Genomic DNA, 72,089 nt, shown 5'->3' on the forward strand with positions numbered 1-72,089 from the left:
GAGGAAGGAGGGATAATTTCTGTTTCTTCTTGATTGTCTGCCACAGGAGCTATTTCTGAGAACCCCTTAAGGACTGTGACATTCAAGGTCAGATACCAAAGAGGCTTTCACAGAATCCCTACAGTGTGGTAACAGACCATTTGGCCTAACAAGCCCACACTGACTCTCCGAAGAGCATTCCACCCAGACTCGACCCCCTACCCTATTCCTGTAACCCTGCATTTCCCATGGCTAACCCACCTAACCTACATATCGCTGGACTGTATTGGCAATTTAGCATGGCCAATTCACCTAACCTGCACATCTTTTAACTGAGATTAACCAGAGCACCTTGAGGAAATCTACACAGAAACAGGGAGAATGTGTAAACTACACACAGATAGACACTCGGGGCTGGAATTGAACCCATGTCCCTGGCGCTGTGAGGCAGCATGATAACATGCCCTGCCTTTCTTGAAAGTTTAAATTTTAAAAAAGGATAAAGATGTATTTGTTCAACACCCAAACTGTACTTGCAATAGACAGCCATTCCACATTCATGCTAGACATACAAGAAAAGATAATTATGAACAAAGGATAGCCCACCGAGATATCTTTAAGATGTGGGTCCAAAAGTCACAACAAAGATGGATTTTGAAAGTGTAGCAGAGTTAAAAATCCCTTTAGATTTGCTGATGGAACAAAAGATCTCATGATGAATTCACAATAGAAGGTTTCTGTACTAAAAATTAAACTGAAAATTAAATTAAGATTACCAGCTGTGCTGTCAGTATGATCGAGTCATAGAGTCATATTAGAATGGAGAAAGAGGTCATTCAGTCCATCGTGTCCATGACGATCATCAAGCGGTCATCATTCATTCTAATCCCATTTCCCAGTACTTGGCCCAAAGTGCTGCAAGATGCACTGTCATATGTTCATATAACTACTTCTGAAATGTTGTGATGGTTTCCCATCTCTATAACCCCATAAGGCAGTGGTCGCTAACCACTGAGTGAAAAAAAATCCTTAAATCCCCTCTAAATCTTTCATATCTTACCTTAAATCTATGACTGCTAGTTATCAACCTCTCCACTAAGAAAAAAGATTCCTTCCAATCTATCTTATCTGTATCCCTCATAGTTTTGTAAAGTTTAATCAATCCATGAATGGTCATGTTTGATTTTGTTCTCCTGTAAAATCCTTGATACGCTTTCATTTGCGAATAAAATGTGAGCACAAATGTCAGTTTAATAATTAACAAACTGGAAAATAGGCTATGCAGCCCCTTAAATCTGTTCCCTCATTCTGTAAAATCATGATTGATTCTAGACCTTAACTCAACCTATACTCACTATTCTGTGATTCTGTCAATAAAGAAGTGTACAATTGGATAGTGCTTGTGTATATATGATACACACATAATACTGGTTCTACCTTTTCTTCTGAGCATATAAATACTGCTGCAAGTTACTTTGGTGGCTCTTTCAAAGTTTCCTTGATAGCTGAATCGACTAATGATGAATTTTTAAGCTGTAAGGTTTTCTTTAGTTACAGAGAGAACAATGTCAAGCATGTAGTCACTTTGGCCTGTAATCGCTCCTTGCCCACATATGTACAAAGTTAAAAGATTAAAAGGTAATAAGTCCAGTACAATGGAAGATGAAATACTCTGCAGCTTTGAGTATCCTTGCAGTGTAAGATATTAACCGGAGACCAGAGTCATTTAGTTGATGTCTTGGATGGTCAGTAATAACAAATATTGCAGTTATCTTTTAAGTTCTCAGTTCCCTGATGTTTCTTTTCAATCAGTGCTATCACAGCACACTTTCTTCTTGCAAGGAGAGCCTCCTTCTTGTATTCAGTTTTGCATTTTTAAAATCCATTCACCTCCTGGACTGTCAAGAGACAGCTCTTTGAAATATCAGCTTGTTTGTATATCCTGAAGTCATGTTTTTCAGGGTTGATCACCAAAGTGTTTCATCTCCAATATATGAACTTTCTCACGATAACGTAAGCCAAGTAGATGATGGAAGCATAAGGAGTTAACCTTATAAAGGTTTATAAAATCATGAGAGACACAGATAAACTAAATAGCTAAGGTCTTTTCCCTAAGGTGGGAGTTCAAAATTAGGGGCCATATTTTTAAGATGAGAAGAGAACAGTTTAAAAAAGGACATGAGAGGCAATGTTTTTTACACTGAGAGTGGTTCATGTGTGGAATGAACTCCCTGAGGAAGCAGAGAATGCAGGTACAGTTACAACATTTAAAAGGCATTTGGATAAGTACATGAATAGGAAAGGGTTGGAGGGATTTGGGCAAGCGCAGGCAGGTGGGACTAGTTCAGTTTGGGGACTTGGTCAGGATGGATGAGTTGGAGTTGAAGGGTCTCTTTCCATGCTGCATGATTCTATGAGGACCTTTTCACACTTTCCATAGAGCCTGATTAACTGGCTTCATTGTCCTTGGAGCAACTTTTTATTTCGGTTCACACTTTTCTGAGTTGATTCACGAATCCTGGCTAATTGCTGCAGGTCAGGTGACTTACATGGCCAATTTAAGTCAATGTTCTGGTACCTTTTCACATCATTTCAATCTATAAAAGTTCCAAGTTCAAAATCAGCTGATGGAATTCAAAGGTCAGTACTTCATATTTTATATTATTGTGACACAATGTGCAAAATTTTTGGATCACTTTGAGATTGATTGCTGTGGCTTACCATAATGGAATTTCAATCCATGAGCTCTGGATTATTTGTTGAACACGAAAGTCATAACTCATGTGCAGTATACTATCTTGTTGATTTTTACTGCTTATACTCCTCAACATATACTTCGCATTTTATTCATAGTTTGCCACTGTTCAATGTATTCCACAATTGTAAAGAAAAATAGTGCAGAAATTCATCTCAGACTCATCTCTACTAATTGATTGTTTTACATTATTTTCCTTTTTATGATGTACTTTTGGTAAATGGGTTAATAAAAAAATGAATCCCCACCTCACACCAGGAATTCCACAGATCGGGATAAATGGATTTGTGTTCAAACTGCCTGCAGCATCTTGTTTGCGTGTTGGATCAGGTAAAAGGTATGCTTGTTCTGGCAAGCGTAGCAGTATGTCTGACTAGTTGTGTCTTGCAGGATGAACAGTTCCTTCGTGTATTGCACTACACCTTTTAGTTAAGCAACACTGAGTGTAAACAGACTCAAACTATGTTGAATGTAAATATTAATCAAAGCAAATCTACAGAAGGTTTTCTTGGAAAATGTCACTATAATCAATCTATACTTAGCACAGCACTTCAAAAAACAGAACAGTAATTTATGTTAAAATAATCATGTGTAGAATTCTCCTCTCCCTTATGTGGCGTGAACAATGTTCAGAATGTTGGGAAAATATGGCAAGAATGAAAGGATCAGAATCTTGATGTTGAAAGCAAATTTTGGTTTTTCCCCTAAGCTACAAATGGTAACTTCAGAATCTCACAAGTTAGAATTGTGTATCTTATTTCCATGCATTTACATTTGATTAATAATGAAATTTGCTTTATTTATGTGTCACTTGCAATTATCCTTTCCTTTCCAAGGAACTAATTGCTGCAAATATTAAACAGGTATTCAGAATAGTTGCAGCTTGCTTAGCGCAGCTGTCATTCAACTATTTCTTATCTACAATGTTCCTACAAGTTCCATTGCAATCATCGTCTTCAACATGGAGGTCAGTCACTGTTCTGTGGTGACATCAGACTAGTAACATTCAACTTTTCCTTCTATGAGACAAAGACTGGTTGAATATGGTGAAGTGGATGGAAGAGCAGGTACTGGTGGTGTATGTACAGGAGGTGTTCAGGCAATCCACATATTGTACACATGTTGTCTATCCTTCAAACCAAAAGGGTCATGGAGATTGCCAGTCATTTGCTGTACTCCCTGACCAATCAGAGTCTACTTGTCTGATCCAAGAACTAAGATTAATAGTTAATTGCTTGTATTGTATCTCCATACCAGTGATGGCCCAAGCAATCAGCACCTTCTTCTCATACTGTAAAAATTGGTGTTCCTTTGTTTAAGTCTGTTTCTTACCTCCAAGCTCCAAGTGCAAGATGGCAAAACTTCAACTTCTTGTCTCCTTTTTGGAATGTTTAAGTTCTGCATTACCACCCAATTTGTTTGTTTCCTGCAATTAAGAAGCACATCACTGTTGAAAAAGTCATTTCTCCTCTCTTTTGGCAATGTGGATGCACAGCATTCCATACTTGACCATTGTCCCTGCCCTTTTAAGCTAATGAAATCATTGCCAAGTGAAATGACAGGTAGACACCTTGCCAAACCACAACGTGAATAGTCCACTCATCCATTAGGAACTCCAGCATTGCTATTTTAAATAAAAAGATTGTACTCCCATTAAAGTAATCAACAAAATAATGCCATAACCATGTTTACAACACCATAATTTTGAAGTTAAACTATTTACTTGAAATTTTTCAAATGTTCAGACAGCAGGCTTGAAATTGGTCACGTTCGATAGTTGCTAATTTGAATCTGAAAATAAGAATACATCACAACTAAGATAGATATATTCTAGTGTGGAATTTATCCACACAGTAAACCTTCTCCTCAGCAGCAAGTACTGTCCATATGAAAGACTGAAGTTTCAATGTAGGCATACTGAAATTCTAAGACATGATTCCACCCTGTGTTCAATGTAAGCTTGTGCCCAGTGGTTGAGCTGTAAATGGCAACCACACTGAGCTACAGATGCACTGAAGCACGGACCAAATATCCCTGAAGGGATGCAAGACTAAGTCACTGGCTGATTACTCTGATCCATTTTCAGCTAAATGCGTCATTTGAGGCCAGGAAGTGGGAACATCAACTCATTCTCTTGGCTGAAGTTAAGAAAGTGAACTCAGAAGACTGGAACATGATGAGAAATAGATTTATTTTTCCAAAATGCACCTTTATAAAATACTAACACACCCCATAAAGTGAAAAGTAAGTTCTTGTAAAACATACTGTGCCAGGGAGCACTGTTAAAACGAGTACATCTTTGCATCCTGCTAACTCTTGCACATTTTAAATATAACCTGTCTGCACCAGAAATGATTTTAGCTTGGTCAGCTCTGACAACATCTAATTCCTATTTTAATCAACTCTATAATGTCACAGTTTATTTCCAAACCCTTGTGTCATCTATAATCTTAGGCTTACTAGCCAGAAATCCTGTTTACAAACGCAGTTGGTATGGAAAAATGTCAAATATGCCAGGATAGCTGTGAAGAAGTCAAGCAGGACAGGAAAACAGGGCTGAGGTAGATGTACAGCTATGATCTTACTGAATAACTGAGCAGGCTCAAATGACCATAGGATCTTTTCCAGGCAAGTTTCTAATGTTCCTTTGTCTGCTACGATAACAGATAGACATTTCTACATTTGTTGATGTGATTCCAACTGGATGCCTCAATAAGGATACTTTATGGCCTCTATCAATAAATAGGAGCCAAATAAATTTCCTTGCTTGTTATAATTAGGGTTACACACTGAATGCCTCAATGTCACTCACTAGATTTTGCTTTAAGGTTGTGTCTGCAATTGTCCACTGGAAAAGATGATGCCCAAGGCTTGCCCAAAGTCCTGTGACAAGAAGGTGCTTGACTCCCCTCTGTTCCTTGATAGTGGTCACATTTATACACCCTTCAGAATTCTCCATCAGCCTCCCCATCATGATCTTCATCTGGCTCTTTTGCAGTGAAACATCAATGGCAACATCATCCTGCAGTAAGCTGGTATCTGTGGGGTGCACGGTGGCTCAATGGTTAGCACTACTGCCTCACATCATCAAGGACCGGGTTCAATTCCAGCTTCAGGTGACTGCCATTGTGGAGTTTGCACATTCTCCCTGTGCCAGCGTAAGCTTCCTCCCACAGTCCAAAGTTGTGGAGGTTAGGTGCTAAATTTCTGATGGTGTCCTGGGATGTGCAGGCTAGGTGGATTAGCCATAGGAAATGTGGGGTTGCAGGGATGTGTTGAGTTTGAGTGGAATGCTCTTTGGAGGGTCAAAGTGGCCTTAATGGCCAGCATGGCCTGTTTCCACGCTGTAGGGTTTCTAGGATTCTGTGCCTCCCCTACTCCAACTCCAAGCCTTTTGTTCTGGTTCTGAAGAAAGTTATGTAGGACTTGAAACGTTAACTGCATTTTTCTCTCTCTCAAGATCTGCTGAGTTTCTCCAGCAAATTCTTTTTTTCCCCCGGAATCTGCAATATTTTGCTTTGAGCTGAAAATGTGTTGCTGGTTAAAGCACAGCAGGTTAGGCAGCATCCAAGGAACAGGAAATTCAACGTTTCGGGCCAGAGCCCTTCATTCCTGATGAAGGGCTCTGGCCTGAAACATCGAATTTCCTGTTCCTTGGATGCTGCCTAACCTGCTGTGCTTTAACCAGCAACACATTTTCAGCTCTGATCTCCAGCATCTGCAGACCTCACTTTTTACTCGAATATTTTGCTTTGATCCAGGCCACTTGAGTCTTGTGTCTCACCAACTGCAGACCCCACTTTCAAGTCATCCCACTTTCAAACGAGGCACACTATTGATACCTGAACTGGTGGCTGATAACGAGAGGGTGAGTGACAGTATTTATCTTTCATTGTTTCTTCTGCTGTTTTATTATCTGCTGCTACTGTCTCAATATGTGGAAAACCAAAAGGAAGCTATCAAAAATGGGTACTATTATATGTGTCCAACAAGCCAAATTTTGTTTTAAAATAATTATAAAATGATAAGAAATAAGAACAAGAGCACTCCAGTCAGGCCATTAAGCCCACTCTGCCATTCAATAAGATCAAGGCTAATGTGATTGTGGTCTTAACTATTTTCTTTCCTGTCCTCATAACCCTCTATTAACTTCTCAAGTAAAATTCTGTCTAATAAAGCCTTATAGATAATTAATGGCCCAACCTCAACTGGACTCTGGCAGATAATTCCAAAGACTATGACCCTTTGAAAGAAGAAAATTCAATCTCATCTCTGTAGGAGTCCCCTTATCTAAAAACTTAGCTCCTAGTTCTAGGTTCCTCCACAAGAGAAAGAATCCTTTCAGCATCAACACTGTCACATCCACTTCAGAATCATATATGTTGCAATATTGTTAATGTAAAACCAGAGTCAAATTTAAGTCTTCCTTTCTTCTGTTAGCATATTGAGTCATAGTTGACTCAATACTTACCTTCCACTATCAAACTCTGCAGTGCTGGATGTAAGTTTGGGTTGCATTTAAGATTTTTCCTTAAATTTTAGCATCCCCAGCTGATCAGGACCCACTTTTGTTTTGGTTTATGTAGCTCTTAAGTATACAGTCAAATTTCATAAACTATCAGTGGGGTAATATGAACTCATCAAATTAGAGAGTGAGCTGGACTGGTCAGCAGTCAGGAAATGGTACCTGCAATTTGTTACATTTACCCTTGATCATTATATTTCTCTTTTCTTGCATTGGCAAGTTGCTTTACCCAATAATGCATATAACACGCCAGCTTCCACAAGGCTTGAGATTTGGGTAAGGAGCCCTGCATGTCCTTAATCAATCAGATTGAAGAATCATCACTAAAGTAGCACAGTTTCCATTTGGCACTGTGTATTAGAATAAATAATATTGCTTCTGATTCTTTGACAGGATCAAAGATTGAACTGGCAGCAACAGATATCAGGCATGTCAAATTAAAACAATGAAGGAAGTTTGAGTCATCAAGGAGTGTCACAATCAGGCCTTAAAACTAAAACCACTTGAATGAAATTTGAGCAATCATTGACTTCCTGCCAATTCTCTCAACCTCTGACATGGTAAATATAAGTCAGGATGTGTGTACATTCACTGACACACCCTTATAGATTGTAATTTAGTAAGATTAGTAAAGGTCAAATATTTCAGTATGGTCTGTATACAGACATACAAAGTAGGAGCAGAAGTAGGTCAGTTGGTCCCTTGAGACTCGCCCACCATTCAATAAAATCTGCCAGATCAATTAGTGTTTCAAATTCGACAAACACATTTACCTTTAATAACGTTTCATTCCCTTACCTATTAAGAAGCTATCTACCCCACTTTAGAAATGTTCAATGACCCATTTCCACCATTGTCTGAGACACAGAGTTCCAAAGTTGCACCTTCTTGTGAGAAGAAAATAACCTTAGCTCCTCTCTAAAAGGGTGACCCCTAATTTTTAAACAGTGTCCACTAGTTCTGAAGTCACCCAAAGAGGAAACATCCATTCCATGTCCTCCGCATCAACACTGTTCAGGATCTTCTCCACTTTAACTGAATCACCTCTCACTTTTCTAAATTCCAGTGGAGAAAAGACCAACCTGTCCTCAAAATCCACTCACTCCAGGATGAGGATTACGATGATGTTGCATGGTTCTTGATTGGTATTTGATAGCAATTCATATAATCGTGTGCAAATGCTATATTTCCATTAAGACATTTTCCTTTACTGTCTATTTTCATGTTCCTAAGATCAATTTATCATTCCCTTGTCTCAGTTCATCTGCTCAGTTGACCCTCATCATATCTTTGTTATCTCCTAAACGTTAAAATTTCAATCCTAACTAGTCTCTTACTTTCTACCTTTGTTAAACTTGAGCTCATCCAAAACACTGATGCTCATGTCTTCATGTCCACCATAATTTGTTGACCTATTACCCTTCTGCTTTCTGATTTACACTGGCTCCCAGTCAAGCCATGTCTTGATTTTAGATCTCTTCACGGCCTCCCTCTCCTCTTTCTCTGTCCCCAAACTTGCTAAAATGCCTGAACTCCTCTAATGCTAATCTCATGAGCTTCCTGCATTCAAATTGATCCACTATTTATCAATGAGAAGAGATTGTACAGATTGAGTTCAATGATAGACATCGTAGAGGGGGCATTGTATTGGGCTGTAACAATGTAAAACTCTGATACTATTTCCTGTAAGCACAGGTCACAGTTGTGATCAAAAATTTAGTAAGGTAAATATTCACCATCACTTTGCAATCTCTAGTACTGATACTGATTGGAGATTCTATTTCAACTTATTGCAAAAGGGTAACAGTTTAACATTTGGCAATTAATCTTGAAATATAGATCCAACTTCAAATAATTTGGCCACTGTTTAATGAATAGTTCCATGGTGCAATGCAAATATATTTACAAAAGAAACTTTTATTGGATACATTTCATCCTTAAAAGTTTTTATTTATTTGTTACTCACTAGCTCATACAAAGGAACTTGCCCCACAAACTAGAACAAACTTGCTTGCAGTCTTAGAAATGATAAGATGTATCAGGCTGTATTATGATGACCGGGACAATGCCAGTCAGCCAGATTCGAAACCTATTTTTCACTAACAGTTTTCCTTGATTATGACAGAAAAGAAAATCATCAATTTTCTTTAGCAGCTAATGTACACAAGTTTCAGACTCTTCACAAGCTTTCAGGAACCTTCATTCCAAGCAACAAAGTAACTTCTTAAGAATTTTCATATTTTAAAATATTTTAATCCACTTTTAGTAGTGCTAAGAAAGCTTTATATAATGACTTTCACTCTTGAAAAATACTTGACTGTAGAGAATTCTGAACAACACTCCACAATGCCACTAGGTTGAATCTACATCACACACATACACACAAACACACCCTTCCTTAAATAGTCTCAATCCACTAGAAGCAAACAGTCTGGTATTATGGGAGGCAGAGAAGGTGTGCATGATGTTGATTAAGAGTCTTGGAGATCCTGGGAGAACCAAAAGAACACTCTAGGTCTGTTTCCCAATGGTTGGAGGGGAATATCCGTACTAGGAACCAGTGAGTAGCTGGAGCTGGGAAAGAGGGTGCAATCAAGGTGGTTGAGAAAGATTGTGATTGTGAGACGCTATAGAGAGGCCACTTTTGCAAGAGCAGAAAGAGGCTAGGATCGGGGACAGTCAGTGGTGACAAATGGAAGGGATATATGATTTCACATTTTGGAAATTAGAGAAGGTTCATGAATGGGGACGGGGCAAGGACATTGGACTAGGAAAGAGCCTGCGACTAATGCTGGGGGGGGTGAAACAGCTGACAATTTGAAGAGGACAAAGTTAATCCAGCTTCTGTTTGGAAGATACATTGGAAAGGGCACATTACCTGTTTACTCCAGGGATCAGATAATATTGTGGTGGTCAGAGGTCTCAAAAGGAGACTGAAAATCTCATAACTCATTGTGAAATTTGTAATTATACAGGATTTTAAAGTCTGGAAATATTCACATCATCACCAAAGGCAGATCACAAGTTAAAGTTCCACAAAACTTGCCAGAACAAGCAAATACTAAGAACACGAATGAGCAGCAGAACCCTCTTGAGTCTATTGGGGAATATTTTACTGATCATCCTCAGACTCCAGAACAGTTAATGCCAGTGGCAGAAATAGCAAAAAGGTTTATTGCATAATAACAACATGTTCCATTGCATTTGGTGAAGCATAATTATAAGTTCCATTTTTAACTATTAGAAGGATGATTAACCACTTCTTCTCGGGTTTTCCCTTTTGCATCCAAGATGACGTTTTTTCACTTCTCAGGTAAAATGAACATTTTTCCACCTTCCATGGTCTAATACACTAACCTCTTTGCTTCCATAAAACATCCCGAAATACAAAGACTTCTGGCTGCAGTTTTTACTATCTTCCTGTCAAAATTATAACTTATCCAGCCCTTCTAAATATTTAATTTTTCACTAACATTTCTTTTTCTGCTAGTTTCTTTCACTAGATTTCTTTAAAGTTGCTTGTTTTCTGTTTGGATAAACTCTGAGGCTTCTCAATTCTGCAACCCTGGTCTAAATTTATTTTCTGGCCCTATCCTTGTTCCTTGCAGGTGTGTCTTGTCCTTGGGTATATTTAAGTTTGATGGCACAGATACTTATTGTGAGTGAGGACTTTGTTTTGCATCCCCTTGCTTTTCCTTTCTGTTTTTTGTGTAATTTCTCATAAAGCCATTTTTTAGGGACTTTAACACTACCACTTGAAGCATTAAATTACTGTTTATATAGACTTTTTTGTTAAGATCTCTGCATTTGTCTAAGTATTTCTTCTGTTCTCCTAGCCCAAATTCTGTCCCAGTCCTTGTCTTCTTACCAGCTTCTGAATGAAGTTTAGCCTCTGAAGTACTACATTTGCCTGTTTCCTATTTCTACAAATCCTGCTGTCTCCCTCTGCTGGTAATTATGTTTCAGCTGCTGACTGACTGTGCCCAGTCAAAACTATCATGGTCTGAAAGTTGGTAAACTCACCTTTTTGAATTTTTCTTCTGGGTCTTCTAAATTTCTTCTCCTTATAATGGGGTCAGATCTGCACTACTGCAACCATGTAGACTTTTCCCAAATGACCACTGGTGGCATCATGTATATGTATCTGTATCAACTACTGGTGATCAAGGCAATCATTCCTCTTTTGTCTTTGCTTTGTCTTTGACCTATCTGGCGATTATTGGCAGAGGATACACTAGCATTAATTATCCACAGGAGAGAAACTGTATTTAGATAACAAAAAGGTTTATTGCACAGCAGTACTAAATGCAGCTACATTTATGATTAGGGCTTCAGGGAGTTGGTACAGATACATCTATTCTGAAAGTTGGAATAGATCTCCTTATGGGAGAAAGTGAGGTCTGCAGATGCTGGAGATCAGAGCTGAAAATGTGTTGCTGGAAAAGCGCAGCAGGTCAGGCAGCATCCAAGGAACAGGAAATTCGACATTTCGGGCATAAGCCCTTCATCAGGAAGGCCTTGCCCGAAACGTCAAATTTCCTGTTCCTTGGATGCTGCCTGACCTGCTGCGCTTTTCCAGCAACACATTTTTAGCATAGATCTCCTTATCTCCATCTACAGTGTGTACGACATTACTAGAATGGCTGAAGTCAATGTAACACGAACATTAACCCCTTCAGAACCATTACCTTTAACAATAATTCTCTTAACTTCTGCCTTGTTGACTTCCTACCCCTCCTCGTCTTTCTCCTTGAGGCTCTGTAATCTATTCGTGCATGTACAGTCCTACTTGCGTATACCTAGAGCAACACACCACAACCATTCTGGAGACCTCAGCTAATGGTACCATTCAATGTCTTAAATCTGTCCAGTCACCAAAAATGTATTATCAAAATGCTGAAGGATTGTTTGAGGACATGTCCAGTGATTGTTATGTTACTTTTGTACCTCAGTTTTATGATTTCTGAATGCTATTTTCAGCCACATATTTAGAAGGTCTCCATTTTGCCAATGAATAACTTTGTTTCTGTCTTCACAGATACTGCAAGAGCAGCTGAGTTTTTCGAAGACTTTAGTTTTATTTAAGCATCTTTAAACATGTCTGAATATCAGTACATCAGGAGTTTAGTGGTTCTGTTTCAGGTCATGGCAGACATAAGAACATAAGAACGTAAGAACGAGAAGCAGGAGTAGACTGTCCGGCCCTTTGAGCCTGTTCAGCCATTCAATAAGATCAAGGTTGATCTCTTCATGGACTCAGATCCACTTACCCACTCTCTCACCCTTTTTGTCTTTATTCCTTTATTGCTAAAAAAAACCTATCTTAGTTTTAAAAATGTTTGCTAAAGTAACGTCAACCACTGCACTGCACAAGGAATTCCATAAACTTACAACCCTCTGGGTGAAGAAATTCCTTCTCAATTCAGTCCTAAACCTGCTCTCTCTAATTTTGAGGCTATGCCCCCTTGACCTAGTTTCATCTGCCAGTGAAAACATCCTCTCTACTTCTATCTTATCTATTCCCTTCATAATTTTATATGTTTCCAAACCTTGCTCTGTCATTCATCCTACTGTGATCTGCAAACTTTGATACACTACACATGGTCCCCAACTCCAAATCATCTCTCTAAATTCTGAGTATTTGTGGTCCCAACACTGATCCTGAGGCACACTACTAGTCACTCATTGCCAGCCAGAAAGCATTCATTTCTCCCTACCCTTTGATTCCTGTTAGTCAACCAATCACTTATCCAAGCTAATACTTTACCCCTAACTCCAAGCATCCTTATCTTATGCCTCTTGTGTGGCACCTTGTCAAAGGCCTTTTGGAAATCTAGGTACACCACATCCACTGGGTCCTCATTGTCTAACTCACTCATAATGTCTTCATAGAATTCCAAAAGCTTAGTTAAGCATGACTTGCCCTTCATGAACCCATGCTGCATCTGCCCAATCGGACAATTTCTATCTAGATGCCTTGCTGTTTCTTCCTTGATAGTAGCCTCAAGCATCTTCCCCACTACAGAGGTTAAGCTAATCAGTCTATAATTCCCCATCTATTGTCAGACTCACCTTTTAAACAATGGCATCACATTTACTGTTCTCGAAATTGCTGGGACCGCCACAGAGTCCAGCAAGTTTTAGAAAATTACTGCCAGTGCACTTGCTAGTTCTCCTGCTATCTCTTTTAATGCTCTGGGATACATTCCATCAGAGCCAGAAGACTTGTCTATCCTTAGCTCCATTAGCTTGCCCAACACTACCTCTTCCATAAAAATGATCATTTTCAGGTCCCTCGCCGACCTTCATCTCTTTGTCAATTATTGGCATGTTGTTAGTGTATCCCACTCTGAAGACCGATACAAAATAACTTGTTCAATATCTTGGCCATTTCATTGTATCCCATAACTAAATACCCCCTCTCATCCTCTAAAGGACCAACATTTACTTTAGCTACTCCTTTTCATTTCATATATTTATAGAAATTGTTGCTATCTGTCTTTATACTCTGTGCTAGTTTTCTTTCACGTTCTATCTTACTTTTCTTTATACCTCTTTTTGTGGCTTTCTGTTAACCTTTAAAGTTTTCCCAATCTTCTAGTTTCCTGCTGTTTTTGGCCACCTTGTATGCCTTTTCTTTCAATTTGATAGCCTCCATTATTTCCTTAGACACCCATGGCAGATAAACCCTTTTCTTACTGTCCTTCCTTTTCACTGGAATATATTTTTGCTGAGAACTTTGAAAAGTTGCTTTGGAAGTCCTCCACTGCCCGTCAACTGTCCCACTGTAAATTTCTTGTTTTCAGTCCACTTTAGCCAAGTCCTCCATCATTCTATTGTGGTCTCCCTTGTTTAGGTACAGGACCCTGGTACTGGATTTTATCTTCACACTCTCCACCTGTATTCTGACTTTAGCTATACTGTGATCAGACACTTGCAAGACCACTGCCAGCTGGACATGGAGTCCATGCCTAACAGAAACTTAAACATGAAATGTTACTAGAACTAGTGGGAACTGAATGAAAGAAATTCATATCACTATCATTGTAATTTAACAATTAACTTCCATTAACTTCATTTTGCCCCTCCTGTAGGAGCTTCTTCACCTGTAGCCAAACATATCACAGACAAACATGGAAATTGATAGACAGAAACTCTTTGACATGTTTTATGACCATCTCTTGCACTCTCAGCCTGCACTCCTACTCATTAATATTTGAACCTGTACGTTATAAGGGCAGGGTGGAAATACAAGGACCTGAATATTACGACGGTCAAATGGCTCTTTCTGCATTTTTGGTGAGAGTTGCATGAGGGCCCTGCAAAATCCTTGATCTAACAGTCTCTGAGGGGATATCCAGGGAAACTGAAGAGTCTGTTGAGCAATTCCACTGTACTTAGAAACCTCTGAGATTTAAATCAGAGAATTTGGAGTAGTGAAGTAATTCGTTACTCAGGATAGATTTAACTCTTAAAAAACCTAATCATTCCCATTGGTAACTATTAAATAACCTCCAATTTACTACCCAACATCTCCCCAGTCCTCTTATACACCCCAGTGCTTAACCTGCCACCTGCCACCCTCACCCTGGGACCCATAATCACCCATGCCATTATACCTAACATCCCCTGCTCCAACGGGACCCAAACCTTCCATGACTGGCTCTGACACACCACCCTGCCCACCTGGGAGCTGACAGCCTCACTCTCCCCTCTAGGACTTGATGCCCACACCATCCCTACCCAGAAATTGGCAGCTGCTGAGCCAATAGATATACTCCCTCACCCTGGGTAATCAACCACTTTTCTCTGCACCCGACACTCAACAGCACCCTCCTTCACTTGGGACCTGACAGCCCCCCATTCAGCCTGAGACCTGACACCCACATTGCTGCCCAGAACTTGACACCGCCCCTGCAACCCTTCCACCCCAACCTCACCCTGCTAGCGTCACCACAAGAGCCACCAAATTCCCTTTGCCCAAAACTTAAACTCCTCCTACTCCTTTTAGGAATTGATACCCTTATCTCACCCTTGATCTGACATCCAACAATGCCCCTTCCTCAGCAACTAACTATTCTATCCCCACCCCTGACCTGGCATTCCCCTCTCTCCATGGGATATTTGCCCCACTACCAGAGATGATATGCCCTGAGTCCCCCTCCACCCCAACTCTCATGGTGGACCCAACTCAATCTACAGCTAGTAGGGACTCAACAGCCCAACATTGTTATGTTCTGAGAGACAGTAACAAGGACAATGCTACATCGCACAGCTGACAAACGTACAACAACTATTTAGAATTGCAACTTTGAAATGACAAGTTCCTCAGAAAAAAACATGATAGATTTTGGGTGGTGGTGGGGGGGGTGGACGAAGAAATAACCTGCTTTGTGGACAGGGATCGGGAGGTCATGCTGCATGGGAGGATGCACAAGTGGGACTCCCTGCAGCTCGAGAACTGGCAGTGGAGGCCATGACAGCCACGTAGGAGCAGCCTTCTCCAATGCTTCCATCTGCAGGAATACTCAGCAGAATAGGAAGAATTTTGATGACTCGTCCAGCTTAAGTGGCACCTTCTTCTCACTAATATCTCACGCTCACTCTATCTCTGCTGCTGTATCCACTCTCCTGTAAGGCTCAAACTCCACCATTTTCACTTATGCTTGTAACATCTTCCCTCACACACTCTCACGCACTCAGACCCCCAACACAGCTAACCCTGCTGACCCTCTGCACTGCCTACTTGCTCTTTTGGGACACCGCTTCACTTGCACTTGTAACAGCTGTGTTACATTTGTCCATCTCCTGTCATAACTGCCTTTCTTGCATTTTAGAAGGAAAACACCTCCCATCGAACAAAACAAGATACAATAGGTGGTGGGCTGCTTGGTATCTGGCTCCTGACGTCTTGTATAGAAGGATCCCGACTCTGACCACCCCAAGGACCAACTGACCATATCCTAGCCACTGGACTGGCATCAGCGTAAGCTGACCCCTTTGGCTTATCTGAGGTCTGCTGACAACCATGACAAGCTTCTTTCCTTTGTGTCTGTACTAGATGACATGCAAGACAGAAATGATGTGTCTGGTACCTCTGGCTGATGGGGCAAAGTGCACAAAGGCAAGACAAGACAGTACAAGGCAGGGATACTATGAGTGTCCAGGTAGGCTCAGAATGAATGAGCATCATGACACCCTGAAAATGTAGCTTCATGCTGTCTATGATCTGGGTGCAAGTGCCTGAGCATACAGTATTCTTGCTGCAGCCCTATAATGATAGTTGCTGGTTCAGCTCAAGGTGCAGCATTGAAGTGCAGAAGCTCCTGTGAGCGGTTTGGAAATATACCATTTGTTTCTCACAGTCTGACAAATATCTGATGCCAATGTCCTTGGATGTAGGATGTATGTACTTGGTCCCCATGGAGTGTACCCTAAGATGTTGATCCCTGACGACCAACATGAAAACATTTCTGAGCATGTAGCAAAGTGAAGTTGCCAGGTACCCACTCTGACTTCTCAACAACTAACTTGTTCACTAAAATAGGAAGCTGAATATTAAGCAGATGAGTCGGACCATTAACAAGGCATTTAGCAAGCAATAATCTTCCTTATTTAGCAACTCACCACTATCTATTGAGAAACTCACCACGCTGCTTGGCAAATGTACAGCAGATGCCATGACATGCTCCTGGCATTGAGATGGATCACCTCCAATTCTGCCAAGAATCATGCCTTGGCCCTTGTTGCTCAGAATCCAGTAGAATTTCACCCTCCATTTTTACATAGGTATAGTTGTGGTACTCCACATTCATAAGATTCAAATTCATAAAGTAAAACTATTGATGAAGTAGTCTAGAGGTTCTCCTGAAGCTTGTTTTATTTTCCTGCTCTTTCCATAAAGTGATTGCTTCTTAAAGCAAACTAGATACAAATGCTTTTAAGAAATCATCAAAGGTATAGGTATCTTCTTTAATATTTAGCCTGTTAATAATATGGCCATGAAATAAAACAATGTGTTAATTTTTTCTGCTTGCTTTTGGTGCAAATATCTGAAGCAATTCTGGAGGTCATTAACTGGTTCTTCAATGCTGACCAATTTAATTCTCAGTCTAAAATATCCACGGCCTAGAGTCTGCCTGGAGGAGTAAATATTTCTCCATCTCTTTGTTAAGTGAACCGTAAACTTTAACTTTTGAAAACAATTAAATAACTTGCAATATCTTCAGCTTTTCTTCTTTACATTAGAACAGTGGTTTTAATTTAATTGAGATAAACCTTATCATAAAATTTCCAGCTTTGAGAACCTTTTGAAATTGTAATTAAATTTTAATTACGGACAATGAAAGATAAAATCTAATAATGTTTTAAGATGTAGTTGATTATTGTGTTGTATTATTTTGAAGCTTCTTTCATCAAAACTCCTTTAATTTTTCTAATTTCATGTTTTAAAATATAAAAGCTTTATCTTTAATATCTGTATTTTCAAGATATTTTTCAATAAAATCATAGAATCCCTACAGTGTAGAAGTAGGCCATTCAGCCCATTGAATTCACATCAACCCTCCGAAGAGCATCTCAGATCCAGCCCCCCTACTCAATCCCTGTAATCCTGTATTCCCCATAGCTAATCCACCTGACGTGCACACCCCTAGATAGGCAATTTAACATGGCCAATCCACCTAAACTGCACATCTTTGGACTGTGGTAGGAAAGTGGAGCACCCGGAGGAAACCCAGGCAGACATGGGAAGAATCTGCAAACTCCACACTGACAGTTGACTGAGGGTGAAATCGAACCTAGGTCCCTGGTGCTGTAAGGCAGCAATGTTAATCACTGGGCCACCTGAAGCATTAAATTAATGTTGAAACATGTGATGTGTTGTAAATCTCTTAAATATTTTAGCAAATGATACTCTACCTTCCTGACATATAACTTTAAGATGGCAATTTTGACCTTATTCTTGGCAGGTTTCATACCTTTTTGAATCTGATGGAAAATTCCTCCTTTAGTCCCCTACTACTTTGTATTGTTTTAACCTGATATGAATGCCATCTCAAGCTTTTTCTATTGCTTTAAACAATTTGTGTTATACAATCAAATTTTTCTTTTCGGCAAATTTGCTAATTTAAGATGAATCTCCTCTGCTTTCAACATATTGGTCTGATTGTTGCAAGCAATACTGTTAGTTCGAAGAAATTTGAAATATTAGCCTTGCTCTGAAGGGCTATTTTGGCAGCTTATAACAACAATTTTCACAACAATCAAAATGCTTCCCACCCCAATAACGGCAACATTAAACAAAGCATTTTCATCCTTTCCTTTGGGGGACACAATTTTCATCTACAGGCAGGCTTCAAAATCTACATTTTAAAAATGTCACCATGACTACAGACATATTTACAAGTTAATGATTAACTTCATAAAAATCCACTAATTACAAACTGAAAACCAGAAATCCAAGCTTACAGCAACAAATATTAAAAATTACATGTATAAGTCCCACAGATGACATTACACCTTTGTTGAAGTAATGTCATGTGATAGTTATAGCCTTCTGTGGAGGCAAACAGGGCTTTTGTTTGACACTTTATCTGAAGTAGAGCAATCCTAACGTTAAAATAATCCTAACATTGCAACATCTGCTCAGCTCTTCTCTCAATTACTATGAAAAGAAACAAATTATCTAGTCACAAAATCATTTGCTTAGATTGAGACCTTGCTAGGCATATGGAGTGGCCATGTTGTAAAGCAAACTGCAATATTGTTTAGTATTCTAAAGTGCTAAGTAAATGAATGCCCTTTCGTTCTTCTATTCATTTCATTCCACTAACTATTGTTTTACCTCTGATTTTTTTGTTATTATACGAGGTCATTGTGCTGAAAGGGTTAATGTTCATGATCCATTGACCTCACCCATTCTCTGATATCCCACAAAATCTGGGGGTGGAGATGAGAAGTTTAAATCTCGTATTTTGGTGGAACTGGTCAATGGTATCAGCTTCCTTAGGTTCTAATAATTATGCCTGACTAAATTTAGTTAAACCTATTACTATGTCGCACTACTTAAGAATAGTGTCTCTTTGGTAAGTACTCTACCATGGTGTATCCTCTACCAGTTATCACTAGATAGGCACAAGATAAAGCAAAGACAAATGAGAATTGGTGGCAATGAATTGTCTGAAACAATCCTCACTCACTACCACATATTGGTAGAGTTGACAAATACCATCAGGTTCCACCTGGGCAAATATCACAATCTCTTCAGTGTTCCTTCCACTGTGTCAGTCTGAGGAAGTGATAATGTCACAGGGCGGTATAAAGCTCTATTAAAGAGCTTGTGCATGAAACAATTATCACAGAAATACAGGGAAGCAGGACCCAAGTCAACAGTGGGAGCATCAGAAAAGCTGCATAAGTAAAGCTGTACGGTGGAAGGTCCATGATAGGTAGAAGAATGAGTGAATGAATGAATGAACATGTCTGAAGAGAAGCGAGACTAAAGAACAGGACAAGACAGGAGGTGCATAAGAATCAGTATTTTAATAATAGTGAGCTCCTAAATTGGTTGCAGAAACAGAAAGTAAAGAAAATAAGTTAGAATGCTTTCGATTATTCAACCGTTTTCTCATTTTTTAATGATCATTATTAGACCTGTTTGTGAAGAGCGTTTAAAATAAAACAATGAGACTACTGTGCATGGTTATTGTGAGTGGTTTATAGAGACCAGTGAGATGTTTCAAACTTTCCTAAATCCTTACAAGTCCTTGGAAAATTCAAGCCTTCACCAAAGTTCTAATTAAGTGGAGCTCAAATCACAGTTTAATAATGGTGTTGATTTGTAGGAGGTGTAGTTCATAAACACTTGCTGTTTTGTGTATGAGACAATGTCTCTGTGTGTCTGCTGTTTTTGATAGACTTAGAAATGCTGAGCAAGTGGTGAGCCACAGTAAACGCATCTAAGTAGATGTTGGTTGGACAGCTTCCTGGGACTGGGGCTTTTCAAATAGAAAGGAATAGTTGGTTTCTAATATTTCACTTCTTCATTTAGATTTACTAATCAAAATTATCCAGTTTGGTGAAATTGTGTCAATAAATATTGGGGGAAACTGTGGAAATCCCGACAGAACTCTTACTTAGAAGGGTATTCATGAAGTTCCCCATAGTTTTTGATCATTAGATTGTCAAGACTATTTTGATTCTTACTTTGGGCACAAGCTAACTGACAATGCAGCCTTTTGTCTGCTTGTCATAAGTGTTGTTGAATTGGATGAAGTATTCAGTGTAAGAGTCCAGCTCTGCCTATTAATGATAGCTTTGTGGGCACACTGCCTAGCCTTCTCACAAGGCCAGGTTGTATTCCTGACTTGCATGTTTTTATGTTTTTATTATGTTATGTATTTTAGTGTAAACTTGTAGTAATCTTGCCAATGAGATGACAATATTGTGCAGATGTGTTTCATACTCCAAGATTGTAATGAGCGCTTGAAACTGAAGTCAGCAATGCAAAAGGCCTGTGGGGCATCGGTTTGGTGAAAAGGGGTGGTGGCACGTGGGTGACTGATCACCAACTCAGCATCAACCTACCAGAGTCCCGGTAGAAATATTGAAGTCGTCGCAGACAACTCGTAACATCTGCTTTCCTTAAAGCTGTAACCTGCCAGATTGGATAGATTGACTGGATGGCCAACAGAAAATTGTTCTTGTGTTGATTCCTATTGTCAGTTCCACTGCAGCCTCTGTTTATAGAATTGTAATATTATTTATGTCTTTTTGTTTTTGCAGTCAAAAATGTCTGCCATTTAAACCAACTTTTGCTTCTTATCAATGTAATGTGGCAGTTGCAACATTAGAAATAATTTCTGTTTTATTAAGATTGCTCCTCCTTTTAAATGTTCTGGCCTGGTTGTACACACATTTTTGAGGCATTAAACAGATTTAAACAAGATTTTCTTTCTATCTCCTAAAGAAATTGAGCAATTGAGCCTCCAAGGCATTATTGTCAGGCTGTTAACCATTCCCCATAAAGCAGTTGTGTAAAAGTACATATTGGATTGAAGCATAATTATAACCATTATAATACAAAGTCTTTTCCACATGTAATACTCTCTCAATTATTTGTTCTTCGATTTCTATTGACCATTTAACTTCATCTCACACAACTTGATTATACAGCTAGCTGAGAAAGACTAGAATTGGAAACTGGTGGAAATGCACAGCAGTTCAGCTACTAAATGAGAGGAAAAAGTAAAGTTCATATTTTAGGTGTCATCTTATAAATTCCAACATCTTAATGTTAATCACTGCTTTAATGTTGCATAAGACTCATTCTGCAGCTACTGATTTAGAACATAGAACATAGAACATAGAAGGATACAGCGCAGTACAGGCCCTTCGGCCCTCGATGTTGCGCCGACCGAATCCTACCTAACCTATACTAGCCCAATAACTTCCAAATGCCTATCCAATGCCCGCTTAAATGACCATAAAGAAGGAGAGTTCACCACTGATACGGGCAGGGCATTCCATGAACTCACAACCCGCTGTGTGAAGAATCTACCCCTAACATCTGTCCTATACCTACCACCCCTTAATTTAAAGCTATGTCCCCTAGTAACACCTGACTCCATTAGCGGTAAAAGGTTCTTAGTATCTACCCTATCTAAACCCCTAATCATCTTATACACTTCTATCAGATCTCCCCTAAACCTTCTCTTCTCCAATGAGAACAGCCCCAAGTGCCTCAGCCTTTCCTCATAAGATTTTCCTACCATTCCAGGCAACATCCTGGTAAACCTCCTCTGCACTCGTTCTAAAGCTTCCACATCCTTCCTATAGTATGGCGACCAAAACTGCACACAATACTCCAGATGAGGCCGCACCAGAGTCTTATACAACTGCAACATGACCTCAGGACTCCGGAACTCAATTCCTCTGCCAATAAAGCCCAGTACACCATATGCCTTCCTCACAGCACTATTTACCTGGGTGGCAACTTTCAGAGATCTGTGTACATGGACACCAAGATCCCTCTGCTCATCCACACTACCAAGTAGCCTACCATTAGCCCAGTAATCCATCATCTTGTTATTCCTACCAAAGTGAACGACTTCACACTTAGCTACATTGAATTCCATTTGCCACATTTCCGCCCAGCTCTGCAACTTATCTATATCCCGCTGTAACCTACCACTTCCTTCCTCACTATCCACAACTCCACCGACTTTTGTGTCATCCGCAAACTTGCTTACCCAGCTTTCAAGTCCTTCCTCTAGATCATTTATAAAGATAACAAAAAGCAACGGTCCCAAAACAGATCCTTGTGGTACACCGCTAGTAACTGCGCTCCAAGATGAACATAATCCATCAACTACTACCCTCTGTCTCCTTCCAGCCAGCCAATTCCTAATCCAAACCTCTAATGTATCCTCAATGCCATACCTCCGAAGTTTTAGCATTAGCCTACCATGGGGAACCTTATCGAACGCCTTACTAAAATCCATATACACAACATCTACTGCTTTACCCTCATCCACTTCCTTGGTCACCTTCTCAAAGAACTCAATAAGGTTTGTGAGGCACGACCTGCCCTTCACAAAACCATGCTGGCTATCCCTGATCACGTTATTCCTACCCAGATGTTCATAAATCTTATCCCTTACCATTCTCTCTAAGACTTTGCCCACCACTGAAGTCAGACTCACTGGCCTATAGTTGCTAGGGCTATCCCTACTCCCTTTCTTGAACAATGGGACCACATTCGCTATCCTCCAGTCCTCATCACAACCTCAGAGTAAGTCTAGCTGTCAGGTAAAAGTTCAACTGAAAGACCTGTGTGAAATTTTATTCTGGGATTGCCTTTGGCTGCATGAAGTCCAAGCATTGGGAGCCAGAGAAATACCAAAAAATAGGAGCAGGAATAGTCCATTTCATATACTGAGCCTGCTTTTCCATTCAACACAATTATGGCTGACACTCCTGCTTGCTCCCTATACCCCTTGACACTTTTAGTTCCTAAAATTCACTCTATTTCTTTGTTAAATATACTTTATGAATTTGCCTCCAAAGCCTTCTATGGTAGGGGGTTCCACAAGTACACTACCATCTGAGTAAGGAAGTTTCTCTCCACCTCAGTCTGAAATGGCCTATATGAGACTGTGGTGTCTGGTTCTGGATCCCAGGCCAGGAGAAAGATCATGCCTGCACTCAGTCTGTGCAGGCTTTTCAGAGGTCTCCTCTCATTCTTCTTAACTCCAGCAAATCCATCCCCAATTGACTTGATCTCTCTTCATGTGACATGCGCCAACCCAGTAATTGATCTTCTAACCCTTTGCTGAAATCCATCTCTGGCGAGTATGTCTTTTCTTGGGTAAGGGGACCAAAACTGCACACAATACTCCAGATATGGTCTCACCAAGGCCTTGTACACTTGCAAGAAAACTTCCTTGCTCCTGTACTCAAACCTTTTTACAGTGAAGCCATTATACCATTTACCTTCCTAACCACTTGCTACATCTGCATATTTGTTTTAATGATCGGCGTACAAAGACACGAGTTCCATTTTGCAACAACCTTTCCCAATCCATCATTTACTTGAATAATACGCTACCATTCTGATTTTCCTACTGAAGTGGACAACTTCACATTTATCCACATTATACTGGATCTGCTCAATTCATTCAATTTGTCTAAACCACCCTGAAGATTCTTTTACATTGTTTTCAATACTTGCATTCCCATTCAGTTTTGTTATTTGCAAACTTGGAAATATTATACTCAATTCCCTTATCCAAATTATTGGCATGTATTGTGAAAAGCCAGGGTCCAAACACTGATCCCTGCGGTACCCATTTACCATTGCTTTCTGCCTTGAAAATGACCAATTTATTCCTGCTCCATTTCCTGTCTGCTAACCAATTGCCAATCCAGTCTAGTGTATTTCCATCAATCCCTTTTGGAAAATAATCCCTTAAAATTGTCACTTATCAAAAGCTTTCTGAAAATTGAAATATACCTTGTCTTTCATCTATTACATGCTTAAATTCAAGTAGTCTTGTCAGAAAATATTTATGGTTATAAATCAGTGTTGGCTTTGTGTAATACTGTTGGCATTGTTTTGTATCCTGTTATCATATTATTTTTAATAGACTCCAGCATTTGCTCTACTACTGATGTTTGGCTAACTGGTTTGTAATTCTTAGTTTACTCCTCACTCGATTTTTTAAGCAGCTGGGTTAAATTCAACATCCATTAATTTGCCAGGACCTTTCCAGAATCTATAGAATTTGAAAAGATGACTATTTTCATGATCATCTCCTGTAGTACCCTGGGATATAGATTCAGCTCCCATTAATTTCTTACTTTTTAAGAAACTAATATTCATTTTCTTCAGTTCCTCCTTTCCAAAGATCCTTTCTTCTTACAGCAAGACTATTAATTAACCCCTTTTCCTTGCACAAAATTAAATGTGGGATAGCCTGCATCTAAATTAGTTCCTCAACTAAGTGGTCCATCTTGTACACACTCCAGGACTTCATTCATCACAATTCTATTGCTAACATGTTTTGCAAAATCTGTATGTAGATTAAAATCCCAGTTATTCCTGTACCATCTTTGTTGCATGCATCTCCCTAATTTCCTGTCTAATGCCATGCTATACATTGTTACCACAGTTTGCAGACCTAAAGACAATTCTAACTAAAATTTTCTGCCCTGTTGTTGCTGCTTAGCTCCACCCAGGCTGATTCCATGTCCAGCATACAATGGATAATGCTTCTGAGTAACTGTTCTCAAGTTCTTTTAAAGACAAAGTAAAATTGGGACACATTGTTATTTCTGAGACTGATGACATGACTGGAGATGTCTTCAAATGCTGTCTTAGGTCTTTGAGTAAACAGCTGCAACCTTTAAATTTGAGCTAAGTAATTTCAGGTTCCTATCTGGTCTCACTATGAGCAGATCTCATGCTCCTTTGTTTTTTACTGCCCAATACCTGGACATAGGATTGAGAATGACCTCATTCACTACTCACAAAGTGGTCTCCTCTGCATTGGGAAAATGAAGTGTAGACTGGGTGACCACTTTGCAGAACACACGTGTTCTGTTCGCAAAAAAGACCCTGAGCTTCCAGTTGCCTGCCAACTAACACGCCACTCTGTTGCCTGGCCAACATCTCTGTCCCAGGCCAACTGCAATGCTCCAGCAAAACTCAGAGCAAGCTGAAAGAACAGCATCTCATCACCACCTGGAGACCCTGAAACCTTCTAGACTCAATATCGAGTTCAATAACTTTAGGGCCTGAGCTCTCTCATATCCATACCCAACTCCCACAAGCAGACCTTGGTATGACATAATCTAGCAATTACCCACCACCCATTGTTAACCACTAATATTCCCCATTAACAATTATTCACCATCCTAGTCAGATTGTTATCCACTCCTGTCTGACTAACTGCTCTTCTCTCTGTTTGGGCTCTTTCCCCATCTATCGTTTACCTCCTCCCCTGACCGTATCTTCTGCATTTTAAAAAAAATTCCGAGCTACCATCAGTTCTGAGGCAGGGTCACTTGACCAAAATGTTAACTCTGATTTCTCTCCACTGACGCTGCCAGATCTGCTGAGTTCTTCCAGCAATTTCTACTTTTGTCTCTGACTTACAGCATCTGCAGTTTTTTTCATTGTTAATAAGAATGAGAGTTCTTCATTACATTAGTTGGATCTTATAATTGGACAGGAGGTTCGTCAGCTCTCCAATCCCCTGAAAGATGGACTGATTATACATTAGATTAACAATAGCAAGACACCTGCAACCCTCAAGATTACAAAGCACAAATACTCATTTACTGACATGGAACATGAAATCTTGTAAATGTTTGTGGTTACAAATTACAGCTTAGAGTTAATTGACCAGTTAACATTTCAGGCAACCATAGAGTGGGTTATGGAAATTTTGTACAGTTCTTCTGGGCTAACGATGATCAGCTGTGTGACATTGCAATTAACCCCTTACATGCAGTTTCTAGTAACATAGAAAGCTAGTTAACATTAAAAAAAGCATAAATCTGTATTTTTCACACTTAGTAGTGACAGCAGCTAAAATGAAATGGGGATAAGAATACTACTCATGTGCAGCCTCTGGTATCCAGCAAATACGGGTTGTAGAGGGACATATAATTGCTGTTGATGCTCAGCCCTTCTATTTGGTGAGTCATTTTATGCTTTAGGGTATAGGTTCATCTTGTAGTTAAGTAGAGAGTGGTGACGTTTAGTGACTTTCCTATTTTGGGTTCTCACTCATGTGATGTCCCTCTGTGATATCATCCAAAAGCACACAAACAATAATAGCAACAATTTCTGTCTTAGCACCACTTCTCTCAATATCTCTGTTGCTAAGTTGTTAGAATGTTTGTCCAATATTCAGTGCTGAATGAGCAAAATGTCTCAGAACTGAATAATAGAAAGATTGAAGAAATTGTGCGTGCTACAAATCCCATTCTGTATCCACCACCCCAATCCCTGTACCAGGCAACTGTCCGATCTGAAACGTTGTTTACAACTGCAGTGTCTGATGTCCCCAAGATGGATTCTCAACCAGAAATCATCACTAGCACATAGTGCACTTATTTCCACCTTCCTAACATTGACTGACTCCTCCCTTGTCTCAGGCTGTATACTGTTGAAACACCCATTATACCTTTGTTGTCTCTAGACTTGAATATTCCCTACTCCCCTGTTGGGTCTTTCATTGTCCAGTCTCTGTAAGTTTAAGGAAATCAAAAATTCTGTATATAACTTACACCAAGTCCTGTTTACCCACCTCTCCAGTGTCCATTGCCACACTGTTGTCCTGGGTAAGCAACAACATGGATTAAAATGTTTATCCTTGTTTTAAATATCTATGTTGCCTCATCCCTCCCTGTTTGTCGTCTCCTCCAGGTTGTCAACGCTCAACCTCCTTCAACACTAGCCTCCTGTACATTCTCAATCTCAATAATCCTTCCATTGGTCCAAAGTTCCAAATATCCTACTCAAGATAAAGTGGGACCAATTTAAGACTGAGATGAGGAGGAATTTCTCTCAGTCGGTTGAGAGTCTTTTGAACTCTTTGCCGGACAGAGCTGTGGGGACAGCGTCCTTGTGTATATTTATGGTTGAATTAGATAGATTCTTGATGAGTTGGAGAATCAAGAGTTATGGCAAAAGTACTGGAAAGTGGACATGAGAAGTGATGAATCAGCCATGCTGTTGAATGGCAGACTCAAGGGACTGAATAGCTTACTGCTGTTCCTCTTTCTTATGGCTTTTAAATTCTGCCTCTCTCCCTCCCTTTCCACTTTTAAGTCACTTCTTCAAACTTGTTTCTTTGAACAAGTTTTTGTTCATCTCTCTTAGTACCTCCTCTTATGTGATTCAGTGTCAAATTCTGTTTGATAGTGCTCCTGTGAAGCACATTGAGACCTTTTGTTTTAAAACTGCTATATAAATGTAGATTGTTGTAGTTGGTAGCTGAGCTAATTCTGGATTTAGTTAGCTTCACAATTACCTGGCTAAAGATAGAAGATTGGAATTAAGTCATCGATCTGACAGACATTGAATAGAGTGAAAGAATTTTTTTACTTGGTTGATATGTAGAGAGGGGACTGGACAGAGGATCATGGTAAGCTGTCGAAGTTAGAGACATCCTTACCATCAAGGCACAAGACGATCAGGTCTGTCATAGTGTCAGAGAGTCACAGAGATGTACAGCAAGGAAACAGACCCTTCGGTCCAACCCATCCATGCTGACCAGATATCCTAACCCAATCTAGTCCCACCTGCCAGCACCCCGTCCATATCCCTCCAAACCCCTTCTATTCATATACCCATCCAAATGCCTCTTAAATGTTGCAATTATACCATCCTCCATCACTTCCTCTGGCAGCTCATTCCATACACATACCACTCTCTGTGTGAAAAAGTCGCACCTTAGGTCTCTTTTATATCTTTCCCCTCTCACCTTAAACCTATGCCCTCTAGTTCAGGACCTACTAACCCAGGGAAAAGACTTTGCCTATTTACCCTATCCATGCCCCTCAATTTTGTAAACCTCTGGAAGGTCACCCCTCAGCCTCCGACACTCCAGGGAAAACATCTCCAGCCTGTACAGCCTCTCCCTATAGCTGGCAAGATCCATGTAAATTTTTTCTGAACCCTTTCAAGTTTCACAACATCTTTCTGATAGGAAGCAGACCAGAATTGCACGCAATATTCCAACAGTGGCCTAAACAATGTCCTGTACAGCCGCAACATGAGCCCCCAAGTCTTGTACTCAATACTCTGACTAATAAAGGAAAGCATACCAAACGCCTTCTTCACTATCCTATCTACCTGCGACTCCACTTTCAAGAAGCTATGAACCTGCACTCCAAAGTCTCTTTGTTTGGCAACACTCCCTAGGACCTGACCATTAAGTGTATACGTCCTGCTAAGATTTGCTTTCCTAAAATGCAGCACCTCGCATTTATCTGAATTAAACTCCATCTGCCACTTCTCAGCCCATTGGCCCATCTGGTCAAGATCCTGTGTAATCTGAGGTAACCCTCTTCACTGTCCATTGGGCACCACCTCAACCCTAACCTAACCACCTACCATCACCTTCTCTGACCCAGTACAAATGACACTTAAGTATCAGGTAATAGCCATATCCAACAAGGGACATCCAAACTCCTTCCCTTGATGTTCCTGAGATTGCTGAATTCCCCATTATGCTTACCTTGATGAACAGAAACTTCACTTGACCCTTCATGCTGCGGCTACAGGGGCAGATCAAGGACTAGACATTCTGGGGTAAATAGCTCCTCTCCTGCTTTTCTAAAGCCTGTTTGCCAATTACAAGGCACAGAAGTATAATGGAATTCTCTCCACTTGCCTGCACCTCCAAAAGCACTCAAACTCAATGCTGTCTAAGACAAGCATGGGGACAGCACTGCTTGCAAGTTCTCCTTTGAACCATGCACCACCTCAGCTTGGAATTATACTGACATTTCTTTGGTGTTGCCATGTCAAAATCCTAAAACATAGTTCCCAACAGCATTACATGTGTTGCTACAAATGACTGCAGCAGTCCAAGATGGCAGCTCACCACCATCACCTTTAGGACAATTGGTGAAGGGTAACAGGTGATGTTTATATCTTCGTAACACATACAACATCCATGCACTAAAGTTTAAATCGATATGTCTCTTATATAACCATTCAGTTAGCCACCTGACGGTCAGCCTGATTCTCAAGCAGGGCCTTGAATTGGACAAGGGGCTAGTCGACAAAGGCCACAGCACTGGGGATGCTACCTCTGGAGTGTGGAGGAATATGGGATTGGAACTGCCTTTAGTCAATTGAGTTGGTATGGAGATATGTGAAGCAGCAAGGAAGAGAGATGTTGAAGTTGGAATCATAGGATGGGAGAATTAATTTGAGAAGGTGGATGGGGCTGCGGACAAATCAGGAAGAGGATGTTTGCTGGTTGGGAGGAAGGGTTGGTTAGACAGATGGGCTCATGATCCTGTGGTTGGGCAGGGTGGGAATGGAAGGAGTTTAAGGGACCAGCATCTTGTAGGCTTTATTGTAGTGTGTATTAAAGGCTTTAGTGGAAGAATTATAGAGTAGCAGTGACTGGAGTAGAGGGAAGGTCTGTCTGTGCAATTTATAGCAGCTTCACACTTTGGAGGTTGGGGCTAGGAGTGATTAGAGGCCTGATTGTTGGAGCCGAGATTGAGGGTCCTTTGTGCTGGGTCAGAGAAGGTGATGGTAGGTGGTTGGGTTAGGGTTGAGGTGGTGCCCAATGGCAGTGACTCCTCTGGCAGGCTCTTGAATCCAAGAGGTAGGTGTGAGGTACTCTGTTTATAAATTCATCAGGACCTCAACTTGAAGCTGCTGGCATTCCCAACACTCAGAAAATACAACTTATACAGGGATTGAAAACAATTAGCCACATGTGGGAATGGAGGCAACATGGACAAAACTGCTTTGACACCTGCTTAATAAACTAAATGCTTTATTGCTACATCAGATAACTGATTGCCCTGCAGAAATCTTTAAGGAGTTAATTGCAGGAGAGCTGTGTCTTTGAACAGACCATTAAGGCCAAATGGAACAAGGAACAAAGAAGCTACTTCTGATAAGAAGGCAAGCTGCAGACTTGCAGTAATTTGGGTGAAAGAATTTAAAGAACATGAATAACCTGAAAGTTGAAAATTCTATACAAGAATTGAACACCAGAACTCCACCAGAACATAGCAGAACTTAGAAGAACAACACTGTACAATGATTAAACCATGGACACTTCCAGAGACAGATACTGTTTGCTGGAATCCTGGCCGGATTTCACCATTAATTGGGTATTAGCCAATTTGGGTCATAATTTGCTTACTTGAGGGGTCTTATTTTGTTTGCAACCTGCAATAAAGGTTAATTCATGGTTTCAGAAATTGCTTGTGAGATTTCTTAAGTCAAATTAAAGTAACTTGTGGTGATTTACCCATATCATCTCTCGTATGTTAGAGTTGATCTTTCTCTGCACCTTCCATGTAGCAGCTCTGCATTCTGGTCAATTACCCTGATGCACTTATGTAAGGTATGATTTGCCTAGATAGCACACATAACAATTCTTTTCATTACAAAGTAAAGAATAAGGTAAATAATGATAGTAATAAATCAAACTAAAAAAAAAATGTGATTTTATAATTCTTTTGGACTGGTGGCAAAGAGAAAGTTTTCTTCCATTTTCCACTTTGTAAACATGGTCCAGGAATGTTCTTGGAGCTACCTCAGCTCTGCTGTTGTTTCATTAGAAATGTGGCATTAACCCCATTTACTGATGTAAATGTCTTTCCACTGCTTTTCAGTGGAAACTACAGTGGCAGCATTGAGAAAGCATTGAACAAATTAAATAAATTAAAACTGTGAACTCATATGAAATGATTACAATCCCTTGGTTTGATTCCCGCCTCAGGCGATTGACTGTGGAGTTTGCACGTTCTCCCCGTGTCTGCGTGGGTTTCCTCCGAGTGCTCCGGTTTCCTCCCACAATCCAAAGATGTGCGGGTCAGGTGAATTGGCCATGCTAAATTGCCCGTAGTGTTAGGTAAGGGTTAAATGTACGGGTATGGGTGGGTTGCGCTTCGGCGGGTCGGTGTGGACTTGTTGGGCCGAAGGGCCTATTTCCACACTGTAAGTAATCTAATCTAATCTAATTACTCATTGCCAGGTTATAGAAATGATGAGATGCTAGCAGATGCATGGTCAAGCTACCTGGTTTATAAGATAGATTATTGCAAGTTGGGAGCTCAGCTTATGTCCCTGTGCCATTCTATTGTAAACACTGGAGCACCTAAACATTTGAGAGTCTGGTCTGTCATCATAGCTGCACTGACCTCTGGAGTCTGAGTTGCATTTAATTACACTGTCACCATTAATTATGTTCCTTGAATAAGTTTTTGACTTGAGTTAGTGGTGAGAAAAAGTAAATGATATAAAAGTAACTCTGAGATCATCTGCTATTATTATATATTCTCAGCTCCCAACCTAAACGTACATAAAAGAGGATTCAAAAGATGCCTCTTTCTTTGAGACACCATCATGTTTACCTCAGGAGATATTGTTTCCTCCAATCCTTTGATAGTCATGTGAATTCCATATGAGTCAATAAATGAAGTATCTTTGACAAACCCTTTTAAAAAGTTTGCATTTAAAATCTAATCGTAGAATATTTCTGTAGTCATAAATAAATGAAAACATTTATATTTGGATGATGCAAGAATGAGCTCAGTCTGGAGAATTGATATGATTGTAGTGTAAATATGCAGTGGCTAAGAATAAATAGTGGTTTTTTTTACATCAAATAACTTCAGGTCAGAGTACCCTGATATGTTGTGTTTATTTCTAAAGGCAGCATTGTATTTAGAAAAAAAATGTACTAGTCAACCTTTTTTGTTTGGAATGGGGGAAAACAATCATGCAGCAGTTTTGTCCCACCCTCTCTCGTAAGATGTGTGAGCAGGTTGATTTAAAAATAACTAAAATCTACAGTTGTCCCTGGAAATGTTGGAAAATGGTGATAGACAAAGCAATATCCACCTTTTCATAGAATTTAAGACATAGATCAGCTCAGTATTATGTTTCTGTATGAACTGCCTCCTATCTCAACCGAGACAGGCAAGAGGCTGGAAGAACACAACAAGCCAGGCAGCATCAGGAGGTGGAGAAGTTGATGTTTTGGGTGTAATCCTTCTTCAGGACTGAGGGTGAGTGTAGGGGGAACTGCAGAAAAAGAGGGAGGTGGGGGCAGGGTGGTGAAGTGGGGATAGGTGAATTCAGTTAGAGGGTATGACCTGGTTGGTCAATGGGAGGAGTCATACCCTCTAACCGTCTTCACCTAACCTCACTTCACTACCCTGCCCCCGCCTCCCCCTTTATCTGTGGCTCCCCCTACGCCCACCCCCAGTCCTGAAGAAGGGTTACACCTAAAACATTGACTTCTCCACCTCCTGATACTGCCTGGTTTGCTGTGTTCTTTCAACCTCCTGCCTGTCTACTTTGGATTCTAGCATCTGCAGGTTTTTTTTTCCTCCTATCTTAACCTAGCAACATAACTTTTTATTCCATTCTTTTGCATGTTTTTATCCAGTTTCCCCTCAAATTCATCTGTGCCATTCGCCTCAGCCAAGTAGTAGCAAGTTCTACATTCCAATTACACTCTAAATAAAAATATTCTCCTGAGTTCGTTCTTGGACATAATCATGACTATTTAAGGATTATAGTCCATAGTTTTAGACTTACACACAATTAACTACTCTTCATGAAACCCTTCACCATTTTCATTAATTCAATTTGATCTTCTCTCAGTCTGAATCTGTTCAGTCTTTCCTGATGCCCTCTCTGTTCAGAGAACATGTTTGCAAATCTTTTCAAATTTTCTTCAGTATCTCCATTTCCTTTATGTAGAATGGAGATTGGACTCTCTCCCTCCCCCCTCTCCTTCTCTTCCTCTCTCTTGCTCTCGGATCCAGAGTTGATGTTTTTTTGTTTTGAAGGCCGTAGGATGGTTTCTCGAGTTTAGAGGTGAGGGAACGTTGAGGTAAACCAAGTGAGACATGTAGGTCAGTGCAGATGAAAGCAAGAGGATAAATATTGTGAGACTGGATGCAAGAATAGGATATGGGAAGCGATTTTCATCGACTAGGCGTTTGCAGTTGGAAAATGGGAAACAGGTTATGGGAAAAATGATGTTAGCTCTGCTCAAATTATGATTTATTAGAAAATTTTAATCTTTAAAATCAGCATTGTGATTAAAGGCATTTCATTCGGGTTCATATGTCTGTAAAGATGTGCGGGTCAGGTGAATTGGCCATGCTAAATTGCCCGTAGTGTTAGGTAAGGGGTAAATGTAGGGGTATGGGTGGGTTGCGCTTCGGCGGGTCAGTGTGGACTTGTTGGGCCGAAGGGCCTGTTTCCACACTGTAAGTAATCTAATCTAAGTAATCTAATCCAATCTAAAAACCTGCTCAAAAGAGCTAGTCTCCTTAAATTCACTTATTGCTGTCAATTTGATTATTTCTACAATACAGCCTGCACCCAACTGCTAGAGAAGGGAAAAAAAACAAAGGCCAGCATTCCATCATTCATGAACATTATTTGGGAAAAAACTTTGAGAAAAAAGATGATGGAAAATCAGTGGAAGTTCTTAAACTCTTCTGTCATTTTAGAAAGGGCACTTTTCCAGATGTTGTTACAATTCAAACAGAAGAATGAGAAGCAGCTGACCAGTTTTATTTATATCTTCCCTCCACCCAGACTTGCTAGCCAGGGTGACTAGTTCCACTGAAATAAAGTAAGGTACACAAGAAGTGGGGGAGGGGCTTTTGTTGGTTGTGGACAGAGTGATTCTGCTGAATATACACCAGGACATAAGTGGAAGGGAATGGTTTTGACATAAAAGGGGATAGGGAAGGGAATCTCAAAACCATAATGTGGGTGGAGTTTAAAAATTAACTAAAATTTACAAACCATGTCATAGTGAACTCACTCACTTGCAGTCCTTTTCAAATCACTCAAACCATATTGGAGGTTCCATGGACGAGTCTTCTCCGTGCTGTCTTAGGAATGAAAAATAAAAGTACCCTTGAGGGATGTGGAGCAAATGATGAATAAAGGACAATCTTTTAAAATAGGGAACAGTCACTCTGTAAATGTGTGTACTTCAGGTTCATTTGTAGGTGGCAGTCACAGTCACGGCCTCTTACTCTGTTCTGGAGACAGCCAGACTCTGTCTTCTCCCAGTTTATCTGGTTGACAGGATGGCACAGCCCCTGGTTAATTAAGGATTTAACTCCCAGGAAAATCATTGCCTCCTCAACGCAGAACTGAATGAACCCCTGCTTCATGTCCCCAAATCCTGCCTTGTTGTATGGTGTTGGGGTGGGGTCTGCCATAACAAGCACTTTATTGTGACATTCACAGAAAGTGCTGCCTGTGACTTTGATTCGATGATTTGCTGTTGTGCAGAAATCTGATTCGAATGAATGATGCAAGTAGCGGATCTAGCTTAGGAGCTGTTATTCTGTACGGTTCAGTTCAACACCTGAGGGTGCAGTAACTCACCAACTGGGAAAGTCCACTTCAGACTCTGTTTTGAATAATGTTTCTGATCTAATTAGTTTTACATCTGAGGCAGCAAGTAGTGAAATGAATCATGGTTTATCTACAGTATGTAGCCACAGGCGAAGGAGTAGATGATGAGCAATGCTTCCTGTTCTTGTTCTGCAGTGACACCTGGTGGAAAGTGTGTGTTGCTAAGGATGGAATTTCCTGGCATGCAGGAAACTATCCGGGTATAGTCATGAAGGTGAGACGCTCGAACAACGTGCACACAAATACGTGGTATGAATCAAGAGAGGAAGGGGGAGAGATTTTAAAGAGCAAAGAGAAAAAAATTCTTTGACAGGCAAAATCAGTCTTGCGTCTGTGGTAGTGCCCACATATCTGAGTCCAAAAGGTTATGAGCTCTAAAGACCTGAGCACAAAATTTAGGCTGCCTCTCGGTAAAGCAGTTGCAGTGTTGGAGATGCTGGCTTTTGAGTGATATTAAACCAAAGTCCTTCCTGTCCCTTTTAAACTGTGGCTGTATGGATCTAATGGCATTAATTTGAAGAAGAACAAGTAACCCCTCCTGAACACTATTTAACATTTCAACCAATGTCACCAATACAGATAATCTGCTAATTATCACATTACTGTTTGTGGGATTTCGTTGTTCATGGAAAGCTGCAGCATTTCTCCTTTTTCATAATTATTTAACTGATTGCAAGTGTTGAGGTAAAACTGGATCTGTTACAGTGTGGTTTACTGACACAAATATGTTTAAATCCCAAGGAGAAGATCTCAAAATAGAAATTTTAAAGGGCACTTCTACAATCTGAGCGATGAATTTGGAAATTAAGGATGCTAAAAGAGTATTACATACCCGATAACATATAAGCAGAAGTAGCTTTGGTTCTGTTCCATTTTTAATTTGGTGATATTTAGAGTTTAATCCTGTGGTTCAATGGAAAAGTTAGTTATTTTTTGGTTGCGACATTTCTTAATAAAAATTCATAATCTTTGCTAACTTCCTGTTGCAAGCTGCCAGCAGAGTAGGATACTGCATCAGGAGCTCGTCCACTCTTCTTCTTTTCTTCTTTTTCTTCTCTTTTCTTTCCTCTTACTGCTTTCCTTTTCTTCCTCCCCTCCTCCTCCTCTTATTCCTTTCGACTCCCGGCCTCTGGTGAATGACAATCCTGGCCTCCGAAAACTCCTAGCCTGTGGCCACCCAGTGTCCTGCAACGGTCTCCCAGCATTGATGTGGTGACCCCCTGACCTGGTGAAGAGGCCTCCTCTTCTAGAGGCCTCCCAGCAAGGCATGGTGACCTTCCAGACTCGTGCAGCAGCCTCCTCCCATACAGTCCTCCCAGCGTAGCATGGAGACCTTCCGGCCTGGGGCAGCAGCCTCCTCCTCCAGAGTACTCCCAGCGTGGCATGGTGACCTCCCGGCCTAGGGCAGCAGCCTCCTCCCGTAAAGTCCTCCCAGCGTGGTGAGGTGACCTTCTGGCCTTGTGCAGCAGCCTCCTCCTCCTCTAGAGTCCTCCCAGCAAGGCATGGTGACCTTTCGGCCTCGTGCAGCAGCTTCCTAGTGTGGCCACACTCCGGCCTCCTGCAGCGGGCTCTCAGTGTGGCATGTCACAGGTGCAGTGTGGAGGCAGGGTCCAGTGCAGACTGGAAGCTGGGAGCCAGCATGATCTGTTGTATTGAACTTTTGCTTCTGTAATGCTAGACATTTTATTTCAGTACAGAGTAAAATATTGTAACTAAAGAAGTTGTGCCTAGGTACGTTTGTATCTAGATCAGCATTGCAATTGATGATATATAAACTTTTCACTGTACTCATTGAGTGTACATGACAATAAAGTCCTTCTATTGTTTTTCCATTCTAATTGGCAGTTTATAATATGAGTGGTTTTAACCTCACTAAGTTAAACTAACACCACAGATATTGAATGAAAATAATTTTGCTTGTAGCACAAAAGTAAACTACTGCAGATGCTGCAAGTCTGGAACAAGTCTGAAAATGCTCTGCAGGTCAGGCAGTATCTGTGGAGATGTAGAATTAACATTTCAGGGTCAAGATGATACCTTTTATTAGCATTATCAGATCTGAATGATCATCTCAATCTTCAAACATTAGCTTTGTTTTTTGCTATATATGTTGCCTGCCCTGTTCAGTATTACCAGCAATTTTGAAAGTTACATAAATGCCATCAGTGTTTCAGAATGAAAAGTATCAAAAGCAATCCCTTGCAGCTAAATGGGTGAATGAACAATTAGCTGTACAGAGCAGAGAATTGAAATGCTTGACTCCTGACTTATGCTCAGTTGAACCGTCTCAGATTGACAGCAATAGAATTGCCTCAAGTAAGGAAGGAATTATCATCTAAACTTCCCATTCTACTTTTTAACCCACTGTACACTACAGATTTTTTTTGAGGAAAAAGATTGGTTGTGATATTTCAAAGGTTAAGAAGCCTACCTACACTTAGTTTAGATAACCCATTAATAGTCATGAGATTTGGGGAGTGGGTGAAGAGATCTAAGGTACCTAGCAATGGGCACTATACGTGTATGAGTTCCTGAAGGAGATGGGAGGAGTTAGTAGTCTTGAATTTATCTGTTATTTGGATTTCCCGAAAGTTTATCTCTGTATATTGATTTGCTAGAGTGTCACTGGCGACCACATGAAATGAGGGCTCTAGAACTGTCACCAGTGCCAGAAAAAAATGAAAATTAAGTCCAATATTAGTAGAACATAATTCTTACTATTAAGTGTTATGCTGGGTGGGGAGTTAAGGTATTCAAAACTTAAATTCCAAGAACTGGTGCAATGAAATGTGTTTCAAAGACCACCCTAGCAGAATGTATGGTTATCTTTAGTGATGGTGGATGATCTGTCTATAATGTTAATGGTTCAAGCTTGAACTTGCTGTGAAGGAGAAACTGTTTATAAACTCCGTCTGAATTCAGTGCCCAGGATGGTCATTATGGACAGGTATCACTGCAAATGAATAAGCTTTGTTGATAGAAAGGCAGATGTATCTGTCAAATAAATAGCAGGAAGTTGCTTTCATAACCCTGAGGCGTGTCCGCAAATATGCAGTTTTCCATAGAATTGAAATAGAATATTCTTTCACAATTTGTGTATTTCGGAGGAAAGAAAAAAATGCTATAAATAAAAAGTAAATGACAATATCTAAGATTGTAAATCTAAAAGCAATGAACAAAAATGCAATAAAAAGTAAATAGAGAGTGGTAAATTGTGATGAATGGAATATGTTTATATCCCAGCTAGACAAAACTATATTTTATGTTTATGGAAATGCTTTGGATTCAGGATTTTAGAATTGAATCAAAAATATGATTAGTTTCCACAGAAACAGTAAATTGCACACACCAGGAATGGGTGGAGACTAGGACCAAAGACGGAATGGAAGCCAAACATATAAGTTTGTGTACATGAGGTCAAGTGAATGGAAAGTGGAAGAGAGATATGTGGAATATAGAAGCTATCTCAAATAGTGTGAATTCTACGTATTTCTTTGTAAATCATTGTAACCAGGTTTCAAACTCTGCCTCAATTAGTTGAAAGGCCTCCTTCTGTTTAGGGAATAAAATTCCTAGATTCAGAGCTGTTACCTAAATTCACATTGGTTTTGTGGCCACTCACTGAGTGAATCCATAAAGGCAATTGCCTCAGTAGACAGTGGAAGAAAAACCAATAGAGTTGACTATGAGGTGTTGAGTATAATGGGTAGTCATTCTGATTCCACTTGTTTTGAGCCATGACTTGTATTGCATATCTATCTAAACTGCTTCTATGCCCCCTTCTTACACAACTGAACCAAACTTAAAGTTATTATCAAATTCATGCAGAGATATTGCAGCATTAACAAAGCTGACTGACCACTCAGGTAATAGTAGCAATCTTATTGGTATAAGGAATCTGGTAACTTTTGGCGTTGCAAAAATATGCAGCAGTATAACAACATATTAGCCAGGTGCGGTTCACTATTCCACAGCTCCAGTCAGTGAAATTGGATTATGAGCTTTCTTGAACCTAAAGGAAAGCAGAGTGATAAATTGTACAAGTTTTGCAAACATTGAACATATCTGGGGAAGGTTTGGTGGTTACTTTTAACAGAGGGCATGAATAGAAATTTAGTGAACTGTGAGACATAAAAAAGCATCTGTAGATGAAGATGAATTTGTGCAGGAACAAGGAAAATCTGTATGGCAATTAAAGTCCCCCAGCAGCTTTCAGTGGATTGATCTCTGCATCCCCTTCAAACCTCTGCAGCGCTCAGCCAATCCATAAGGAAACCACTTCATTAGACAAACTTTTATGGAGTTTGCAGCATGTCATCACTTCCAGTATGCCCTTGAGGGTTTATATTGCAGGGTGCTCCAGATTAGTGTGATGTGCATAATCAACATTAAGCTGGTCTGCTTAATAATGAACATTGAACGGACTATATACTGATACTCAGCTGATGTCCTGGGAAACAATGGATGATATTAGTCTTAGTTGTGGAGGGTACCTTCCATGTCCTAGGAGATACCAACAGAGTTATCATTCTGTGCAACAGATTAATTGCATACCTGGTAAACTATCCGAAAACAGAAGGCAATTTTTGTCCAGTATGCAATTTGTTTTATCAACATGGTACTTACAAATGCATATTTCATCAGGCTCTGTCCTTGGAACTGTATCAGTGCCATTTTGAGACTAGAATCATTGTAATGTATGCACTTCTACAGAACAAGGATGACTGCAATGGTGGTAAACAGAAGAAAAATTTAGTTCCTTATGGTAATATCAATCTCAGACTACTAAACTAAAAATTATAAAACCAAGGAACTGTGAATGCTGAAAATTAAAAAGAAAGACAAATTGCTGAAAAAAATCTGCAAATCTGGCAGCATCTGTGGAGAGAAATCAGAGTTAATATTTCAGCTCCAGCAACCCTTCAGAAACTAAAAAAGAACTTTAGCCAAATAGTCTTTGCATATATTAAGCAGTTTAATTTTATTCATTCTTGCATACTTACCTTTCATATTTCTTGCATTTTGGTTCTCTACCTGTTTTAAGTTAATCTGATCTGGGCTAATTTTAATCAGGCCTATTATTTCTACCCTTTTATTCTTCTAAGAAACTTGATTTGAAAATGTATCACTGCCTCATTTGCCAATTTAGAATCCATCAATCATAGTGGAAGTGAATGAACATTCCCTTAAAATGCTGTCTGTTTAGACAATTGATGCACTTTCACGTCAAAACCAGAGCCTGGCTATTGAATGGACGCAAGTGGCAATGTTCCCATAGCTTAGGTAAATAAATTCATTCGCAACACCCAAAGGAGTAGAAATGATATTTCAAGTAAAGCTTATCCAAACCACAGCTAATGGCAAAACCTTGGCAATAATAATTTGCTAGAATTGAATGAAATTAGTGCAAATAATTAATTTTTCAAAAACATTTTTTACTTAAAATGTTCAGATTAGACATTCAGTGAAGTGAAACTTAACTACTCCATGTATGAAGACAAATTACCTGTTTGTCCAGATAATCATAATACGAGCTAACAATATTGAATGTACGAATTTTAACAGGAAAGTAAATCAATCTTCAATTACAACATTGATGCACGAATGTGTAATCTAAAAGTGTAACAATTTACTTGCAGGAATAAAAATGGAATGAGCTGAACTATATCAAAGCATTGTGTAGCATTACAAAGTTCCTTGGCTCCTGTCATTGTATATGTGACCTCTCAAAGAGGAAGCAAAATAACAGCATGGAGATTTGAAGCAGTTGACAATATCTACATTAGACTGATGACAGTTCTCTGGAACACAGGATGTTTGGTAACCTTTCCTTTTGTGTCGGTAAATCCTTAGGCTAAATCTATGATGAACAGCCAGATGGAAGCATCTGCTGCAGGTAGCTGTTGATATCAAAACAACTGAACAGAAGTGAGAAAATGCAGTAGAGCCTTTCAAACCTGATCTGACTTCAAAGATGAGAAATCCACCTTATTGCATTTTTTTTTGTTTTGACAGCAAAAGCGATAGATGAAAATGCCTTCCATATGCAATGTACTGAACTATGTCTTGGCCAAATTAAGCATTCATTGCCGACCTCCATAGTCATAATACAGTTTCCAGATGACTATTGTATATAGGCCCCCTCTTTCTACAAGGAAGGTGCATTTTCCAGTAGATAAAATATCAAATTATAGTTTAGGAATAACTTCTCATGAGCAACCATAGGAATACTCTTAATTTGCATAATCTAGAGGAAAACCATAAATAAATGAGCAAAATCTCAAAAGCCCCAATCCACTCACCTTTCCTTACATCTATCAGCCAAACCACTGACCTAAATGAATCTTTGATCACAAAACTGACCAAGTCCCATCTGCCAAATGCAAACATTCTCCAATGGAGGATGAGCATCAATTCCAGATGTAAAGCAGTCCACTGGAGTAAAATATTGTACATGCATTTCCAGGCAGAGTACAGAAGTACACTCCTTAGCGTGTGGGAGTTGGGGGGGAGGGGGGAGGGGCGGTAAGGGGACAGCAGCGTTGCACAATGGGACCAAGCTAATGGAAAACCTTTTGTCTGTCAGATACTAGGCACAGGCATATTCTTCATTTTGTGAAAGTACCAATGATGGTTCAGGGTTCAATCTCTGAGTCTGTTCTCATGTAGGCATCTGCGTATTACCATGGGCAGCATGGCGGCTCAGTAGTTAGCACTGCTGCCTCACAGCACCAGGGACCCAGGTTCGATTCCTGCCAGGTAACTGTCTAGTGTGGAGTTTGCACATTCTCCCCATGTCTGCGTGGATTTCCTCCGGGTGATCTGGTTTCCCCCCACAATCACAAAGATATGCAGGTTACATGCATTGGTCATGCTAAATTGCCCATAGTAAGGGGTGAATAAGGGGAATGGGGCTGGGTGATTTACACTTCGGAGGGTCAATATGGACTTGTTAGGCCGAAGTGCCTGTTTCCATACTGCAGGGAATCTAATCTAATTACAGCGTGATGACAATGGATAGTTTGATTCCCCCCTTGGGTGACTGTGTGGAGTTTGCACTTGCTCCCCATATTTGCATAGGTTTCCTTCCACAGAGCAAAGCTGCGCATGTTAGGTGGATTGACCAAGCTAATTTGCCCATAATATCCAAGGATATGTAGGTTATTTGGATTATCCATACGGAATGCGGGTTTACAAGGATGGGACAGGATGGGTCTGGGTGGGATGCCCTTCGAACCAGCAGTATGGACTTTATTGGCCAAGAGGCCTGCTTCCACACTGTAAGCATTCTACGATTGGGTTCTGGTTTGCAGGCAGTGTAGATTAAGTCATTTTCTGTTCATTTTGTAGATTACCTGAACTCCATTAAGGACCTTTATGGATATGTGGTGGAGAGTTGGGACAAGGAAGATGGACAAAAGCACTTATTCAATGCCTTAGCTGTTCTTGCCTCAAGTTTCTGCTCACATTGGTCTATGGTAGTGAAGTTCCTGGTTTGTAAGTGGGGAAGGGTGACAAATCTCTGCAGACAGCCAAAGTAAGAAGATGCTCAGTAATACCTCCATTTGACAGAATCTAAGGTCAAAGAGTGCCCTGTATAGAGGTTGTAGCTGCTCTCTGCATTTTCCTTGGACTTGTCGAGCTGTGAGTACATTATATCCAATGTACTTCCTGATCAACTGAATCTATACTGCCCCTGGTGGGAACTCCTCAGCCATGGGGAGGAGGCATTGAAGATCTTCCTCACAATGATATCAGAGAGACACTGCATTAGTGATGGCAATTAGTCTTGCCTTATTTCTTGAAGGTAATCACAATGACCATATCTTAGAAATCTTTCATTCAGGATGAGGTATTGTATTCATGCTCTGTATTATTAGTATTTTGGCAGGAGTTCCAAGTGCACCCATGGCCTTATTGGCTCTCAGCTGCTTGATGGCTTTTTTAATCACATGGGGCTTGTATGTGATTGTGATGGGTAGCAAGCCATGGGCTGGGTTGAGATTAATGAGATCTTCAAATTGCTCCTTCCTATGAACACTAATAGCTTCTTTGCCTTTGCAAGCCACAAATAGGGTGGCACAATCTGTAGGATAGGTCTTTGGATGCTTGAACCATGGATCATCTTGACTGCAATAAAGAACTCACGCATGTCTTGGCTATCAATGAGTTACTGGGTTCAGGTTTTAGGTGATTTTGTTGGATCTTGGTCTTCACTTATCTATATATCTGCTTGCTTTCCCTTGGACTATCGTGCTTCCAGTTCAGAAACAGCTTGAGCTTGTAATTTTAGAACCTCTTGGTCGTTCTGGCAGACCAGTTGAGAGGTTTCCTAGTACAGAAGCCAAGAAGGTCTTCACGTGCTTTTCATGATGGAGTTAGGGGCAGAACAAGCAGTGTGGAATTGCTATGGTGTCTATTCATTGAACACAGTCCAAGTGATTGATAGTGAAGTACCGATTGAGTTGGTCCGTTTTCAGAACCCTGAAGTCCTTTTGACATTGAGGTCTGGCATGTTTGGACTAGCTCGATGGAGATATCTACTGAGAATTGATGTTGATCAGTCCAGCAGTTATCAACTCCTATTATAGTTTGGACTGAGAACGTCTCACATCCAGATGATGACAAAGTTGAGCAGTTGTTAATGTCTGAAGCAAGGGTGTTGCCATGAGTTCTTTGTGTATCAGACAAAATAGGGTGTGCATTGTGACCAGCCCATCTTTGGGCAGTTTGTCTGAAGTAATCTGGTGCTCGTTTTCCCTACATCTTCTTTATGAGTTCCCTCCATCATCCCCCGCACTCCTCTCCTCCCTCCCCCCACCCCACCACCCTCAGCGTTGAAATCACCCAAGGAGAATCTGTTTGTCTCTCAGTAGAATAGAAGCTGCTTGTCTCTCAATAGAATAGACATGAATAGAATTTTTTCAGCATCCATTGGACAAAGTCAAAAATCTTTCATATCACGGAGTCTCCTCAGCATTGGATGTTGCTGAAACTCAAATATTACCTCTGAAATGTGAGTGTGACAGTTCTTTCGCTGTCTGAGGAAAGCAAAACAAAAAAAAAAATTTTGCAAGGCTTCTGCAAAATCCTGTAAATTCAATGGCAGGATGGGTCCCTGAATATCAGTGCCATTCCTCAGACCAGCATTAAGGCACTGATTGTGCTCAATTCAAATCAGATGATTGTTTTTACCTATATGGACATATCGTCAATGACTGCAGATGCTGGAAACCAGAGTCTGGAGTAGAGTGGTGCTGGAAAAGCACAGAAATTCAGTCAGCATCCGAGGAGCAGGAAAATCGATGTTTTGGGCAAAAGCCCTTCATCAGGAATACAGGCAGAGTGCCTGAAGGGTTGAGAGATAAATGAGAGGAGGGTGGGGGTGTGGGGAAAGTAGCATAGAGTACAATAGGTGAGTGGGTGTGGGGATGAAGGTGATAGGTCAGGGAGGAAGGTGGGGGAGGGTAGCAAAGAGTACAATGAGTGGATGGAGGTGGGATGAAGGTGATAGGTCAGAGAGGAGGGTGGAGTGAATAGGTGGAAAAGAAGATAGGCCGGTAGGACAGGTCATGGGGACGGTGCTGAGCTGAAAGTTTGGAACTGGGGTGAGGTGTGGGAAGGGGAAATGAGGAAACTGGTGAAGTCCACATTGATGCCCTGGGGTTGAAGTGTTCTGAGGCAGAAGATGAGGCGTTCTTCCTCGAGGCATCGGGTGGTGAGGGAGCGGTGGTGAAGGAGGCCGAGGACCTCCACGTCCTCAGCTGAGTGGGAGGGGGAGTTGAAATGTTGGCTCAGTGGGAGGGGACACCAATCAACCACACCACATGACTTTGGTCACCTTCTGATCTGCAAACTCGCATTATCCTCTGATTAGTCTAATAGATCAAGTCTTGATCATACACCGAACAAGTTAGCTGCCTACCCTTTTCAGACATGGCAACACGTTTTCATGGATCTTTATCAAGTTTCTCAATACAAGTGTGCAAAATTCACCTGTTAAAAATGTTTTTTTTTAAACATCAGTCCCAGATTTTTCCATATGAGTCTAATGCATTTTATCTTCTGTGATTATTTTGAAAAAAAAGCAAACAGATATAACAAAGCAGTTAATTTTCAATCCAATATTTCTTGTGAAGTAACAGTGAAATTTCAAATTATATCTGAATTCTGGTTACTCAGTTAATGAGTAACTATTTTCTCTGTCTTACCAAAGTAACCAGCACAACTTTCATTAGAAAGGGCATCTGGCTGCAGGCTCCTAAACCATACAATATAAAAAGTTACAATCAGGATATATCTAAGAATGGAATAAACATTTTGTCTATACATGAAACATACACAACCTTCACCCCCAGTCTTTTTATTGTTACACAAAAACAAAATCCTGAGGATTGTCGAAATCTGAAACCAAAGCAGAAAATGCTGCAGATATTTAGCAAGTTTGACAGCATCAGTGGAGAGAAACAGAGTTTAAGTTTAGAGTCTGGTATCTCTTTTCTTCAATTCTACAGAAGTCATACTGAACTTGAGGTGTTAAGTCTATTTCTCTCCACTCATGTTGCCAGATCTACTGAATTTCTTGAGCACTGTGTTGTATTGCGCAATAATTAATTCTCTTGACACTCTTCCAGGATCCTGGAATAGAGATTTTCTTTCCTATATTATTTAAAATCAGCTAATAACAGATATGAAAATGGATCAGTGCTGTTTGTTTTTGATGGAATTTTCTCAACATTTTATTTTCACATAAGCAATACCTGTGGTCTATTTCTCGAGGGCAATGATAGGCCTGAAAAGAGGTCTATGAACAGCAACTGCTCTTGCAATCGTGGTTGTTAGCTGCTAGATAATTGAAAAAATAAGCAGCCATAATCCAGAACATCTCTCAGTAGCTTGGAACCTTAAACAAGTACAGTAGCTAATGACGTAAAGAAAGAGTGTGGTTTCTGTGATGGTCCAATCTCTCAGTTAGTTATGTGGTTTGCTGGACTTCTGTCATGATCACTCAGAGGTCCAGTTGGAAAATCTCCAGAAAGATTAGTAGGCAATTTATTGTCTAATCTGTATTGGAAATAGGGATTCCAAAATAGATCAAGTTACTCAGGCCAAAATAGTTAGGAATGAACAAGTAACTGGGTTATAATGGATTTAATAATCAGCACATTATTGTAATTAATTAATAATTTGTTGCAAAGAAATATCATACTGTAATTATAACATAACTGAAACTGACTACGTTTGGGAGGGAGAAGAGATTGTAAACCAGGGTTTGAAATTTAAAGCAAACTTGGAAGAGATGAGAAATAAATTGACTGTAAGTACTAGGCTGAGGGTTATTGAAGATCACTTATGGGAAGTTTTCATAAATATGTTTAACGTGGAAAGGAAAAGTGAAAATATTCCTCAATAAAGCAAAACTGCTTCTTATGTAGTTTTGTAAACTTGATTAACAAATAAGGTATGGGACATTAATAAGCTTAAAAGATTAAACTTTCACAAATAAGGAAAATGAAAATTCTTTGATGGAGAGAGCTGTAAAAAGTAATAACAAATTATAAAGACTGTCAGAAGTATTAAAGACAGCAGGAAAAGGGTTTAACAAAACCATAAGAAATTGGAATAAGAATAGGCCATTTAGTCTTTGATCTTACTCTACCATTAACAGGATCAATAAATAAATTTTAAAAAGAGTGATATAGAAGCAAATTTGACATTAAAGATGGTGTAAATGAAAATATAATGAATAATATGAACAGTGTCAGGCATGTTAAATTTGCACTTTTGTAGAGATTTTCAAAGCAATAGATGAAGACAAAAATAATTATGAGTATAAGATATTGTTTAAAAATAAGTCAAAGGAATGAGCTTAGCAAAAAATACACAAAAATATTACAGAAAATGATGTAACCCAAAGTAGGCAAGGTTTTCTGGATATCATTGCCACTTCAGGCTATAATGATAATAAATGGAGAAACAAGAGATATGTTTTTCAAATCTCTGTACAGCCCAGAATTATATCTTTGAAAATAGGAAGTGCAATTCCATTATTTAAGGAAAAAGAGAGAGATAAACCTGATAATGCAACAGTGTAATCCCAGTTCTGTTGAAGTCAACGTTTGTCCTGTTATTTTAGCGAAAATCATTAATGCATTTTAAAACCTAAACTGCATCGTGCTTTCATTACACAGTAGACAGACCAACTCTGTATAAACATGTCACCATGATTGCAATGATTGCATGAAAAAGTGCTGATTACGCCATTACATTCAATCACATTCATCTTCTCTCACCATCTGTTCTGCTTAGTATCTATAGAACGCTTCCGAAAGCATATAAAGTAATAGGCTAGGCAATGAAGCTATTCTGCCAAGCTTAAACATCCCACCTTCTATAAACTCTCTGTATTCAGTCTTCTGCTTCACCTAGATTAAGGCACCGGGACTTGGTACAAAAAAGCTCCTCAGAAAATTCTCCTCCGATGTATTTCTCAATCCTCTTTCTCTTGTGCACTTCTTAAGTTTACTTAGAAAAATAATGGTTTGGGATTTGCTGCAGCGATGCCAGTAAAACAGTCAATTTTGTTTGGATATAGGCCTCACCAGGCATCTGTTGAGAAGTTGGCGGTAAGTGTCTTCTGGAACCACTGGTGTTCATGTGGTATCAGTACACCCACAATGTTTTAGAAAAGGAGTTCCAGGATGGGCAGAAACCTGATCTCTGAAGTACATATCAAACTATTGAATGATCATATTGATTTTAAGTAAGGTCGTTCTACCCGGAGCTTGGAGGTAGACTCGTAGACAAGTAAGCAGTTTCACTTAGATTATGATGGGCACACGTACCTTCCATGGCAGTTGCTTTGCTCCTAAGCAACCATTACACTTCATATGCAGGCAATAAAATTTGTTCAATTCAATAAAGCACAAGCATTTGTTTTTTTTAATTCCTTTAAAATAAAATTATTAGTTTGGGACAAGTCAAGCATTTGTACACTAAAAAGATCATTCCCAGCACCATCAAGGATTATAATGACAATCTCCTCAAAAGGTTAGAGAAGGGTGCTTTGCTGGTATAATCAAATATCGGTGAATTGCCAAACACAAAAAAAATACAACAAAGTGTATTGCAGAAATAGTAGCTCATTCTATCCATTTTGGGAGCATTATTTCACTCACTATGTAATAAGAAATTCAGGTGTCTCAAAGGATATCTGTGCCCTCTCAGGATCTAGATAGAGAAATACTCAAGGAGAAAGAAACGGGTACTAATATAACCCCAGTATCTTAATTTCCTTTTTGTAGTGATAGAGATTATCTTGTGCCCTGCACTCCTGTAGTCCAGTAGCTGTACTTTGTTATCAACAGGCACTCATTGCACACAAAAGGTTAAACCTCAACAACATCTTGTTCAACCCAAAATATAGGGTACATGATGGTACCAGATTAGAAATATTTAAACCAGCAAACCATCATTAACAAGTTCACAAAAGGGGTGGTCAAAGTCTTTATTTAATTAAGATTATGTTCATTATGCTGGAAGTAATTACTGTCTTTTAAAGTATCCTTTGTGTGATATGAATGATGAGAGTAATAGTTGTTCAATAGCAAACAGTAAAAATCATATATTCTTTGAAGAATTGAGGTTGGAGGTGATACTGGTGAAAGATTTAGAGTATCTGAATATGACTCAATTTCTCACTTAACTGGCACATGTCTAATATTGTGAAAAATGTTAATAGAAACTTGAGAGTTATCACCATCTAATAATCAGTCAGGATCAACTGTAATGGTGGGATGTTGTGCTTAAATCAGAGTTTAAGATGAGATATAACATGCTGATTATACAATAAAAATATAAATAATGAGTGTTAATGGAGATTAGGCAGATCAGCTGGCAGTCTCAAACAGCTTTGTCTTTCTTCTTGTTCCATTTCTTGGTGCCCAGCCATTCTTGACTCTGTGTATCTCTCTGGCTCATTTGCACCAAGTCCTCCTTCAGAATTCCTTTCCACCACCTACTACAGTGAACTTTCCAAAGTCTCTCATTTTATACCCTTTTTTATGAGTGGATACCTGATGAATTAATAACAAGGCCTTTTCCCCTTACAAAGATTTACTCCATTTTGAAATATCCTACAATAAAGAACTTGTTATTTTAAATGAGTTTGGGTTAAAAATTCCATCTTAAAAATCATCCATTTCTTGAGTCATAGAGTTATTCAGGACAGGAACAGACCCTTCGGTCTGACTTGTTCATGCCGACCAAGTTTCCCAAATTAAACTAGTCCCGTGTGCCTGTGTTTAGCCCGTATCCCTCTAAACCTTTCCTATTCATATACCTGTCTAAATGTCTTTTAAATATAAGGGTACCTGCATCTACCATTTCCTCTGGTAGTACACTCCACTTACGAACCGTCCTCTGTGTGAAAAAGCTGACCCTCAGTCCTTTTCAATTTTTTCTCCTCTTACTTTAATAATATACCCTATAGTTTTGAACTCCTCGATCCTAGGGGAAAGACTTTTGCTTATCCGATGGCCCTCCTGATTTTATGAACTTCCATAAGGCCTCCCCTCAAACTCCTACACTCCAGTGTCAAAAGACGCAGCCTATCCAGCTCTTCTTATGTCTCCAACCCTCCAGTCCTGGAAACATCCCTGTAAATATTTTCTGCACCCTCTCCAATTTAATAATATCCTTCCTATAGCAGGGTGATCAGAACTGTACACAGTACTCCAAAGATGGGCTCATCAACATCCTGTACAACCTCAACATGATGTTCCAATGGTCTGAGCAACAAAGGCAACCATGCCAAATGCCTTCTTAGCCATTCTGTCTACCTGTAGTGCAACTTCCAAAGAACTATATATTTAAATCCCAATGCCAATGTTTGACAACATTGTTCAGGGCTCTACCATTAACTTTATAAGTCCTGCCCTTGTTCATTTTATCAAAATGCAACACCTTGCATTTATCCAAATTCAATCCCATTTGCCTCTCCTCAGGGTCCCTTTGTAGCCTTAGATAGCCTTCTCCACTCTCCACTGTACCACCAATTTTGGTGTCATGCACAAACTTATGAACCACACTCATGCAAATCATTTCTATAAATGACAAACAACAATGGACCCAGCACAAATCCCTGTGGAATATTGCTTGTTACAGGCCTCTTGTCTGAAAGACAACCCTCCACCACCTTGAGGTTTTTTTGTCTAACTTCTGGTAAGTGAGGGTGAATGGATGATAGACGAGAGTGTTCAGGTGAGAGTGCAGGGTATTCTGATGTCAATTTTAGATACTTGGGAGCATATTTGGTTGCGTCTCTGGAGTTGTGCGAGGGTGATCATGGGATTTGGGTCAGGTGTCCATAGGGTAGCAGGGCTCTATTTGGGGTGGGAGGGAGAAGGTCAGACACTGTCCAATGAGGTCAGTAATTTTGGGTGCATGAGTTGGAGTTGGTAGGGTGACTGGGGGAGTTTGGGAATTGGTTATCCAACAAACAAGAGTCAGTGAAAATGAATGATTGCAGATCAGTTTCAAGGTGTTTGAAAATGTTTTAATTCCTCTTACTTTTCCTGGTTAACTATTCAGGTGTAACAGTCAGAACTTTCTGACCAACTCAGTATTGTGTGCTTTTTCAGTCCCTTCTGAATACTGGGTAATTGACCATCAAATATTTCAACTTCGGGAGCAATTACTGGATAGGCAGTGATTTTGGGATTTCTAAGTCGTGTGGAAGAAATCTGCAAAGGGTGTTTCCTGTCTCTGACGAGCGGTAGCTGTAAGATTTGGGCCATTGTTCTGGAACATTGTCCTGCGTCCATTCGAGAAGTTCATTGCATTTACCGCTCAAGGTGTTCTGCTTTAGTTAGTCAGTATTAAAATGAGACCCGAACAAAATAGCACTGTCTTATGGTTTTCATTTCCATTGCCTGATTAGTCTTATTGAAATGTTTTCTCACTATTACGGGGGCAGACAGTGGCTCACAGCGCTGGGACCTGGGTTCGATCTCAGCCTCCGGGGACTGTCTGTGTGGAGTTTGTATGTTCTCCCTATGTCTGCGTGGATTTCCTCCGGGTTCTCCAGTTTCCTCCCACAATCCAAAGATGTGCAGGTTAGGTAAATTGGCTATGCTAAATTGTCCATAGTAACCAGGGACATGTAGGTTAGGTGCATTAGTCAGGGGTAAAATGTTGGGGAATGGATCTGGGTGGGCTGCTCCTTGGAGGGTCAGTGTAACCTTGTTGGGCCAAAGGGCCTGTTTCCACACAATAGGGATTCTATCAAAAAAATTGTATTAGTTACGTCATTGAACATTGTGAATCTCCTTCTTTCTGAGTTTATCAAAAAATACTCTTTTGTAATCTTTAGTGATCTGATATTCTATCAGCAATCTTCAGCATACTGCTGAGACCATGTTACTATGATGTGGAATGAGAATCAGGGGATTATATTGAGGTGGACACAAAGGATAATTAGGAAAGTAATTTAAGGTTGACAAGCAGGGTGAGCAAATGAGAGAGAAAAAGAAGTTGCTTGTGATCTAGTGTTTGACTGTTAATATCTGTCTGAATCCTTTTTAGATGTTGAAAGGTTGCACACTGTAGTACTGTGGAGAATGATCTATGATTACCCAAATTTTGACAATTTTGTAAATGTTCTGTTGAAACTGTGTGGGTTTCCTTGTATTCAGCATGACAACAGCCAATAAGATTCAACTTGTTAGCAAATCAGCACCCTTTCCTCATGCAGCATATGTTCACTTTGAAATCCGTCATTCTTGTATCTGACCTGACGACTGCGAGAATGCTCAAGTGTACAGCTCAAAATAGTTTAATATTTGACTAAAGAGAAGACTCTAATTCGGGATTATCATGTTATTATAAACATCCAACCCATAATATGAATAAAACCTTCAATCTGAAATGACAAGTTGAAGATTTACCAAAGTAACCATTATTGGAATGTGTGGCATAACACAAACTATTTAAGAGGAAATGTATTGCTTATTTTTCATTTTGAAGGAGTGACATGGTAAATTAGATTGTTCATTAATATCCCTTAGGGCAGGAAACCTGCTTTGACTTACGTACAACTCCAGACCTACAGCAATGTTAAGTTTAAACTGCTTTCTGAAATATTCTCTTCCACCAAAAGAACAAACTCTACAGAGGTGGCACTACATATGAATACAGTCAACAGTGTTATGCTGGAAGTCCTCAATATTGTGTGTCAAAGACAGAAGCAATATACAATCAACAGGAATAAGCAATCACACACCTAGCATGTTCAGATTTGCCAGATCCAGTTATGAATGGCGGTAAAACTTGGTCAGCACGCACAAATTGAACCAAAGGGTGTGTTTAGATTCCGAATGACTCAATGACTCTAATGAGTAGGAGGAAGATGCTCTGCAAATATTTCCATCTACTGATGCGATAACGCAGAAATTAATGCAACAGGTAAGGCTGGAACATTTGTATCCATTTTCAACCAGAAATGCAGAGTGAATGATCCACTCAGCCTCCTGTGGACATCTCCAGCATCACGAATGCCAATTTTTAACCAATTCAATTTGCTTGTTGTCAGAAAATAGCTGAAAGCATTGCTTACTGCAAAGCATATGGTCTCTGGCAATATACTTGTAATAGTACTGAAGCCATGTACTCCCGAATTAGCCCTGTCTCTAGCTAAGCTGTTCCAGTACAGCTACAACACTGGAAACTAACATAGAATGTGGAATTTTGCCCATGTATGTTCTGTACACAAAAAGCAGAACAAATAAAAGCTGGCCAATTTCTAGTCCATTGATCTAATTTCAATCATCCATGTTGTCCATGCTTAGGAGACTTTGACCAGTTTATGTTTTAAAAACACTTCATTCAAGTGTTCTTACTAGTGAGGCATATAAAGGGACACCCAATTCGGTTGACAGTTCGACTCTATTTTAGTAACAAAATATCCCTGTTTAAAAGCACCATGGGAGTTAAATGGGAGGGAGGTGGGGCTGGGGAGAAGGTAGCTAAGAGTGCAATAGGTGGATGGAAGTGGGGGTAAAGGCGATAGGTCGGAGAGGAGGGTGGACCTGGGGAGGGAGGTGGGGCTGGGGAGAAGGTAGCTAAGAGTGCAATAGGTGGATGGAGGTGGGGGTAAAGGTGATAGGTTGGAGTGGAGGGTGGAGTGGAAGGAAGATTGACAGTTGGGACAGGTAATGAGGGCAGAGCTGAGCTGGAAGGTTGGACCTGGGGTAAGGTGAGGGGGGAGGAGAAACGAGGAAACTGGAGAAGTCCACATTGATGCCCTGGAGTTGAAGGGTCCCAAGGCGGAAGATAAGGCAGTTGAAATGTCTGGCCGAGGGGTGGTGTGGTTGATTGATGTAGATGTTGTGGACATGTTGTCTAACGCTCTCTGTGAGAAGGCGTCCAGTCTCCCAAATGTAGAGGAGACCGCATCGGGAGCAACAGATACAATAAATGACGTGTAGAAGTGCAGATGCCAACCAACCCCACTGTCCCGTGGCCCAACCTTTCAACTTCCCCTCCCACTCTGCCAAGGACAGGCAGGTTCTGGGCCTCCTCCACCGCCACTCCCTCACCACTCGATGCCTGGAGGAAGAACGCCTCATCTTCTATCTTGGAACACTTCAACCCCAGGGCATCAATGTAAATGTGGACTTCAACTGTTTCCTCATTTCCCCTCCCCCCACCTTACACCAGTCCCAACCATCCAGCGCAGCACCACCCTCATGACCTGTCCCACCTGTCAATCTTCCTTCCTACCTATCTGCTCCATCCTCCTCTCCGACGTATCACCTTTACTCCCACCTCCATCCACCTATTGCCCCTTCCATTTATCTCTCCACCCCGAGGTTCCCAGCGTCATTCCTGATGAAGGGCTCCAGCCCAAAACATTGATTCTCCTGCTCCTCGGATGCTGCCTGACCTGCTGTGCTTTTCTGGCAACACACTTTCGAGTCTCATCTCCAGCATCTGCAGACCTCACTTTCTCCTTGGAGGGATATGGGCCAAGGCACAGGCTGGTTGGATTAGTTTGGTTTGGAATTATGATCGGCATGGACTGGTTGGATTGAAAGGTTTGCTTCTGTGCTGTATGACTCTATGACTCAAAAAGGTACAACATTAACATGGTGAAATATGTCATTAAATGGAATATTAGATTTTGTTTTTAAATATTAGTGACTCCTGGATAATGGACATTGCTTGCAAGTCCATCTCTCTATAATTGCCCTGTATACAACCAAGGAGTTTGTTAAACCAGTTTAGAAAACAAGAGCCAACCATCTTATTATGAAAATAATGTCACTAATTGACCAGAAACATTCAGGATTCCTGACCTCAGTCATACCACAAACCAGGTGGGTGTTCATGTACATGCCATGATAGCATTTCCTGGTATTATTGTTCCAGGCCTCTGGATTTCTAACCCAGTAATTAAATAAGGATGCTCCTGTAATTCATCCAATTTATAAACTATAAAAAAGCTGGAAGTAATTTGGTGAATTTCCATTCCTTCAAGGGTATTAAGTAAGGCAATCCAGTACTTGTTTCAAATGTTTTGGTTGCTTCTTGAACTGTGCCAACACAAATCATAATTAATCATGAATTTGATCATTAAATCAGTCCCTGTTGAGTGAATTCAATGTAATTTCATAAATAAATATTGGTAAACAACAGCTTTTATTTCTTCCTGACAATAACTTCAATAAAGTTAAAGATCACACAACACCAGGTTATAGTCCAACAGGTTTACTTGGAACCACTAGCTTTCACAGCGCTGTTCCTTCACGTGGTTGTGGAGTATAAGATCGTAAGACACAGAACTCACAGCAAAAGATTACAGTGTGATGCAACTGAAATTATATATTGAAAAAGACCTGGATTGTTTGTTCACAGTACAACTCAGTCCAACACCAGCACCTCCAAATCATACTTTAACAATAGGAGTAAAAAGTGAGGTCTGCAGATGCTGGAGATCAGAGCTGAAAATGTGTTGCTGGTTAAAGCACAGCAGGTTAGACAGCATCCAAGGAACAGGAAATTCGACGTTTCGGGCCAGAGCCCTTCATTTTCAGCAAGACATTTTCAGCTCTGATCCTGCTGTGCTTTAACCAGCAACACATTTTCAGCTCTGATCTCCAGCATCTGCAGACCTCACTTTTTACTCGAAGATTTTAACCTACTGCGAATCCTCTTGCAAGGATGCCTTCCTTGAAGAAGCTCTCTTCCTCCCTCTACAAGGATTTCAGTGAGTCTCTCTCTCACTGCACCCCCCAGGTCATCTCCTCTGCACAGAAACTCTTCAGCCACGTTCTCAAACAGACTCGTTACCACAGCCACATCTCCTTCCTCAGCACCTGCCTACGGAACTGACTGATCCCGCACGGACTCCGAACTACATTCCAACCAACAAAATTTGGACCCAACCAGGACAACCTGTACCTATAACAAATCCAAAGCCTCCAGCAACAGACCTCCTTCCGGATCCTCCGCTCCACCCTTGCAGCCATGCGCCGCTACCTACACTCCCTACAATCAGCCCTACCCCAGCTCAGGACAACACACTCACAAACTTGTAAAGGACCTCTACTGTTCTTCATCTACAGAAGAATCCATACACTAAACAAACAGTTCTTCTTAGCCATATCAGAAATTAAAGACAGTAAGTACCGAAAACTTTCATGTACTTACCCCTACATTTGTGGTTCCTCAACGTTTCCAGAACCTTCTACCGGCCTTCATAATATGTCGGACGCCATTACACACGCGGCCGCTACAGTGCCCACGGCACCAACGGCCGCCACCGACCGTGACGTCACTTTCGCCCCCACTGACCTCGGAGCCTCCGCGATCGCCGCCCAAACAACCACCCCGGCGATCGCCGCACAGACAACCGCTCCCACGATCGCCAGGAAGATCGCCGACGGACTCGCGACCCCTGCGGCTATCAGGAATGACAACGGTTCTTTCATCGCCACAACCATTTCCGCCCCTTCGGTTGCCATCGCCGCAGCCACTTCCGCCCCCACTGACATCACTAACCTGCACGACCACAATGCCTCAGGTGTCTCCGCCCCCACGCCGTCTTTCGTCACTACACGTAACCCCGCCATCACGCAAACCTTCGTCACCACGCGTAACCCCGCCCCCACACCGACTTTCGCCACCACATGTAACCCCGACCCCACGGTTACTTCCGTCACCACGCATGACCCCGCCCCCACGCTTAACCCCTCCCCCAAACCGAGCTTCGTCACCACGTCTAACCCCGCCCCTACGTCGATCTCTGTCCCCGCCCCCACCCCCAGCTCCAGTCCCACACCAGGTCCTAGCTCCCATCCTTGCCGGATCTTCACCATCCCTCCATGACCTCCCCCTCTCTGAGGAGGAAAGATCAGTCCTCAGCAGAGGCCTCACCTTCATTCCCCTACGCCCTCGGATCAATGAGTTCAACACGCAGCGAGATATTAAACAATTCCCGCCCACCCTCTGACGACCCCTTCTCCCACCTCCAACACACCCCATCCACCTGGACACCCCGTGCTGGCCCTCTTACCTGCCCTTGATCCATTCCTGATGAAGGGCTCTGGCCCGAAACGTCGAATTTCCTGTTCCTTGGATGCTGCCTAACCTGCTGTGCTTTAACAATAGAAGGGCAATTTTCGATTATCACCAAAAGCATATTTCGGATTTGTTTCTATACATTTGATCTCCAAGGTTCACCAAGCCAGTTTCTACCTCCAGTTAACTCAGCTTCTCACAGCATGTATTTTAACTCACACTGGGCTAACTTCCATCTGCCAGAACAGACCAGAAAAGATTTCGTGTTCTGTTTTTTTATGGTGGTAAACAGTGACCTCTAGGGATCTTTATAAGTATTGCAAGACTTCTATGGCACAAGTTAAGAGTCATAAGGATATACAGCACAAAAACAGATCCTTCAGTCCAACTCGTCCATGTCGACCAGGTATCCTAACCCAATCTAGTCCTATTTTCCTGCACTTGGCCCATATCCCTCTAAACCTTTCCTATTCGTATACCCATCCATATGGCTTTTAAATGCTGTAATTGTACCAGCCTCCACCACTTCCTCTGGTATCTCATTCAATATACGTACCACCCTCTGCGTGAAAAGGTTGCCCCTTAGGTCCTTTTTATATTTTTCCCCTCTCACCCTAAACTAATGCTGTCTAGTTGCAGACAGTTCCACCACAGGGAAAAGACCTTGTCTATTTACCCTATCCATGCCCCTCATGATTTTATAAACCTCTGTAAGGTCACCCTTCAGTCTCTGATGCTCCAGGGAAAACAGCCCCAAACTATTCAGCCTCTCCCTTTAGCTCAAATCCTCCAACCCTGGCAATGTCCTCGCAAAGGCGAAAGTGAGGACTGCAGATGCTGGAGCTCAGAGTCTAGATTAGAGTGGTGCTGGAAAAGCACAGCAGGTCAGGCAGCATCCGAGGAGCAGGAAAATCGATGTTTTGGGCAAAAGCCCTCCATCAGGAATGAGGGGCTTTGCCTGAAATGTCGATTTTCCTGCTCCTCGGATGCTGCCCGACCTGCTGTGCTTTTCCAGCACCACTCTAATCTAGACAACGGCCTAGTAAACCTTTTCTGCACCTTTTCAAGTTTCACAACATCCTTCCAATAGGATGGAGATCAGAATTGCATGCAATATTCCAAAAGTGACCAATAAAAGAAAGCATACCAAACGCTTCCTTCACTATCCTATCTACGTGCAACTCTACTTTCAAGAAACAACGAACCTGCACTCCAAGGTCTCTTTCTTCAGCAACACTCCCCAGGACCCTACCATTAAGTGTATAAGGCCTGCTGTGATTTGCTTTTCCAAAATGCAGCACCTCTTATCTAAATTAAATTCCATCTGCCACTCCTCAGCACATTGGCCCATCTGATCAAGATTGCATTGTATTCTGAGGCAACATTCTTCGATGTCCACTACACCTCTAATTTTGGTGTCACTTGCAAACGTACTGACTATACAAATTAATTGGGCTTGGCTTGGAACCCAACATGTCTGATCAAAACTAATTAATAATAATAGATGACAGAGTCAGATTTGAATAATTACAACATATAAGACCATAAGACATAGGAGTGGAAGTAAGGCCATTCGGCCCATCGAGTCCACTCCGCCATTCAATCATGGCTGATGGGCATTTCAACTCCACTTACCAGCGTTCTCCCCGTAGCCCTTAATTCCTCGAGACAACAAGAATCTATCAATCTCGGCCTTGAAGACATTTAGCGTCCCGGCCTCCACTGCACTCTGTGGCAATGAATTCCACAGGCCCACCACTCTCTGGCTGAAGAAATGTCTCCGCATTTCTGTTCTGAATTGACCTCCTCTAATTCTAAGGCTGTGTCCACGGGTCCTAGTCTCCTCGCCTAACGGAAACAATTTCCTAGCGTCCACCCTTTCCAAGCCATGTATTATCTTGTACGTCTCTATTAAGTCTCCCCTCAATCTTCTGAACTCCAATGAATACAATCCCAGGATCCTCAGCGGTTCCTCATATGTTAGACCTGCCATTCCAGGGATCATCCGTGTGAATCTCCGCTGGACACGTTCCAGTGCCAGTATGTCCTTCTTGAGGTGTGGGGACCAAAACTGGACACAGTACTCCAAATGGGGCCTAACCAGAGCTTTATAAAGTCTCAGTAGCACATCTCTGCTTTTATATTACAACCCTCTTGAGATAAGAGACAACATTGCATTCGCTTTCTTAATCACGGACTCAACCTGCATGTTTACCTTTAGAGAATCCTCGACTCGCACTCCCAGATCCCTTTGTACTTTGGCTTTACTAATTTTCTCACCACTTATAAAGTAGTCTATGCTTTTATTCTTTTTGCCAAAGTGCAAGACCTCGCACTTGCTCACGTTAAATTCCATCAGCCATTTCCTGGACCACTCTCCCAACCTGTCTAGATCCTTCTGTAGCCTCCCCACTTCCTCAGTACTACCTGCCTGTCCACCTAACTTCGTATCATCGGCAAACTTCGCTAGAATGCCCCCAGTCCCCTCATCCAAATCATTAATATATAATGCGAATAGCTGTGGCCCCAACACTGAACCCTGCGGGACACCGCTCGTCACCGGCTGCCATTCTGAAAAAGAACCTTTTATCCCAACTCTCTGCCTTCTGTTAGACAGCCAATCCTCAATCCATCCCAGCAGCTCACCTCGAACACCATGGGCCCTCACCTTGCTCAGCAGCCTCCCGTGTGGCACCTTATCAAAGGCCTTTTGAAAGTCTAGATAGACCGCATCCACTGGGTTTCCCTGGTCTAACCTACTTGTTACCTCTTCAAAAGATTCCAACAGGTTTGTCAGGCAAGACCTCCCTTTACTAAAACCATGTTGACTTGTTCTAATCAGACTCTGCTATTCCAAGAATTTAGAAACCTCATCCTTAATGATGGATTCTAGAATTTTACCAACAACCGAGGTTAAGCTGATTGGCCTATAATTTTCCATCTTTTGTCTTGATCCTTTCTTGAACAAGGGGGTTACAACAGTGATCTTCCAATCATCCGGGACCTTTCCTGATTCCAGTGACTCTTGAAAGATCTCAACCAATGCCTCTGCTATTTCCTCAGCCACCTGTCTCAGAACTCTAGGGTGTATCCCACCGGGGCCAGGAGATTTATCAATTTTAAGACTTTTTAACTTTTCTAGCACTATCTCTTTCGTAATGGCAACCATACTCAACTCAGCCCCGTGACTCCCTTTAATTTTTGGGATATTACTCATGTCTTCCACTGTGAAAACTGACGCAAAGTACTTGTTAAGTTCTCCTGCTATTTCCTTACCTCCCATCACTAGGCTTCCAGCATCAGTTTGAAGTGGCCCAATGTCTACTTTTGCCTGTCATTTGTTTCTTATGTACTGAAAGAAACTTTTACTATCATTTCTAATATTACTGGCTAGCCTACCTTCATATTTAATCTTCTCATTTCTTATTACACTCTTTGTTATCCTCTGTTTGTTTTTGTATCCTTCCCAATCTTCTGATTTCCTACTGTTCTTGGCCACTTTATAGGATCTCTCTTTTTCTTTAATACATTTCCTGACTTCCTTTGTCAGCCATGGTTGTCTAATCCCTCCCTGGATAATCTTTCTTTTCTTGGGGATGAACCTCTGTACAGTGTCCTCAATTATACCAACAAACTCCTGCCATTTTTGCTCTACTGTCTTCCCGGTTAGCCTCTGCTTCCAGTCTATTTTTGTCAGTTCCTCTCTCATGCCCTCATAATTACCTTTATTTAACTGTAACACCATTACATCCAATTTTGCCGATTTTGACTGAACTCTGGGATGATTCAAGGATGGCTCTTGTTGTACAGTGGTAGTGATTCTACTATTGGATCAAGAGTCCTGGGTTCATGTGCCACCTATTCCAAAAGTGTGTACTGTAATAACAGCTCTGGATAAAATATTTTCTTGGAAATGATTCAACTTTACACATCCAATGCATACCATTGTATGTTAATTCAAATGAAAACTGCCTGCCCAATCCCCACCCAAAGGTTATGAATTTAAGTACCAGAACAGTCAATTGTCTATGTATCGACACCACCTCTCCTCCTCCCCCCCCCCCCCATGCCATTACAAATTAATTAAAATCATTGATATTGCCAATACATAATCTTCATTATTAATCTGGTGTAGAAGATAAACTCACATATTTATAATTGCATGTTTCTATCATGCTTTTCTTGTGATTTCTTTGCTGCAATGTTATGTAACTCATCAATTTATGACATCAAACATGATAAAAGAGGCAGGGTGATCTGCCAGTCAACATAAAGTTACCTATTAGTCAAAAATATTGACAAGTTCAACATTGATTGATTCATAACGAAACCCAGCTTTGGAGTGTGTGTGTTCTTTTACTCACCAATAAACAATTTGATAATTTTAATTAGTCAAGTTTGACAAAGAATTTACATTATTTTAAAGTAGTCAATTTTTCCATAGAATTGTTTTTTAGTTAGGTAGCAATTTAACTGGTGTACATGACTAAATAAGATAGATTGCAGAATCTATAACTGACTTATGATATAAGCGCTTAACACCTGAACTTCCATGATCTTTTTTACCAGCTCAAAAGAAAGATCATTCAGGATCTCCAGCTAAGAATATTGGGCATACCAATAGGCTGGTATTCAGTTTGCTGTTAATTGCTTCTGTCCAGGTTATTTCATCACATTGCATGAGTGTATGATGGAAGATCTTCTATTTGAGCTTTGGGCAAACATTTGGGCGCAATGTCACCTCAGCAAGATCAGCACGGTGCATAGCACATTACACGCCCACGGGTTGGGCCTATGGTATCTCTCTGTACAGTTCTTGGCCTAACTTTAAGTGGGTTTTGTTTTAAACACTACGGTCACTTTTAGGATTTGTGGAAAGTTGATGAGGTCTGCCTGAGCAACACCATGATGCTGATGTAATCATGGCAGCCAACATTGCTGACAGCATGAGGAACAGATTTTTAATGTTAAACTTGTGCCTCAACCATGTGAGCTTGGCTACAGGCAACGGTACGTATTCCAGAAAATTGGAAGCAAGAAATGGACTTCATTAGCTGCTGCCCATGCTCTGTTGTTGCAGTGACTGTTGCCTCTAGTCAAAGATTTTCAACTCCACTTCCCCCACCAGCACTCATCACCTCCCCAATACAACTATCCACAATGTTATATAAATATGAATGATTTCTACTCATTGGGTGAAGACAGCAGCACTGTCCAGGGATTACGATACTTCACATCCAGCCAAAGTTGCAGTTGACACTCAATAGAAAGTGTTTTGCACCCTGTCTGTGTGCCTGGTGACAAACTTGCTGTTGGTTCTGGCTAATGCTCAGCTTCAGCATTATTGGACTGTAAGTGGATCCTGCATCTTTTATAGATAGAGGTTAAGCTTACCAGCCATGTTTAGAGACACATTAACGTGAACTCAGGCTATTAGAGTAAAGCCTCTTATTATATGGCCTAGATAGGACATTCTATACCACTGTGGTAGTCTCCCTGCCTCTGAGCTAGAAGCTCCGGGTTTAAAGCCCATTTGATTTTGTGGTAACCAAGTGAGAAGTGTTTGTTAACATATGCCAATGACAAGCAGTAAGAAAATTGGAGTCATGTGCCAGAAAGAAAATTGGAGTCTTTAATATTACCAATTCAAATGAATTAAAATGAATTTCTTTGAATTTTAAGTAATTTGTAATTGTCACAATTTTTCCTTTTTCTTTTTCCTTTCCTTTTCTCTTTCCTGCTTTTGGGTATCGGTGTGTGTTATGATGGCCACACACTCCTCTGTTACTGATGGGACAGGAGGATCTTCTTGAAACAAGAACTAGCTTTTTGCCTGCGTGCGATGTGTATTCTGCAGATCTCAGACCATTCCAATGTGTTCTGTCCCACTCAATAGTTAGATGAACGCTGGGTTAAATCTGGAGGCTATTTCCATTACTGACGCTGTAGTGATTGTATAAGGAAGTCAGCCAATTGGACTTCATAGAGTACGTTCCCTGATTGGGGCGGTTAATCTAGTCCAATCAGAGAACCCTGATGGACAGAGAAGACCAGGATTCCCTTGCAGCGATACCTTTACGTCGAGCCTCCTCCTAGGTGGTGCGCCCTGGCGACGTATTTTTTCCGCCAGGTGCGTAACCTCAACTACGACACGCAGCTCCTGTTCGTCGACCGTGACGGTTTGGAGGTCGCCCTCAAGGTGCTGCCTGTCTTCTACCAGGACCTGATCACTGTCTGGAGCATGGTCGAATCGCGTCGCGCCTACCCTCCGGCAGGAGTAGCGGCTGTCGTCAGGGAGCCGTTGCTCAGGAATCCGCACCTCCGTGCTCGCGGGTTCGAGTGGCTGTCGGAGGGGAGGGCCGTGGCGGCGAGGGTGACCAGGGTCGGGGACGTGCTGGGTGCCGGGGGCCTGGGCTGGACGTTGCCGCAAGACATAGCGAGCAGGGCAGCGGTAGACGTCCGGTACGTGGCCACCGGCATCCGACGCCTTAAAACGGCGGTGCTCGGACCCGACGTAGTGCACCAGTTGGAGGACGCTCAGGTGTGCGGTGGGATCCCGTCCGCGCTCACCCCTGCCCGGACGGAATTTCACATTGGCCCCAAGGTCCCGTACTTCCCGCGGGAGCCTGTGCCCCACAACCTGAGCCGCCTCCGTAATTTTAGTTTTGTCCCGTTCAAGGACGTTAAAAGGCGGGTCCTGTACAGACTGCTGCTGCACACCGTCCACCTCTTCTCCCTCATCCACCGCCCGGACACGCCCTGGCGTGCCCATTTGCCACCGGGCGGTGGGGATCCCCAGTGGAGGGCTCTCTACGCAGGAGTCCTCCCCCTTTCTCTCGGGGATCTGGGGTGGAGGGTGCTGCACGCAGCAGTCCCCTGCAACCGCAGATTGCGGTGGTTCACGGACTCCCAGCCCAACTGCTTGTTCTGTGGCGCTGTGGAGTCCGTGGACCATGTGTATATTGGGTGTGGGCGTTTGCACTCCCTTTTTGATTTTCTGAAAAACCTTCTCCTCTGCTTTTGGTTGCACTTCAGTCCCACGCTCCTGATCTTCGGGCACCCGGTGCGGAGGAGGGAGGGTAGGTCTGAAGACCTCCTCGTGGGTCTGCTCCTGGGCCTGGCCAAACTGGCCATAAACAGGTCCAGGCAGCGGGCCGTGGAGGGGGTCGTTAGGGCCGACTGCCTGCCCCTCTTCCGCGGTTACGTTAGGGCCCGGGTGTCCTTGGAGAAGGAGCACGCGGTGTCCACCAACACCCTGGAGTTGTTCAGGGAGAGGTGGGCGCCGCAGGGAGTGGAGTGCATCATTTCCCCCTCCAACTCTATTTTGATTTAGTCCCTGCCCTCCCCTTCACTGTTTTGATCACACAGCATTGCCCTTTGATGTGAAGGGCACTGCTCATCACTGGCCACTCGGGTGTTTTCCTACTTTTCCTGGTGGTGGAAATTGAATAAAGATTTGTACACCTTGTCTCTCACTGTGTCTCACACCTGCACACACACACCATGGGTGCTGGGGATAAAAATAATAAGCACTACCGCAGTTAGGCGGTAGTGTGGGGGGATAAAAAAAAAAAAAAAAAAAAAAAAAAAGAGAAAAAAAAAAAGAAAAAAAAAAAAAAGACCAGGATTCCCTTGCAGCGATACCTTTACGTCGAGCCTCCTCCTAGGTGGTGCGCCCTGGCGACGTATTTTTTCCGCCAGGTGCGTAACCTCAACTACGACACGCAGCTCCTGTTCGTCGACCGTGACGGTTTGGAGGTCGCCCTCAAGGTGCTGCCTGTCTTTTACCAGGACCTGATCACTGTCTGGAACACGGTCGAATCGCGTCGCGCCTACCCTCCGGCAGGAGTAGCGGCTGTCGTCAGGGAGCCGTTGCTCAGGAATCCGCACCTCCGTGCTCGCGGGTTCGAGTGGCTGTCGGAGGGGAGGGCCGTGGCGGCGAGGGTGACCAGGGTCGGGGACGTGCTGGGTGCCGGGGGCCTGGGCTGGACGTTGCCGCAAGACATAGCGAGCAGGGCAGCGGTAGACGTCCGGTACGTGGCCACCGGCATCCGACGCCTTAAAACGGCGGTGCTCGGACCCGACGTAGTGCACCAGTTGGAGGACGCTCAGGTGTGCGGTGGGATCCCGTCCGCGCTCACCCCTGCCCGGACGGAATTTCACATTGGCCCCAAGGTCCCGTACTTCCCGCGGGAGCCTGTGCCCCACAACCTGAGCCGCCTCCGAAATTTTAACTTTGTCCCGTTCAAGGACGTTAAAAGGTGTGTCCTATATCGACTGCTGCTGCACACCGTCCACCTCTTCTCCCTCATCCACCGCCCGGACACGCCCTGGCGTGCCCATTTGCCACCGGGCGGTGGGGATCCCCAGTGGAGGGCCCTCTACGCAGGAGTCCTCCCCCTTTCTCTCGGGGATCTGGGGTGGAGGGTGTTGCACGCAGCAGTCCCCTGCAACCGCAGATTGCGGTGGTTCACGGACTCCCAGCCCAACTGCTTGTTCTGTGGCGCTGTGGAGTCCGTGGACCATGTGTATGTTGGGTGTGGGCGTTTGCACTCCCTTTTCGATTTTCTGAAAAACCTTCTCCTCTGCTTTTGGTTGCACTTCAGTCCCACGCTCCTGATCTTCGGGCACCCGGTGCGGAGGAGGGAGGGCAGGTCTGAAGACCTCCTCGTGGGTCTGCTCCTGGGCCTGGCCAAACTGGCCATAAACAGGTCCAGGCAGCGGGCCGTGGAGGGGGTCGTTAGGGCCGACTGCCTGCCCCTCTTCCGCGGTTACGTTAGGGCCCGGGTGTCCTTGGAGAAGGAGCACGCTGTGTCTACCAACACCCTGGAGTTGTTCAGGGAGAGGTGGGCGCCGCAGCGAGTGGAGTGCATCATTTCCCCCTCCAACTCTATTTTGATTTAGTCCCTGCCCTCCCCTTCACTGTTTTGATCACACAGCATTGCCCTTTGATGTGAAGGGCACTGCTTGTCACAGGCCACCCGGGTGTTTCCCCAGTTAGGAGTTGGACCAGTGGCAGTGTTGTGCTGAAGAGAGAAGAGAGAAGAGAGAAGAGAGAAGACCAAGGAGGAGGTGGAGGAAGGAGGTGAGAGCTTTGTGTTCTGGGCCTAGTGTTTGAGCTGACCTGGGGCCCACTCCCACTGCTGGTCTCTGGGACCCCGCCTGGGCCTGCCTCCACCACCGCAGCCTGGGACTCGCCTGAGGCCCCTTCCCACAACCTCCTCCACTGGTGTGACCTGAGGCCTACCTCCACTGCTGGGACCAAGGGCCAGCCTGGGACTCGCCAGAGGCCTGCCTCAACTTCTGCTGCAGCCAGAGGCCTGCCTCCACCAGCGCTGCCTGGGACTTGCCTGGGAGTCCCTCCCCAACTGAGGGCCTGCCTGGGACTCGCCAGAGGCCTGCCTCCACCGCTGCAGCCTGGGACTCGCCTGAGGCCACTCCCCACAGCCTCCACCACTGCTGCGACCCGTGGCCCACCTCCACCGCTGCTGCCCAGGACTTAATTTTGGGGCTGCCTGGGACTTGTCTTGGGGACCCCCCCCCCCAACAGGCCTGCCCCCAACACTGCAACCGAGGGCCTGCCGAGGACTTGCCTGAGGCCTGCCTACACCACCGCTGCCTAGGACTCGCCTCGGGTGACTGGCCTCGGGCACCTCCCCAAGGACTCCACCGCGACTACTGCCAGAGGCCCACCTCCACCGCTGCTGCCGGGGGCCGACGGAGTATGGCGAGCCCGAAGGTCGCAGGGCCCAGCCGGACCTACGCCGGGGTAGCCGCTGCCTTGGGCTCGGCTGGCCCAACCCCGGCCGCAACCGCATCCCCCTTCAGGCACCTGACCAAACGCCTGGGGGTCAAGGCCTATCCCCATCCCAACATGACCATCGAGGCCTGCAGTAAGGCCATGGCTAGTGTGGTCGGCCCACTGGCCATCGTCGCTGCGGCCCGCATGTACGGGAAGGCCGTCTTCTTTCTCAAGACCGAGCAGGCGGTCCACCTGGCCGTGGAGAGGGGGCTCACTGTGGGCGGGACGTATTTGCCAGTCGACCCTTTGGAGGTCACGGCCCAGAGAGTCGTGATCTCCAACGTCCCGCCCTTCATTGCCAGCGAGCTCCTTCTTCCCCACCTCAACACCTTGGGGGAGATCCGGTCAGGTGTTCAACCGCTCCTGCTCGGTCTTAAGGACCCCACCCTCCGTCACGTGTACTCCTTCCGACGCCAGGTGTTTATTTGCCTGGCCCGGGAGGAGGTCACGGAGGGCTCCTTCACTGTCCTCCACGAGGGCGCGGCATACCGCGCCTTCTGGACGGCGGACGGTGTGCGGTGCCACCTGTGCCGTGAGGTGGGGCACATTAGAAAGAACTGCCCCACCCAGAAGGCTGCCCAGCCCACACCAACGGCTGCGGGTGGTGCCGCTGCACCCACTCCCCCTCCCCCAAAGTCAAAACCACAAGCCCCGGCACCGGGGGGCTAAGCCGGAGGCTCCCAACGCCTCAGCTTCTGGCAGGGAGGGGGGTGAGCGCCCGACCGAACGGAAGGCGCTCAGGAAGACGCAACGCGTCAAGCCCGCCCACGGGGAGACCACCCTATCCCCATCCCCTTCCCCTCCACGTAACCCACGACCTGCCCCGCCCCGGCACGACAATGCCCCTGCGGCCGTGCCAGCGTCGCCCCGGCGCGGGAACCCTGACCCCCGAACCCCCAAACCCGTACCTGATCCCGGTCCCACTGACCCCGACCCCAACACCGACCCCCACCTCGTTAAGGAAACTCCTGGGGCTTCAACCCCCGCTCCAGAAACTGAGCCCCGCCCCACCCAGCCACCCCCTGACACTAACCTGGGGGGAACCATCGCTGCTCCGCTTCCTGCAGCGACCGTGTCTCTGGGCCCCGGAGAGGGAACTGGGGCCCTGCCCCGCCCGCCATCACCTGATATACCAGGGGCGGGGCAGGAAGTGACATGGCTGACTCTCCCCACCCTGGCCACGCCCCCTGACTTCCCCCAGCCAATCGTATTCCGGGAAAGGCGGGGGGGAGGGACCTCGGGCCCCATGACCACCAAGGCGGGCGGGGAGGAGAAGGCTCATAAACTCCCCCCTGTCTCTCTGGGGAAGAGGCACTGGCCCTTGGAGGGGGGAGAAATCCCATCAGCGCGCCGGCGGCGCTGCCCCTCTCCAGGGGATGAGCCGACGGTGTCTCCCCACTGTCCTGCACCATGGCCTGACCTGCCCAAACCCCCAGGGGCGACAGCCGGGCCTTCCACCGCCATAACTCCTCCAGCCCCTGGGGAGGATTTTAATACCGTCACGGGCCATGGTGCAGGCGGCCGCGTTCTTTTTACCATTGGGTCGTCGAGCGGTGGAGGGGAGGAAGGTGTTATCCTCGCTCCTCCCTCCCAGACTGTTTTTCCGGGGGCCTTGGCCCTGGGGGAGGACCTTTTCCCCGAGGAGCCGGGCGTCCCGGTGTCGGGAGAGGAGCGGGGCCCCGAGCCTCTGCCGCCCGGCGACCCGAACTCGGGGCGTTCCGGGAAGGGGTGCGCCGAGGAAGATACGGAAGGTGACCCTGGGGGTGGGGTCACTGGAGGTTTGAGGCCAGTTGGCGGTGCCGGACCAGCCCCCATCCTCTCGGTGGGGGAGGGGTCGGTGACCGAAGGCGACCTCCCGGAGGAGGGTTCTGGTTCGGTGGCGGACACCGGGGACGACGCGGAGTCCGTCTCCAGCGACATTTTCGAGTCCCAGGTGCCCCCCACCGATCTCCCCCTCATCCCCCTCGAGGAACTCCGGGAATTTGTCGAGGAAACTCGGAGTCGCCGGGATAGAGCCCAACTGGCGCTCGACCGCTGGAGCTCCTTCGAAAGAGTCTACTGGTCGGCCCACGCTGCGCGCCAGGCGCCCGGGCTTGACGTTAACGAGCGAAAGCGAGTCAGGAACTTCCTGGGAGCACTCCTGGTGAGGGCGAGGGACTTCTGTGCCCCTCTCTCGTCCTCCCAGTAAATATGTACATAGTTTAACTGTGTGTACTGGTGGTGGTTGCACTATACTTTCGACATGGAGACAACTATAGCCAGCCTCAACATCAACGGCAGCAGGGAGTCACAGCGCAGATTCCAGACCCTCTCGGCCCTTCGGGACGGGAGGTATGCGGTGTGCTTCCTGCAAGAAACCCACACTACCCCGGGAGACGAAGCCACCTGGCTCCTGGAGTGGCGAGGGGGGGTCTACATGAGTCACCTCACCCGCAGATCTGGCGGGGTGGCTATCTTGTTGGCCCCGCATTTTCAGCCGGAGATCTTGGGGGTCAGGGAGCCAGTGCCAGGCCGTTTGCTTCACCTGACGGTTCGGCTGGGGGGCGCGGTGCTTCACTTGGTGAACGTCTACGCTCCCCTGGCCGGGCCGAGGCAAGCGAGCTTCTTTGAAGAAGTGTCCGCTCATCTCGCTTCCATCGACGAGAACCAGTGCGTCGTCCTCGGGGGAGATTTTAACTGCGTCCTCGAGGACAGGGACCACGGCGGTGCCCGCACGAGTTCGACGTCGGGGAGGAGGTTGGGGGACTTGGTCAAGTCCTTGGACCTGGTGGACGTCTGGCGGAATCTCCATCCTGACTCCATCGCCTTCACCTTCGTGAGGCCTGGGGTCGGAGCGTCCAGAATCGACCGCCTGTACGTTTCGCGGGCGTACGCCTCCTGCTTTCCGAAGGCCTCCACGCGGCAGGTGTCGTGCACGGACCATCACCTGGTGTGGGCGGAACTCCTTCCGTTCGGCGCCAGGTTGGGCTCCGCGTACTGGCACTTTAACAACCTGCTGCTGGAGGACGAGCGGTTCCGGGACTCGTTTCGTCGTTTCTGGGCCGGCTGGAGAAGGAAGCGGGGAAGCTTCCCCTCCCTGAGGCTATGGTGGGACGTGGGCAAGGCTCACGTCCGCGTCTTCTGTCAGGAGTACGCGAGGGGGTCGACGAAGAGGCGGAAATCCAGGATCGGGGAGTTGGAGAGGGAGATGCTCGACCTGGAGTCACGCCTCGGTCAGCCCGACGCGGACCCGGCCCTGCGCGGGGTGTACGAAGAGAAGAAGGCCGCGCTCCGGGACCTGCAGCTCGACGGGGCTCGGGGCGCGTACGTGAGGTCGCGGCTCCAGCTCCTCCAGGACCTGGACCGCGGCTCCCCCTTCTTCTACTCGCTGGAAAAAAGGCGTGGCACCCGTCAGCAGCTCCTTGTGCTGCTGGCCGACGACGGGTCCCTCGTCTCGGATCCGGAGGGTATCAGGGCCCACGTTCGATCCTATTACACGGCCCTGTTCTCTCCGGATCCGTCCAGCGAGGACGCTCGCAGAGTTCTGTGGGAGGACCTGCCGCAGCTCAGCCCGGAGGACGCCGGAAGGCTCGACGCTCCTGTCACCTTAGAGGAGCTGACCGGCGCCCTCGACCGGCTCTCGAGGGGCAAATCCCCGGGGCTGGACGGACTGACTGTGGAGTTCTTCAGGGCGTTCTGGGACGTCCTGGGGAGCGACTACGCACAGGTCCTGGGGGAGTGTCTAAATGCCGGAGAGCTGCCCCTTTCTTGGCGCAGGGCGGTCATCGTCCTGCTGCCAAAGAAGGGGGACCTTCGTTCTTTGAAGAACTGGCGTCCGGTCTCCCTCCTCAGCACGGACTACAAAATTTTTGCCAGGGTGTTGTCTTCTCGCCTGGCTTCCGTGCTGGCCCACATGATTCACCTGGACCAGTCCTACACGGTCCCGGGCCGGAGGATACAAGACAACGTCCATCTGGTCCGGGACCTGATCCATTTCTGTCGACGGGCTGGTCTGCCGAGCGCCTTCCTGTCTCTCGACCAGGAGAAGGCGTTTGACAGGGTCGATCACGAGTACCTGCTCGGGACTCTGCGGGCGTTTGGGTTCGGGACGCAGTTCGTCGCCCGGATCCGACTTTTGTACGCCGCCGCAGAGTGTCTGGTTAAAGTTAACGGGTCCCTGACGGCGCCCCTTCGCTTCGGGAGAGGAGTGCGTCAAGGCTGCCCCCTGTCCGGCCAACTGTATTCCCTGTGCGTGGAGCCTTTCCTGCGCCTCTTGCGGAGGAGGTTGTCGGGGCTGGTTCTGCGCGGCGCAGGCGCGGGGGTGGTCCTCTCGGCCTACGCCGACGACGTGCTCCTCACTTTCACCGACCCGGCTGACCTGGGGAGGATGCGCGAGTGCCAGGCCGTGTACTCGGCGGCGTCTTCCGCCAGGATCAACTGGGCCAAATGTTCCGGGCTACTGGTGGGTCCGTGGCGGGTGGACTCCCTGCCGGAGGAGTTTTGGGGGTTCAGCTGGAGTACCACCCATCTCCTCTACCTGGGGGTCTACCTCAGCCCGACCGAGGAATCCTGGCCGGCCAACTGGCAGGAGCTGGAGGCCAAAGTCTCGGCTCGCCTAGGCCGCTGGACAGGACTGCTCCGAGTGCTATCTTACAGGAGCCGAGTGCTGGTCATAAACCAGCTGGTGGCCGCCATGCTGTGGTACCGGCTGGTCACTTTGGTCCCTCCTCCTGGCTTTGTCGCTGACATCCAGAGAACGTTGGTCGACTTCTTCTGGGACAAAAAGATGCACTGGGTCGCTGCGCAGGTTCTGAGTCTCCCCATTGAGGAGGGCGGTCAGTCGCTGGTGTGCGTCCGCACCCAGGTCGCGACCTTCCGCCTTCAGACCTTGCAGCGATACCTTTACGTCGAGCCTCCTCCTAGGTGGTGCGCCCTGGCGACGTATTTTTTCCGCCAGGTGCGTAACCTCAACTACGACACGCAGCTCCTGTTCGTCGACCGTGACGGTTTGGAGGTCGCCCTCAAGGTGCTGCCTGTCTTTTACCAGGACCTGATCACTGTCTGGAACATGGTTGAATCGCGTCGCGCCTACCCTCCGGCAGGAGTAGCGGCTGTCGTCAGGGAGCCGTTGCTCAGGAATCCGCACCTCCGTGCTCGCGGGTTCGAGTGGCTGTCGGAGGGGAGGGCCGTGGCGGCGAGGGTGACCAGGGTCGGGGACGCGCTGGGTGCCGGGGGCCTGGGCTGGACGTTGCCGCAAGACATAGCGAGCAGGGCAGCGGTAGACGTCCGGTACGTGGCCACCGGCATCCGACGCCTTAAAACGGCGGTGCTCGGACCCGACGTAGTGCACCAGTTGGAGGACGCTCAGGTGTGCGGTGGGATCCCGTCCGCGCTCACCCCTGCCCGGACGGAATTTCACATTGGCCCCAAGGTCCCGTACTTCCCGCGGGAGCCTGTGCCCCACAACCTGAGCCGCCTCCGAAATTTTAACTTTGTCCCGTTCAAGGACGTTAAAAGGTGTGTCCTATATCGACTGCTGCTGCACACCGTCCACCTCTTCTCCCTCATCCACCGCCCGGACACGCCCTGGCGTGCCCATTTGCCACCGGGCGGTGGGGATCCCCAGTGGAGGGCCCTCTACGCAGGAGTCCTCCCCCTTTCTCTCGGGGATCTGGGGTGGAGGGTGTTGCACGCAGCAGTCCCCTGCAACCGCAGATTGCGGTGGTTCACGGACTCCCAGCCCAACTGCTTGTTCTGTGGCGCTGTGGAGTCCGTGGACCATGTGTATGTTGGGTGTGGGCGT

The sequence above is a fragment of the Hemiscyllium ocellatum genome, chromosome 3 (genome assembly GCF_020745735.1).
Source record: "Hemiscyllium ocellatum isolate sHemOce1 chromosome 3, sHemOce1.pat.X.cur, whole genome shotgun sequence".
In the NCBI taxonomy this organism is placed as follows: Eukaryota; Metazoa; Chordata; class Chondrichthyes; order Orectolobiformes; family Hemiscylliidae; genus Hemiscyllium; species Hemiscyllium ocellatum.